Source organism: Polypterus senegalus, chromosome 6, assembly GCF_016835505.1.
Source record: "Polypterus senegalus isolate Bchr_013 chromosome 6, ASM1683550v1, whole genome shotgun sequence".
Classification (NCBI taxonomy): domain Eukaryota; kingdom Metazoa; phylum Chordata; class Cladistia; order Polypteriformes; family Polypteridae; genus Polypterus; species Polypterus senegalus.
The window spans coordinates 101916078-101988166 of NC_053159.1; the positions used below are offsets into that span (position 1 = coordinate 101916078).

A 72089-nucleotide genomic window follows, 5' to 3' on the forward strand; every position below is an offset into this window, starting at 1 on the left:
TTCTTCAGCTACATTTTGCCTTAACCTATTTTTTCTTGTTTTTGCTTAGCTGTTTTCTAAACTCTAGAAATTGTTTAACAACCTCTGTGGTGGGCTGGAGCCCTGCAAGGGGTTTGTTCCTGCCTTGTGCCCTGTGTTGGCTGGGATTGGCTCCAGCAGAACCCCGTGACCCTGTGTTAGAATATAGCAGATTGGAGAATGACTAACTGACTGACTGTTTAGCAACCTACATTTTTTCCGATCTTTTTTTTGTACTGACCTTTGGGTATCCACTCTAAGCAATTGTTTGTGGTATGCAAAGCAAGTTCAAACTGAAGAAAATTGTGTCATACATGGTAGTGAAATGCAAGATTTTTGGTAAAGATCTGCATGATCTGGCGTTGTGATTATCACTAATGCAGCTATTGAATCATGGAGTTTATTATCTTGTGTACATGGCACAGTGAAATTATTATTTGGAAGACCCCACTGAGAGTGGCACACACTCAGACCCCAGGCATATGGAGTTATATCTGAGAAGTGGTGGAGGAAGTTTAAAAGTGAAAAAAAACAGAGAGTCTTTATTTACAATGTAAATGAACAAAAACATAAAGAAATGTTTTGTCATTAATAAAAATCATACACTGTCCAGCTGGCTCAAAACAAAGAAAAAAACACAAAGAAAAACTATTTACAAAAAAGAATCAAGCACTTTGCTCACCAAACAAGTCTCACCAAAATTGCTCTGGGACTAAATGAAATGATGACACCTCTTTCTTCTGCACTCACTCAAAAAGGTTCCTGCACTTCTCCCAATGGTAGACAAAAAATGACTCCTTTGAGTTTGCCATGCCTTTTTGTACTGTCACAGGACTGTCAAAGCACGTTCCTTCATCTCCAATGAGGAGCACATAGCAACTCTGTTAGATCACGTATCCTGCTAGCCAGGACTCAGCACAGAAATGCACTTTAGCACTCAAATTCATGAGATACCGAGCACCCTGTGCTCGTTCTCCCTCTCTCTGTCTCCCAATCCTTTCATCCTCCCTTTGGTAAGCCTAATTTTATGAGTTAAGTTTACCTTTAATTTTCTCATGGTTCCTCACCATCTGTGTCAATATACTGATCCTTTAACTCCTCACACAGATTCAGACTTGCATGGACTCCATTATTTTCTTATTCCACATTCAGTATGGGCTGTGAAGTACTGCCCCACGTGTCGCAGGCATGAACATCATGCAGCTGCACAGCCGCTTCACTACCAGAGTCCCAAATCGCAATCCCTTTTCCAGCTAAGGTAAGTGCCCTTTGAAAACTATTTATAAAAGAACAAAATCGCTCATGATGTGGGATAATTTACAAAGTAGATGATGCACTAAGCCAGGAGTCTCCAACTCTGGTGCTGGAGCGCTGCTGTGGGATTAGGCTTTCATTCTAACCCTTTTCTAAAATAGTGACCCATTTTTGCTTCTAATTGACTCTTTTTCCTTTCATTTTAATTGACTTGTTTTTTTTCAAGATTCAGTCCTCTGAATTGCATCATTTTTCCTTAAATGGCACACAAACATAAAAGAGACGTAAAGTTAATGAGCCAACAAATGACCAGCTAATTCAGGGCCTCAAACCCCAACCAATTTCACTCCAACCATTTCCTTAATTAGAAGCCAATTCTTGTTGTTAATTAAACCCTTTTATTTAATTCCATGGCTCATTGGTGCTGTCCTTCTGCTGCAGTAGATATTTCCAAATATGTTGATTTTCTTTTTTCTAAAAGAGCTGTCAAAATGTTTTAGAGGACCTGAGCAGATCAACATCACTAAGACCTTCACCTTTCTTTATTTTCTGATGTTGTAGGATGGACTTGGTCATCTCATTTGTATCTTTTTATTGTTTGGCTTTTAATGAAGGAAAAAAAGAAACAAGAGGTCAGAGTCTTAAATGGCAAGGCAATTAAAATGAAGTCAAAAAATGTTAATTAAAAGCACATAGGGGTCACTATTTAAGAAAAGGGTCAGAATGAAAACCTGTAGCCACAGTAGTGCTAATGGTGCTGGGTGAGGGGATTATTTAGGGTTTCCTATGTACAGTATATCATTCAGCATGTTATGGATTCTACCCAAATTATTGTCAAACCAGTCTTGGTAGTTTCTGCTCTTATAGCCAATGGCTGGAGATGCTGCTTCATACAGTGCTAAGCTGATAAGAGTCCATTGTGTTTTCTGAACTTAAGATGAGTTCCTGCTCCCTTAGTTTTTCAGTTAGGGAGTGATGGGACTCATTTCTTGCATCACTGTTTCCCACCTTCAGGTTGTGCTTAGTGCAGAGAGTGAACAGTCTCATGCCATTTGTATTGGCATGTCCAAAACCATGCCTGCCAAGCACTCCATTCCATATTATATTCTCCAAGCAAAAGAATCTTATTACACTAATGAATTCTGTGATGAACTCAAATCATGATGACGGTAAATGGGTAAAACACATTCAATCTGGCTTTTATGTAAGTAACATATAAATGTTAATGTATTGGGCTCATGCACCATCCTTTGTATGTTAGTGCCAGATTGAATGTTAACTCATGAATGGAGTTTACCTCTGTTATAGCGCGTGTGAAAACAGCAGTGGCAAATGCAACTGGGGGGTAGGAGTTGGGATCGTGAACGCGGCTGAGAGAATAAAACTGAATAAAAAAAAACAAAGCTAACTTTTATGAGTATCATAAATTACACCGGCTGTTACAGACTGGAATCAAATGTATGGTTTTATTCTAAAATAGTAGGAATACGAGCAGCTCACTTCTCAAAACAGACTCCTCAGGGATCAAACCCGTGAAGCTTTGATTACCAGTCAGCAGCTGATATTGTTGCGCCACCGAAGCTGTTGTAGCAACTGTGTGTCAATGTTGCACCCTAATGCGAGTTGTGTTTCTACAGTTATATTTCTGAATGGATGCGCATTTGTTCTGTTATATTTGTACCTTTTGTGAAAGTGTTTTTTTGATACTTGGAATTCAGGCTTCACACATTATACACTTCATGAAACATGAAAAACGTTTCTGTTTTAACAATGTATTTACTGTGCAGAGATCGCCGTAGACACGGAACACACATGAAATGCAAGTGTTCCAAATAACGATATAGTATTCATAAAAGGTGTCATTTTGCTTGACTTCTCACTCTATACAACTCTAAGCAACAGATACGCAGGTAAACAGACTTGAGCTGAGAAAACTGTGCGGGGTGGGGGATGTGACTGCAGGCTGCTTGCTGTTTATCAACACATTTAAAGGACAAAAGACGCTGACGGAGAGGTGCGAAACATTTTATGGTGGGACGGATCTACGAGTTTTTTCGTAGGCTCTGGTAATTCTAGTGTTAATGCAGTCATGGAATCCCATGTTATGAAGACCAGTGTTGCATTACTTGTGCTGATGTTTTCATTTTCTTGCTTACTAAAGCAAAAGGTTTGAAATGCAGCAATAAAATGTAGATATTCTCTTTCAAGAGCAGTCTTTATACATTACTGTAAGATCTTACTCCCATTGATGAATGTAGGAATGTACATAGAGTTAAATTTGACTTAAGCTTTCTTTTTACTCACATTTTGTTATTAGAATATTTTTAAAATTAGGTGGATGTGCTTTGGTAAAGGTCGGTGGGGTTTAAAGCTAGAATACCCATTTCTGAAAATTAATTTTTAATTTATTAGAAACTCAAACTATTGTCAGCTGGTTCCATATTTTCAATGTTTATAAGTTCTTTTGTGTTTGTGCTTTTTGTTGCCATCTCTTTTTGCTTCATCACCTGGGATTTGAGCTTTTATCTTTATCCATTGCCTGTCATGACGACATTAAAGTGTGCCGAATCTGGAAAAATTACAGGAAATGCTACCACATTAAAGAACCTCACTTAATTCTACAGTACAGCCAAGAATTTCCTTTTAACCCTCTTGAAACCAAGCAGATCTTGGAACTACAAAATGCTTTTTCCTTTCCATAATTTGGCATTGTACATTCACAAGATTATTTGACTGACGTAAAAAGATTTTTTCAGCTGTTTTCCATACAGAAAAGATGCAAAGTAAAATTACTCATAGCTGTAACTAACTGTCCTGTCAGGAAGAGCATTATGTACCTTACAGACAACAGAGAAAATGTTAAGTAGATTATTTACATAATATAGGTTATGAGTATGACAAAGTAAACTGATCTGTACAAAATACAGCATTCTGTTTTCCTCCCACATCTCCTCCAGGAATTCAAAAGCAAAACATTGTGCCCTCAGCAAATGATATTATTCATAAGATGGGACTAACTGCTATGTATTAAATTGTTACTCTGCAGTATTCATGCTCAAGGTGGCATGGTGGTGAAGTGGGTAGTGCTTTGAATTTAAATCTCATTTTCTGTGTGTCTGGGTTTTCCTTCAGATAGTCTGGTTTTCCTCACACATTCTCAAAAACATGCAAGTTTGGGTTCTTTAATAACTGGCACAGTGTGTGTTTGTGTGAGTAGGCTGTTCTATTTCCTGATTTGTGACAAGTGGTGCCATTAGAAGATTTGCCCCCCTACAACCATGAATTGAATTAAGTGGTTTTGAAAATTCTGTCTTAATATTCACTATTTATTATTTTACTACTTATTATCTTATGAACTAAAGATTTTTCCTTTTCTCTCATATCCCATTTCACGGATGGGTTCCATTAACTTTTTTCTGCTGAGTTTAATATCTTTTATGCTGATTACATGTACTTTGCCACAATGCTCACAGTGAAATAGACTAAAAAGCCTACAGGATGCTGAAAATAAATTAAAGGTTACTATGCATAAGGGATAAACAACTATATTAGTCTTTTTTCATCTTGTGTTTTCCACTTTTAAATATTAACTTTAAATTTCAAATTGCTGCATTGCATACTACAAGTAACCTAGATAACTTTTGTCTGAACATCACTTTGGCCACTGGTAGGAGACTCCCAGGGCAAGCTAAGGCCAAGTGAAATATGCATGTAGAGTAGACTGACAGCAGTTTTCGAATGTACCTCAAGGAATAATTATTTTTAGTTTCCTACTGAGTTACACAGAACATGCTGTGAAAAAAATATTTGAAAGCTTATATTCACAACAGGTAACTAACTGCAGTGCATCCAAGCTCAACTTTTGTAAAATCTGTCAGAGAGAGACTTTCATGGTTAATTAACACAACAACTTCATGGTGCATTTGTAAGTGCCTTAACCCTCTAACAGAGAGGTCAAGAACTCCAGGTTTGACAACCCTCAGTAGTAACTGGGTTTCATTTTGATGCCATATTTCAATTAAAATGGATTCATCTAATTAAGCATTTTAAGTTGGATATGTTTAGACATAAGTAAATTATTATCAGTATATGAAATGCACCCAACAAATCCATATATTTTATTTGCCTGCATTGTAATTTGATTTTTATTTTACTTTTAATTTGTTTTTGAAAATCTTTTCATGGATTAAGTTCCTTTTGCACTGCTAATATAGCCTATTCTAACAAAAAATGTCAATTGCTGGCCATTCCATTATATCAGTCAATCTACAGGAACTACAAATATGTTAATGCTGTAAAGAAATCAGACTAAAATGTCATGAAACAATTCCTAGTTACTAGTCACCTCTAATTATTTTTATTATTCTTTATTGGACTGTCTTATTATCATATGATCTTTGCTCTTAGTATCCTGTAGCATATTATGTGCAGACAGTTTGCCCTTTTTCTTATCAAAAGCTGCCAATTCTCCAAAGGTTTCTCTCCTTTTCCGACAAATCTGCAAAACCTGAAAATTGTTCTTAGCTATGTTTTATTGTTCAAGTAAACATTACTCAACCTAACTGTGCTTATTTTTCATGTGGCTTTAGATCCACTAAAGCACAAGTCCTTGAGCAATCACCTTGTGATGGTAATGTCTGGATGTGATAAGTGAAGATCTTGTAGATCTGACTTTAGGCAGTATTTAGCTCGGATTGATTCAGCTGGTTCATCCAAGTCATCTAACATTGTTTACCTTGAAAGGTAAAATGTAAAGCAATAGTATCTAACAGATAAAGCAGCTTACATAAGCTGCTTCTATTCCATTGAGAAAGAAATTACATGACAAATGTAAGGAAATCTCTTTCTGGGTCACCATATTAAAGTAATATTGGACAGTCACATTGTAAATAATAACATTCAATTAAATTAAAAGGAGTAACAGGCCTTTTTTGCAATATCCCCTTATCAGTCAGATACAAAAGTACGGAAGCTCTGAACCGCACAGTGAAAAAAATTATGGGATAACCCTTATCTCGTACGTATGTGAAAATATCTCATACGTACGTGAAAACATCTCGTACGTACGAGATGTTTTCAGGTAAGTACGAGATACTTTCACGAATGTACGAGATGTTTTCACGTACATACGAGATACTTTCAAGTACGTACGAGATGTTTTCACGTACGTATGAGATACTTTCACGTATGTACGAGATAAACTTAGATTAAAATATTACAAAAGTGTGCTTCGGGGCTTCCTAATTACGACCTTACCAAGGCCATGGCGCTTCAGTTTGACGTCACTTCCAGCACTTGTAGCGCGGTAAAATAAAAAAAACAGATGGATGGGCTTTTATTTATTAAAGGAGTCTGGGATGGTTAGAGTTGGGTTTAACAGCAGCTTGCAGTACCTACGTCAGGTAATGCCCAGAACGTCGGTCACGAAATGCCCATGTTATACCCCATTACACTGTGGTTAAAATTAGGCTTATGGGAGGGTAACGGTTTAGTTACGTGCTTTATGTTTACAGGTATTCGTCTGTACACTCGTACGGAGCAACTGAAGAGATCTGGTGTTTTTTTTCTTCCTGGGAAACAATTTTGTGCGTACAACTTACTATCTCGTGCTCACCACTTACCATAGCCTGCGCACCAGGCACTTTTAAGGTCGCATCTGCCAATACTGCGTGTGCACCACATTCTTTCAGATGAGCACCAAATGCCATTGCGTGCTACTATACATCATTTTCTGGAAACAGGACATATCACTGAACAGTCTGATGCTTTCCTGATACAGTTAACAGTCCACAGAGATTAATATTGGCAAGTTTAACTTAGGGATCTATCTTGTCAAATACGTGACAATAAAAATCCGCTGCAACACGATTTAGATCCTGCTGTACTTTTAAAGATCGCAGTTCGTTTTTGCACTATGCAACGGGTGACCCAGTGTGCCAGGTTTGACAGTGAATTTCACTAGGATATTCAAGTTTGGCTTTTTAGCAAGGGTACATTTCTTGTCTGAAAACGGCAGGAGTTACAGTGGCCCGATTTTGGATTTAACTCTTTAGATGCACGTTAAATCACACAGTTCATTAGTTCAGATATGCGATCGAGTGTGCCAGGTTTACCAGAGAATTAAGTTAGTGAACCCACATTGAACTGGGTAAACGTCACACGCACTAAATACGTGAAATATGAATTCCTTTCGTAACTTGTGCAAATAACAAGCTGCGGGCTAGAAAGTAAATGGCTAACTAATGTAATTTCCTTTTACTATAAATTAGTGCATTGGTTAGTGGTGCTGCTTTGTAGCGGTGCCACATAGTGTTTAAATGTCAGTGCTGTGTGTGTCTCGTTTTCATTGTCCCATTGACTGCGTTGTGTGTATCAGTTAATGTTGTCCCCGTAAAGGAGGACGGATGATGGGAGGAGTTCACAATCACTTACCTGGAAAACACCTGTATATCAATTAATCAATTACTGCCATCACGGATTATTTAAGGAGAAGAGGAGGAGACGAAAAGGAGAGACCAGCACGAGGAGAGAGAAGGAGAACAACCAACAACGCATTCACGATTTCAACCTGCCTGCCGTTTCATTCCATTGCGCTATCATCCAGTTTGTATTTCATTCATCCGGACTGCCTTTCAACCTGCTTACCGCTGAAGACCCCGGGGTCAAATCATCATTCGCCGCACGCCGAGGAATCACGGTGAGGTTATTCCAAACGCCGGGAAATACGAACATTACTATCGCCATTAATCAGTACCCGTATTCAGGACATTTATTTCACGTACCGGACTCAAGTTCATGATCATTCCGTTTGCCAGCCATTTGTCGTTTGTGTGGTGTGTGTTATATGTAACGTGGACAAGGGAGGGGATTTGTATATATATATATATTGTCGGTTTTGCTGTGGGATTGTTGGGGTGGAGTAATATTTGAGTGTACATTTGTCTTGTGGTGTGTCTTGTCCCATTTAATACATTTATTCTTGTTTAATTTTACATTCTGCTTATTGTCTTTGCTTTTCAAACCGTCGATTGTGGGGAAAGTTAATCTGTGTAGAGTACGGCTTGACAGGAAAAGGTTTCTCAGTCAATTATCCAGGCCACAGGTCTTGGAGGTGTAGCTGCCGGCTGGGAATAAGGGGTGGCCGTTACATAAGTGGTGCCCTCTCTGAGGAATCTTTATTTAATTCGATCACTGTCTGCCTTTAAACTTTCCCCAAAATATCATGTCTTTAGGGCGTGCGAGCAGGACGACACCATTGCTTCGCCTCGGTGTGATGATGGAGTAGCGGGGCGCGCACGCCACGGTCAGAGCGTGTTCAGCGGTGCGAGAGGTGGTGGATTCTTTGCAGTCGCTGTACCTCGAAGATCACCGTGGACCTGAAGAGGAAGGCCTGGAGGACGTCTCGCCTCTGTGGGAGGATCTGGCGCAACAAATGACCCGGCTGGAGGAGAAGATCCGCGAGGTTGCCGAAAGTACGCTGGAGCGAAGCAGCCTTGCGGGCTCGCATCAGCAGCTCCCAGGAGGAAATGAAAGAATACATCAACGAGCAAGTTCAACTCCTGGGGCGGGAAATCGTGTTGTGCCTCCAGAGGCGGGATCGACGCTGGCAAGATTCTCTTCAGGGGGAAGTCCAAAGGTGTCTCCAGAAGATAAGACCGTCGCCCCGTCATTCAACGCCGACGTATCTCGGGAGGGGAGCGCATGCCTCAATCGGCCATTTGTTCCTGGGGTGTGCCTGTCTTTTCCCAAGTTAGGGGCTCCCTATAATGTCGATGATGTCCTGAACTTTGTGGAGGACGGGGAGGCGTACCTGGCCGTTAACCCTCTAACCCCGGAAGAGCTAATTGGGGTGATAGGGACATCCCTCTCGGACCGGTGCGGAGCTGGTGGCTGACGGCCAAGAAGACTATTTTCGACTGGGGATCCTTTCGTCGATCTTTCCTCGCGCTTTTCTTCCGGAAGACTACGAGACCGAACTGGAGGACAAGCTGCGGTCCATGGTGCAACTACCTTCACAAACCATCCGGGACTTCGCCTATGAATACCGGGCTTTGTGTTTGAAGTGGCGGCCGGCTATGGCTGAAGAAGAGGTGGTCCGCCGTCCTTAATGCCTGTAACCCGCGTTAGCTGGGAGTCTCAGGGGTGGTGGGATCGGTGGAGGACTTGGTGAGGGTAGGCTCCCAAGTGGAACGGGACTGGGGAAACTCCAAGACGTACTGGCACAAAGTTCAGGCCAGTACACGAGAAACCCAGCCCCTAAAACCACAACGAGCCAAACCTTGCCGGTCGGAAGCCGATCTCGCCATTATGCAAGCGAGCACGCCCCTTCTGATCGTCCCAGTGAGGCTGCGGGGGTGGCAGATGGATGCGGTGGTGGATACCGGGAGCCACCATACTTTAATCCGCTCAAGCATGTGGGAAAGATTAGCCGACCGACAGACAAATTAACATCTGCCTCGTCCGTCCGATTTGTATTGGCGGATGGGAGTGAACACAAGGCCCTGGGCAGAGTCCCCTTGAGGTACAGTGTACTCGCCACCACCTGGGATATGGATACGTATGTCCTGGAGGACCAGCACCTGTCAGTTCCGTTACTCCTTGGGCTGGATTCTCTAGCCACCATGAGGATGACCATCCATCTCAGTCCCAGGGGGTATACGGTACCGGGGGAAGGGATATGCGAATTCATTTACAAATCCAAAGAAGATCTGGGCTCGGAATTTATCGGGTTTTACGCAGCAGAGAGGAGCGGCGCAAGCACCTCGGCGGCAGCCCCAGTGGAGGGACAACCTGAAGAGGTGAGGCCGGTGCTGAAGAAGTGGGCGAGGTGTGGACGGAGAAGTTAGGAGTTGCCCGTGGGGTGACCCACATGGTCCACACCTTGGACGAAGTCCCTATAAGGCACCGAGCTTACCGGGTTTCTCCACTGAAGAGGGGCGTCATTAAAGAACACCTCGATCGGATGCTCGCCGAGGGAATAATAGAACCATCTTCCTCCTCCTGGGCGCCCCCTGTGGTCCTCGTGAAGAAGTCGGATAATTCCTATCGTTTCTGTGTGGACTACAGGGGGGTTAACGAGAAGACGAGCCTGGACGCATATCCCATGCCCCTGGTTCATGAAATCCTGGAGTCACTGCATGGAGCTGCAGTGTTTAGTACATTAGATCTCCGCAGTGGCTATTGGCAGGTGCCGATGGACGAGGGGAGTAAAAAGAAGACGGCAGTCATCACCCCTGAAGGCCTGTTCCAGTTCAATGTCATGCCTTTTGGGCTTAAAAATGCTGGGGCCACTTTCCAGCGGCTCATGGAGCAGGTTCTGAGGGGGTTGATAGGCAAGATCTGCTTCGTGTACATCGATGACGCCATTGTTTACTCCCCTTCTATAAATCAACATCTCCGGATTTAGACACCATCTTCCAGCGATTTCATCAAGCGCACCTTACGCTGAACACGAAGAAGTGTACCTTCATTCAACCCCACATACGCTTCCTCGGGCACATTCTTTCATCGGAGGGGTCGCTGTAGACCCCGAAGACCTTGGCCATCCGGGAGTACCCCGCCCACAGATTTGAAGTCGTTGCAACGTTTTCTTGGGTTAGTGGGTGGTACCATAAGTTTATTCCCGGATGGCAGATATAGCGGCTCCCTTGAACCAGCTTAGGAAAAAAGATGTCCCGTGGGAGTGGACCACAGAATGCCAGGACGCGTCGGCGACTAAAGAGCCACCTACAAGAGCCACCCGTTCTGGCCCAACCGGATCCACAGCTCACCTTCCAGGTACAGACAGATGCCAGCAACCTGGGGCTCGCGCCGTGCTCACTCAAAGAATTAACCAGGCTGAACATGTCATCGCGTCGCCTCACGAGTTTTGCTCGGCGCTGAGCTGAACTACTCGACAGCTGAGAAGGAGTGCTTGGCTGTCGTGTGGGCTGTGGAGAAATGGAGACATTATCTGGAGGGTTGAATTGAAGTGTACACCGACCATCACGCTCTGACCTGGGTGTTCAATCACCAAGACCTCCTCCCGCCTGACCAGGTGGGTCCTCCGCCTCCAGAATTTTACGCTCAGGGTGACTTACCGGAAGGGCTGTGGTAACATCGTGCGGATGCACTATCTAGGGTATCGGAGCCGTCGGGATGGTGTGTTTGGCAGAGGCGAAAAGATGATCCTCCCTCTGCCAAGGAGCCTTGAAGACCTGGCCCAAGCACAAGCTGCCAGTCCATTCTGCCAGAACATCAGGGAAGGGCTGGAGCAACAGCAGACTGACCGGGTACACTTTGTGGACCTCCAAGGGGTCTTGTACAGGACTATTCCATCCACCCTTGGGGTCTGCAACATCAACTGGTGGTCCCGGAAGAGCTCGTCCCGACTTTCTGAAGCACTACCATGACAGTCCTTTAGGTGGTCACCTTGGAAGGACAAAAACTTTATTAAAGATTCTGGGGTTGCGTGGTGGCCGCCTGTCCGAAAGACGTGTGCCACCACGTGAAGACGTGTGCCACCTGCCAACAACTAAAAAACCCACCTGGTAAACCGGCGGGATTACTTCAATCGACGATCGCAGATGGACCAGGAGAGACTTTGGGAGTCGACCTAATGGGGCCATTTCCTATCACCAGCTCGAGGAAGACCGTCCTGATGGTAGTAGTGGACTATTTTTCGAAGTGGGTGGAGCTGTTTGCGTTAGCCGATGCAAGGGCTAACAAAATATGCTCCATCCTGAAGAACGAAATCTTCACCCGCTGGGGGGTGCCAAGAAACATCATCTCGGATCGGGTCCGCAGTTCACAAGCTCCATATTGGATGAACTTTATGCAGCCTGGGGAGTGAAGAAAAACCTCACCACCGCTTACCATCCCCAGGCCAACATGACGGAGCGAGTGAACCGGACCCTGAAGAACATGATGCCTCCTATGTGGGTGAACGCCATCAGGACTGGGATAAATGGCTCCCGAGCTCGGTTTGCCCTGAACACCGCGGTGCATGAAGCCACAGGTGAGACGCCTGCTTTGGTTGCGCTGGGCAGACAGCTTAAGGGCCCACTCGACCGACTCCTTCCCAGCACCCCTAGTCCAGAATCCACCAGTTACAATAATTTGGTTAAGGTAGAGGGTTTACGGCGGAGAATCCAAGGGAGGTTGGTGAGTTCGACATCCAGACACGCCAAACTGTATAATGCCCGCGGAGGGAAGCGCACTTCCAGCCGGGTGATTTGGTCTGGATTAGAGCTCACCATCTCTCAGATGCCAGCAGAAAATTCTCCGCCAAGCTAGCGCCTAAATGGTTAGGTCCAGCTAAAATCATTCAACAAACAGGTCCAGTCAATTTCCAGATCCAAAGGGGTATCGGCACTGCCTCCAAGTTAGACACCATCCATGTGGCCAACCTCAAGCCGTACTTCGCCCTCCCTTGTCCAAGGTTGGGGGGGGGGAATGTAGCGGTGCCACATAGTGTTTAAATGTCAGTGCTGTGTGTGTCTCGTTTTCATTGTCCCATTGACTGCGTTGTGTGTATCAGTTAATGTTGTCCCCGTAAAGGAGGACGGATGATGGGAGGAGTTCACAATCACTTACCTGGAAAACACCTGTATATCAATTAATCAATTACTGCCATCACGGATTATTTAAGGAGAAGAGGAGGAGACGAAAAGGAGAGACCAGCACGAGGAGAGAGAAGGAGAACAACCAACAACGCATTCACGATTTCAACCTGCCTGCCGTTTCATTCCATTGCGCTATCATCCAGTTTGTATTTCATTCATCCGGACTGCCTTTCAACCTGCTTACCGCTGAAGACCCGGGTCGAATCATCATTCGCCGCACGCCGAGGAATTCACGGTGAGGTTATTCCAACCGCCAGGAAATACTAACATTACTATCGCCATTAATCAGTACCCGTATTCAGGACATTTATTTCACGTACCGGACTCAAGTTCATGATCATTCCGTTTGCCAGCCATTTGTCGTTTGTGTGGTGTGTGTTATATGTAACGTGGACAAGGGAGGGGATTTGTATATATATATATTGTCGGTTTTGCTGTGGGATTGTTGGGGTGGTAGTAATATTTGAGTGTACATTTGTCTTGTGGTGTGTCTTGTCCCATTTAATACATTTATTCTTGTTTAATTTTACATCCTGCTTATTGTCTTTGCTTTTCAAACCGTCGATTGTGGGGAAAGTTAATCTGTGTAGGAGTACGGCTTGACAGGAAAAGGTTTCTCAGTCAATTATCCAGGCCACAGGTCTTGGAGGTGTAGCTGCCGGCTGGGAATAAGGGGTCGGCCGTTACAGCTTCGCAGATTTAACGATCTGGGCTTGAATGCATAGCCTGCCTTTATAAACTTGCCAATATTCATTTCTTTGGACTGTAATTGTGTGAGGAAAACATCAGACTGTTCAGTGATATGTCCCATTTCCAGAAAATGATGTACAGTAGCACGCAACGGCATTTGGTGCTCATCTGAAAGTATGCGTCGCACACGCAATATTGGCAGGTGCGACTTTTTTTTTTTTCACTGTGCGGTTCAGAGCTTCCGTACAAAAGTGATCACAATGTTCACTTCTCTAATGATTTCCCTCCTAACATTTGCAAAGGAAACAACATAATTTTCTCCCTAAAACATCAATGCAACTAGACTTATCAACAAAACTTAATGTATCTTTGGAATGTGTAAGGAATACATGAAGAAAATATGAATTTTTCCTCAAATGATAACCAAGCTATGAATTAAGGGTTTGCAAAGGAAAGCTGGAAGTCTCAACGGAGGCCCTTTTGCATCTTGGGAGATATTAGGTACATACAGTTTGAATGGACAGTGTTTAAGACTTCTATCTTGGAGAAAAATGCAAGGGCCTGTGGCCAAAATGTTGTTAGTGTCTGTCATTGCAGCTGTCCTAGGAACTGTCAGGGGAGAAACGCTGTCAAACCGAAGAAAGAAGTCTTTCATATAAAGTTAGCTAGAGGTTCCCCAGATTTGATTGAAAGGTTACTGGCAGGCTACAAAAGCCTATATGCAGGTACATTTTAAAGAGATTGTGGAAAATAACTTTCAGAATACCTCAAAAAGTTCTAGTAAGCTCTTCTAAAATTTGAAATGGTAGGCACCAAGGATATTCTCAACTGAACAAGTTATACAAATTTTAAAGTTGCATTTTCAGAAACCACTAAACCTTGCAAATACAACCTTCAAATTCGGGGTAGTGCCAGGAGCGGAAAATGTTATGCTGTGAATTTCGGTCATGACAGAATCTTCTAAGACAGGGACTCCACAAGATCATTAATATATTATTTATATGTATAATATATAATAAAACATTCTTCACCACCATAATCAAAACTTATACTGAAAGGAGCAGGTGAAGTAAGGAAAATAAACTCTAGAAAACTCTAGAAAAAAAGGAATTTAAATTTGAAACATGAAATGGAAAGTTGAACCTGGTAATGCACTGGTACTGCCAAATTGTAACTCTTTGGTCCAGTTTGTTTAATAATCTTAAATGGCCCAATAATTCTCCAGGACTAGGTTCCATGATGAAATCATCTAACAGAGATCTCTATAGAATGCCAAATTTTCTGTCCAAAACAATATTTACAATGATCTTTATATTGTAGTTCTGTTAATGTTTTTAAAAATGTATTTTTTAGGTTCATATTTAGATTACTTCCCACCATTTTAAAATTGGTAAGATTATCTGTAACACATGAAACAGAACCTTTGGGGTTATAGTTGAAAGATGAATAAGGTTTTTGAATATTTGTAGAATATTCTGTGAGAGGAAGTATTTTTCCAGTCAAGTCATTTATATTATATCACTGGTATTTCTGTCATTGATCACTGGCCTCAGTATCATATTGTGATGTCAAATGTAATTTGATTCCATACTTTAATGAAAATGTTTTCAAAGTGTGAGTCTCGATCAGAAGATACAGAGAGAAAAAACAATGTAACCTAGAAATAACACAAAACGTCAAGTTCCATAGCAGGATGGAATGAAATGGATTGTGTTGGTGAACCTCTCAACAACTACCTAAAACATTCCACATCCCTCAGAAGCAGGAAAATCTGTAATAAGATTAAAAGTAATGTGTTACCAGCAGAAATGGGTAGAGTAACCAAAAATTTTACATAAGTAAGAGTAGCATTACTTCAAAATAATATTACACAAGTAGAAGTAAAAGTAGTCATCCAAAAAATTACTCAAGTAAGAGTAAAAAAGTATTTGGTGAATAGACTACTCAAGTACTGAGTAACTGTTTGATCATAATAAATTATTTACTTTTTAGAAATGTAATGAGACAGACAAAATATATATAATAATGTGCAAATTCTAATAAAATAAAAATGAGTAAAAATAAATAACATCTATACAAAATAAAGATGCACAAATAACACAAAGTTCCAAGTCTCAGTTTTTCACAACAAAGCTTTTGTGAAGCTAATAGAAAATAACACAACAAGGCAGCTTGTGCACGTACAAGAAGTCTCACTTTACCTTGACTCTGCATGTTTGGTTAAAACGTGCTTGTTCTTCACTCAGTGAAGTGATGGTTAAGCTTCAGCAGGAGTTAGCTCTCATTTTTCATGTATTCTTTCTTTCCCTGTCTGTGAGGTGTTTGTGCCGCTATGCCACCACAGTTTGTGTGTGGTCATGTGACTGTATGGCTACGTCTGATTTGTGAAAAGGAGCCTTGTGATTATTGTTGCTACATATGATTGGTGAAACGGAGTCTTGTGATTATTGTTGCTACGTCTGATTAGTGAAACAGTCATGCAGTAGATCCATTGGCAGCTACTCTCTGGCAAAAATATAATGTACAGTATCTAATGGAAAAAAAGTAATGATTCGAGTATTGCCCAATGTAGCGGAGTAAGAGTAGTGTTTCTTCTTCACAAATGTACTCAGGTAAAAGTAAAAAGTATGGCGCAGTAAAACTACTCTTAGAAGTACAATTTTTTTAAAAAGTTACTCAAGTAAAATGTAACTTATTACTACCCAACTCTGGTTACCAGCAACTATCTGCAAATAGGTTAGGGCTGCAACATACCTACAGGGAGACCAGAAGCTGAGTTAAAACTATTACACGTTTCACTGACCTTAGCATAATTAATCTGATTAATAGTTGTCCACCAGGATTAGTTGATGTTAAAATTCTTATTTTGACAATGTTTGAATGTCCTGAGAGTGATTAAACATGGCCCAAAAGAATTAAATCTTGTCGTATGGATTCTTTTACAGATTTCAGTTCCTTAGGACCCTCAATTTCAGGAGCTTCAATAAAACAAGCTTGCATATCTAATTTGTCTAAACTACTTCAGTATCTGTTTCTCGGTGTGAATAATTACTGTAGTTCTGGCTCTTACTCATGTTCAGTATGATCAAATTGGCAAATCTTCAGCCTTGCCTTTAATTTTACTAAGTTGAGAGAAAATAGCAAAATTAAACCTTCTTAAAAATAAATACCAAATTACCTGCCAAGTATTCAGCTGTTTTGGTTATTATAAAATGTGATTTTCTTGTATTATTTATATCAATATCATAAACATAAATTAAAAATAACAAGTCTAAATATTACAGACATCTCTGGAATACCACCAATGACCGACTCATGTTGAGCATTCTCCTCTTGTTTGCAGTCTTTGTCTCCTACTGTTAACCAAAGTATAAGTAGATTGTGTGGCATGCTTTACTTTTATCTACTTTGTATATACAGTACTTGCAGGCTGAAAATCCCAACCTTATTACTGGGTAGGCATGTCTTGCACCTATTGTACTTTTTTATGCATATTTACCCTTTTGCATTCACAAAAATAAAATCTGTTGACCCCTAATTACCTGCTCTAAGTGCTGTTGTGCCTACAGTATATGTATATATATATATATATATATATATATACTGTATATGTCTTGCACCTATTGTACTTTTTGTTATGCATATTTACCCTTTTGCATTCACAAAAATAAAATCTGTTGACCCCTAATTACCTGCTCTAAGTGCTGTTGTGCCTACAGTATATATATATATATATATATATATATATTGTCACAAGAACGAGACATGGACAGATAAAGAGTTGGGGCAGCCACCCGTATATTATAGTATCCTGGCTGCAAAAGTCGTTTTCACAAAATACAGAGCACTGAAGTGCATTCAACCGAGTCCAAAACAAGACTGAGGAAACAAAGGAAAAGGGGCAGGTTTTAAAGGGGAGACAGGAAGTGAGGTCGATGGATCTGGCACGTGGTCTTCCACCATTGGCTCAGAGTCGGAGGTGACATCAGAGGGACTGGAGCTGGTGTGGCCGACTTCCATTGGCTCAGTCCCGAAGTGATGTCAGGAGATCCAGGTGAAATCCCCGGGATGGTCTACAGGCAAGGGAGAAAAGAGTCAGTGCACTCTGCCACACCCCGCATGCCTCCAACTGCCTTCACTCAAGCCCTTTAGCTGCCTCCCATGCGCACGTGTGTGACAAGGCCCCCTTAGCCCAGACCCGGGTCGGGCGACCTAACCGAGAGGTCGTGAACCCGAGAAGAGCATCAGCGTTGGCGTGGAGCGCCCGGCGATGAACGAGCGAAAACTTGTACGGCTGCAGGTCAAGAAACCACCGGGTGACCCGCGGATTCGACTCCTTGTGGAGGGCCATCCACTGTAGAGGTGCATGGTCCGTGACAAGGGTGAATTCCCGGCCCAACAGGTAGTACCTCAGCTGAGTAATCGCCATTTAATCGCCAGAGCCTCCCTCTCCACCGCAGCATACCTGGTCTCCCGGTCCAACAGTTTCCGCTCAGGAACATGATGGGGTGCTCCACACCATCGACGCTTTGGCTCAGCACGGCCCCAGGCCTGTGTCCGGCGTCCGTCTGGAGGATGAAAGGCAAAGAAAAGTTAGGTGCCATCAAAACAGGTGTGGACGTAAGGGCCTGCTTTAAGTCACCAAATGCAGCCTGTTTTTCAGTCCATGCCACAATGTTCGGGCCCTCTTCTTTGTTAAATCAGTCAAGGGCCGCTCTCTCCAAAACCGGGTACAAACCGGCGGTAGTACCCGCTAACCCGAAAGGCTTGGACCTGCCGCTTGGTTCATGGACGGGCCATTTCAGAATGGCATCAATTTTGGAGCACTGTGGCCTTACGGTACCCACCCACCAGGTAGCCTAAATATTTGGCCTCGCTTAATCCAAGAAGCATTTCTGGGATTAATCCGAGCCCGCCTCACCAAGTGTCCGTAATACCGCTTGGACATGCTGTAGGTGTTCCTTCCATGTGCTGGAATAGATGACCACGTCATCCAGGTAGGCAGCACTGTATGAGTTATGAGGCCGAAGCACTTTGTCCACCAGACGCTGAAAGGTTGCTGGAGCCCCGTGTAACCCAAATGGAAGGACACGATACTGCCAGTGTCCGCTAGGGGTACTAAACGCGGTTTTTACCTTCGCGGAGTCCGTTAAAGGAACCTGCCAGTACCCTTTCGTCATGTCAAGTGTGGTCAGGTATTGAGCCTGTCCAAGCCTCTCGAGGAGGTCGCCCACGCGTGGCATTGGATAAGCATCAAATTGGGAGACTTGATTAAGCCGACGGAAGTCATTGCAGAACCTCCAACTTCCGCCAGGCTTACCGACGAGCACAATGGGGCTGGACCAGGGACTATAACTTTCCTCAATCACACCTAGCTCCAGCATGCGCTTGATCTCAAGCTCCACTTCAGCCTTTTTTGCCTCGGGAAGACGATACGGGCGTTCTCGGACAACAACCCCGGGCTCTGTCACGATGTTGTGCTCAATCAGAGAGGTCCTTCCGGGTTCTCACTGACTACCTCCCGACGGTCCGGATAACTGTTTCCAGCTCCTGCCGCTGTCTGGGACTTAAGTCCGTGCCGAAGTTAAGGTCGTGTGTGTGAGCGAAGAGTGAGCGGGGCTGGCCGGAGGAGGGATCGGGGTCCCTGTCCTTCCACGGTTTCAGCAGGTTCACATGATAAACCGCTCCTTTGGCCGACGCATTGGGTTGCCTCCCCAAATAGTCGACCAGTCCCTTCCTCTCCTTAACTTCGGAGGGGCCCTGCCAGTGGGCAAGCAATTTAGAGTGGGAGGTAGGCACTAGGACCATGACCCGATCTCCGGGCGGAACTCCCAAGAGACGTGCCGGTTGTAGTACCGGCCTGTGCTGCTTGAGCCTCCTCCATGTGACTTTTAAGGACAGGCCAATCTTTCCAAATCTATCGTAACTCGCGATATACTCCAGTATGTTTGTGGAGGGAAGAGCCTCTTCTTCCCAGCCTTCTTTCAAAATATCTAATATGCCCCGAGGTTGTCGCCCGTACAGTAGTTCAAAAGGGGAGAACCCCGTGGAGGCTTGTGGGACTTCCGATAGGCAAAAGGACGAGGGGGAGGAGCTGATCCCAGTTCCTTCCATCCTCGCTGACCACCTTACGCAGCATTTGCTTGAGAGTTTGATTAAACCTCTCTACTAATCCGCCGGTTTGAGGATGATACACCGAGGTCTTTAAATGCTTTATTTTCAGTAATCTGGCAGTCTCCTTGAACGCTTCCGAGGTGAAGGGGTCCCCTGGTCTGTCAAGACTTCTTTGGGGATCCCCACGCCAATACCCCTAGTAATTCCCGTGCGATGGCTTTAGAGGTAGCTGAGCGCAACGGAACAGCTTCGGGGTATCGTGTAGCGTAATCCACGAGGACTAAAATGTACTTGTGTCCTCGGCTGAGGGCTCCAGGGTCCCACCAGGTCGACCCGATTCTGTGGAAGGGAACGTCAATCAGTGGAATAGGAACAAGAGGAGCACGGTCCCTCCTAGGAATTTGTCGCAGTTGACACTCCGGGCAGGAAGTGCCAACAGCGGCTAACCTCCTCATTAATTCCTGGCCAGTAGAAACGGAGCTTGATCCGCTCCAGAGTTTTTCGGTGCCCAGGTGGCCACCTAGGAGGTGGGCGGTGCTAGCTCGCAGACCTGCCGCCGGAAGGTACGCTGCACTAGCAGCAGCCTCGCCTCCTGCCCGTCATGCATTGCTACACGGTAAAGGAGGTCATTATCTAGCACAAAGTAGGGGCCCTGTGGCATCGACTGATTAGTGCGCTGGCCATTGACAAGGACCACTGCATTTTTTACAAACTTCAGGGAGTCGTCATTCCATTGCTCCCTTCTAACAGAAGCCGGCGCTTTTTAAATTGGAACCGCAACACGGAGAGAGGGTCAGCGCCGACCTCAATGGGCGTGGTTTCCTCCCGCCGCCGCGGCGCTGGTGGATGACGGTTAGCCCGCGACGGCCCGGAGTTGCCACGCCAGTCAGGGCGACGCTTCGCTCTCTCTGCCGGCTGATTACACGGCGTGGAGGCAGCTTGAGACGGGTTATCTCCGCCCATAACGAGGCCCAAATTAACCCCGGAGTGGTATGTGTCTCACCGCTTTGATTTTAGACCAGTCCCGCCCTAGTATCACCGGGTGTGGAGGATCAGGTAGGACCGCTACGGTGAGTTTACGAACTGACCCTCCGTAACTGATGATACAAGCGGCGGACCTGTACCAGCGGATGTCTCCGTGGACACAGGTTATACCGGTCTTAAATTTAGCCACTGTTGCGGTTGCACAAAGCGGCGGGCAACAATGGAAATGTTGCTGCCGGAGTCGAACAAACCTGTGGTCTTGTGTCCGCTGGCGATCACCACGCCAGTATGTGGGACCGCCAACGGATTAGCCAGAGCACACCAACCCTCCTCGCCCTCCACCTGCATTCCTCCTTGCCCCAAGCGGTTTGCGCGCCCGCGGCACCGCTGGACGCCCATACGAGCTCCGGATTGTACAGGGAGGGGCTAGGTCTTGGAACGTACCCTGGCTGAGTTTGACATGAGGACGGTTCTGCTCCCCAGAGTGTGAGGCCGCCCTCTGCGTCTCCATAAGCTCTATGAGCTCAGACATGTTCTTAAACTGCTTGCCCCAAACCGGCTGGGTGAAGCCACGGGGAAGCGCTTCCAGGAGCAGATAGCAAGCTACCTGCTCTATTATTTGGTAGGGCGTGTTTTCAAATGGCCGTAGCCAATGCCCTACCATTGCCCATAAGGACCAGGCTTGTTTGTTGGTCGGCCGCTCAGGGTCCAACCTCCATTTTTTTATTTTATTCACCTGCCAGTCTGGGGCACCCCTAGGTGGTAAATGGGGCTTTGGTTTCGAGGGAGGCAGGCACTCTCCCCAAGAGAGCATACTGAGTCCCTTTGCCTCCCCTCCAGGGCAGCCCAATTCTGTGAGCCCCACCCGCACACTCCCTGGCCTCTCCAGATGGCCTAGTTATGAGTGCCGGGAGCGGAGCCCGCACCGGGTCACGCCGAACCACGGGGCACCCTCCCCGCCTGAAGACTCGGCCCGCACGCCCCACCTGGGTATATTGCAGGTCCTGTCCCCTTCTCTTCTGGGACTTCTCCATCCTGCCGACTACGCCACTGTCACAAGAACGAGACATGGACAGATAAAGAGTTGGGGCAGCCACCCGTATATTGTGGTATCCTGGCTGCAAAAGTCGTTTTCACAAAATACAGAGCACTGAAGTGCATTCAACGAGTCCAAAACAAGACTGAGGAAACAAAGGAAAAGGGGCAGGTTTTAAAGGGGAGACAGGAAGTGAGGTCATATGGATCTGGCGTGGTCTTCCACCATTGGCTCAGAGTCGGAGGTGACATCAGAGGGACTGGAGCTGGTGTGGCCGACTTTCATTGGCTCAGTCCCGGAAGTGATGTCAGGAGATCCAGGTGAAATCCCGCGGGGATGGTCTACAGGCAAGGGAGAAAAAGAGTCAGTGCACTCTGCCACACCCGGCATGCCTCCAACTGCCTTCACTCAAGCCCTTTAGCTGCCTCCCATGCGCGCGTGTGTGACAATATATATATATATATATATATATTTAGGGAGGCAGTGTGGTGTAGTGGTGTAGTGTAGACTTCAAAGTGACCATGAGCAAGTCAGTTGCCCTGCCTGTGCTTCAACTTGAAAGCCTAAAGAAATGGAACCAATTGTATCATTGTGGTAATCTGCCTGCCAAGTGTTACTACTTTAAAAAAATTGGCTTAAAAACAGTGTGCAAATGAAGTTAAAGCACTTACCTGTTAAACTGTCAAGGTGCAGGAGAGTGCTTCTGGGAGGATCATAACTTTGACTTCAGCAGGTTTGTACGGTGTGACGCTGATGGTGGGCTGGGCACACACCCTTTTCAGGCTGCCGCATGTTTGCTCATCACAAATTTGAGCGTCTCCATAGCCCTTGCCATATACTAAGTAAGTAGTGTGGAGTGTTTTACTTCGAGTATGCATGCATTAGGTTTGAGAAGGGAAACCCGAGAGAAAGCCCCGAGGTCAAGTTTCAAAGGAAGTAACTTACCTCAAGGAGAAGTCATTGGCTTGTCTGAGGGAAGCACGTCGTAGGTCGAGGCCGCCTGTCTATTTAATACATGCCTTGCAGGGGTTGAGCGTAGCACGTACTCAGAAAGCACCAGAGTCAGCCGCAATGGTAGAAAGAGTGGCATGACATAGGATTGGATGTAAGTTTTGTGCCCAGGTATAAGAGGCACTTCCAGCCTATAGGAGTTGCCATTGGACCCAGTCATGGGGAGGGTATGGTTGGTGTAGTTTATCTTTGAAAGTATACCAAGCATAGTGGCTTCTACCTTATTTGTAAATATTTTCTTGTCTATATAAGTAAAAATATAGATATCTCCTAGTTATGGTTTTGTTTTGGTGGAGGTATTTATATAGTGTGGGTTTGTGCTGCACTTTTTTTTGTCTGTTTTTGTATAAACACTGTTTTTTCCTTCTTGTAAATATTTTTGGGATTTGTTGGACTGTGTTTTGTGTAGGTTCTTTCTAATCATATATATTTTTTTTCATTTTGGGACTAGCAAAAATCGCTGTAAATATTCTGCACTATTTTTGATCAAAACATTGCTGTTTTGTGTCTTTTTTGTGCACCTGTAAATAAAACCCACTACTGTATTGTTTCGTAAATACCATCTTTTTGTGTCTGTGTGTCCGTGCCTGACTTCTCTCAGGTCTGATCCCAGTCAGTCCCAAACTACAAGACGCCCAATGTGTAGTCTGGTGACATCCTTGGCACTACATGGGGTGTCACAATCATAAATGTTGTAAGTCGCCTTGCATAAAGGCGTCAGCCAAGTAAGTAAATATAAATATATATGATGCTGTCATTATTATGCAATGAATAATGTGAGAATTAGTTCTTCACTCAGAAACCTGCTAACCACTCCTGCTTATTACAGTATGGACTGTTAGTGTCCAAGTGGAATCTTAGGCTTCAGTAGGAATATATCATTGAATGGAATTTGCATTCTGTTCGATGGGAGGGGGAGTTGACAGAGTAATTAACACAGTTTGCAGGATTTTAAATTTTTATTTGTGTGCAAAACAGATTTAAACCATAATATTTCAACTTACAGATCTTAATGCAATTCTTGTACAAATATAATGTATACAAAATGAAACATTCTGTTCATATCCATTTTCAACAGTTGTAAAATGTACTTGGCACACCATATTAACAAAAATAAACCCTTTCTCCTTACATAAACTGTTCCCCTAATTTTAACATATTTCAGAAAAATAACTCTTCTAAACTTCTAAAAGTAAACAAAGGAAAAAACACCTGCTGATACCTAGAAGATACTTTATTGCTATTTAGCAAAATAAACCACATTGGGTTATATTTAGATGAAAACAGCATTGAGAAGCAGTGGATCCTTACACATTCTTCTTTCAGCTCTTGTCAGTTTAAGGTGATCAAATGCCCAGCATTACGTTTAACTAGATGGTTAAGGAAGCTGAACCTGTAACAAAAAATTACTTTTGTAAAATTTTATAATTTGGTTGCATAGAACATTTAATTTTCAAAGTTCTGTTATTTACTTTAGAAAACTGAAACATCACACCCATGACAAGTCTAACACATCCATGTAAGACGTCCATCCTGCTGTAAGACTAACTTCATAATTTATTCATTTCAAACGATTCTCAGTCCCCAGAAATGTATCAACAGAGCAGAGATTTTAATTAGTTAGTATAGTATAGTTTTTAGAACTAGCCTCAAACCACATTTACATTAGTCACAATCCAGTTGGGCAAATAAAAAGATGAAGTGCTAACAAATTTTTCACCTTTTGGATCATTGGTTATAACTTTTCAAGAGACAGAGATTGAGTAACACTTGTTCAAACAGATATAAAAAATGAAAGCAGGGATGCTGAAGACAGAAGTCTATTGTTCATGTATTATTAAAAGGGGAACCGAATGCTAGAGTTAGGGGCAAATACAGGCTAATCAAGGAATAAATTCAAGTGAAAGGACATTTCAGTTGTACGTTTGGGTAGAAACATGACTTGCTCTGCTCAGAGCTAAAATTCCTTTTACTAAAACAGGCAGCCACTGTTATGCCAAACTGGTAGGCTGCATATCCCAAAGAGCTGCTACAGTGAAAGCAAGGAGTCAGTCAGTCATGAGCACCCAAAGAAACAGACCGACCAACTACATAGAAAAGCAAAAAAGGGACGAGAATGGATTGTTGACTGCTTGCACAGACCAGAGCAAATGGGGCAATTGTTGGTTCATTGCAAATTAATTAGTAGTTCTGTATGCAGGCAGTGAATATAAAACTACTTTTTTGGGGGAAATGACCAGACAAAAAATGTATGTGCATTATTCCAGTTAAAGCAAGCATCTCCAAAGACTACTCTATTGTCCTGGCTGTTTACATGTTTCTTGCTTACAGACTATCCTTTTTCATATGCAAGAATGCCACTCTAGACTCAGCTTTATGACTGCTAAAATATGTGTCATATTATCTGAGACTGGGCAAGGTAAATATTTACACACAGAGTCTTTGTTTATTTAGCTAATCTGCTGAACATGACTGTCTTTCTTGACCACCATTCTTCATTTTCAACATTCAGAGCAATCTCAGATTTTACAATTTTTTTTTTCTTATTTTTAATACTTAATTGGTTTTTATTCATGTATTTGTATGTATATATCATTAATTTTCTTATTTTATATATGTTGTTCACTGGGAAAATGGGTTTATATATCAAAAATGAAGTAATATTGTGTACTCAAGTAAGGATATAATGTGTTGTTTTAAGGTTTTAATACCTGGAAACCCTATTAAACTGTTTATAATAAAACTTTAACAAATGATGGGAACAGAAGAAATACTGTACATACCAAAAAAATTAAATAGAGTGAATTGCAATATTACTTGCCCTATTGGTTTTGGCCAGAGCTAAGGAGAGGCTTAATCCTTGTCTTGTCTTTGTATAGCCCCATCTTCACAGTTAAAGCAGAGGTGTCTCTTTTTTCCATAATTTCTTTTCTCTATGGTTAGTGTTGAGTTAGATTCTCTTGATTATTTTTGAAGTTCCATGTTTTGTTTTTTTTTTTGCAACATTTCTAGCTTTCCAAACAAACATAGACTTTATAAATTTTGTATTTTTCCCTATCAGGTCATCTGTGATAGTCCTCATTGTGCTAGTTCATCAGGAGGTACAAGGACTATTGGCTAACTAAAGAGCAGAAGTGAGAGAAATGCATGACTTACTAAGTTGTTTAGGAAGGGGATGCTTGGAGTATTGGTATTTGTGAGTAGTTCCATAGTTATATAAACTGTTGAAACATATAATAAAAAACACCTTTTTTCAGATGATTACTTGTGCATTTTTCAAGCCATGGGTTCCAAATGATGTGGATTATAAAGTATTATTTTGGGATCAGTTCACTGATTACTTTCAAAATCCGATATTTATTAAAGGAAGGTTGAAAGTAATTTTGGGTGCTGGGATCTATAATTTGGTTGCAGGAGATAAAAGGGACCAAACATTAAGAAAACCTGCAGTTGTGCCTGTACAATCCTTTTCAATACAACTGTGGTTTAGTAAGTGATGCCACGGGTTATAATGAATGATTGCATCAGGAACAAAGGATTCTTGGGACTCCTTAACTCTAAGGTGATTCCCAATATGAGGACTTATAAAAAGCCACTTGATTTTACATTGCAACACACCACTACAATGGCATAGAGTAAGAGGGGCCATGTACTCAGAGAGAGAGTATTGTAAATGGCAAGTATGAGATAAACCATGTTTTAGAATTTGGTAGTAGACAAGCCAAGCAACAACATAAAAACAACATAACACAGAGGTGAACACTTGTGAGGAGAGTGGTTATTATACTGCCCTTACAGCAATTTAAATTTAAAGGGAACACAGGAAAGGATAGAGAAAAGGGAGGGAAATTTAACACATTAATTTGTTTTACTCCATATCTATAATCCTATTATTACTCTGCCCACCTATGTTACTATTAAAGTGGTCTTCATACACTTCTTAGATAGTCCAATGACTCTGAAGGGTTAATGCCTAGTTCTTTAAAGAATCATAGATGAAATGAGTAGTAGCTATCAGCCATGTACTTACAGCATATGCATTAAAAATCACCATATTGAAAAACATGTATGCTAAACTGGGATTTCTCTAACCTTGAACTCTAACCTTGCCATATTTTTCTACTTTGATTTTTTTCAAGCCCTGTTACACATGAAACATGTCCTTGACTTCACTTGATTCTATTTTTCTATACTGTAAGTATGCATATATGTCATATATGGGCAATAATGATAAAACAATGCTGAAGGCATTATTGTAGGAATGCTAGGTGTATTGTAACAATTGTTACTGATCACTAAAACTTAATAATATTATTATTGGTAATGGGAAACAGCTCTTTTAAATCAGCTAACAAACTATAACCACTTAATTCCATAGCAACTTTGCATTTTGTGGGAGAATAATGAAATGCAAGAAAGAATCAGTCAGTGTTGTCTACAATTCCTTATTGATCTTGCAAACTAAGTCAAATTAATTTTATATTTCCAGGATGTGTCTCACAGCTAATGTCTTGAGTCTTCTGTATTTTTTAATAAAGGGCAAAGATCATACTGAATGTTGATTACATTCTAACCTTTAAAAAATATAGCTAAATATGCAAATAATGTTTAATTGGTACAAAAGGTGAAATGATGGCATCTTACCAGTTTATAAAATCATAATAGCAGAAATTCTTTATAGACCATTTGAATAAATATTAGACCATTTGAATAAATATTAAAATTTGTTTCATTCCAGATTTCACTATATGTTATCCCCGTAACTAAGGTCATTTGGCATTGTTAATCTGCATTACAGATTTTTAAAGCTCATTCTTTCATATGCTTATGCTCAGGATACACAATACATTCTGTTTCCTGGAATTCCTCTAATCCATGCATCATCAGAGAAACAAGTTGAAATAGACGTTAGGCAAAGTAGAAAAAAAATGTTACGTAAAGTAGGCTTCTAAAAAGGGATTGACGTAATACAGGAAAACTGTCTGGAAAAACAGGCTGTTCCATGAAGGTCAAGAAGACATTCTAAGTAGTTATAAACATGATTAAATGATCTAAGAGGCCTTGAAATGAAAGAGCTACTTGAGACACATTTAAATTCTAAAATTAAAAAGTACTGTACCTAATAAGAAACAATGTCACATACTAAAGCCTATAACTGCAATTAAGATAGGTTGGAAGCCTGTCTTACATATGTCAACGGAGGCTTGTAAAGGGATGTTTGCAAATTGAGACTTTTTTGTACACATTCTCATTAATTGCCTTAGCCAATGGGTGAATCTTTCTGGCAGTGCCTTGAGCTGTTTTTCAGTTTTATAAAACAGGTAAAGAATTCTTTGTAAATTGTGGTACTTGTATGGTAGTGATCTATGATGTGCCACAGAGATCACTTCTGGGTCTGCTGTTATTCTCAATCTACATGCTCCCAGCTAGGCTGGAATATTTTGAAAAACAAGGTGAACTACCACAGCTATTCAGATGACACCCAGTTTTAGCTATCACTAGCCACAGATGAACCTGAGACTCTTGGTCCTTTGATCCAGCATCTTTCTAGCATCACAGAACAGAACAGTATTAATTTTGTCAAACTAAACAAAGAATAAATGCAAATTTTAGTTTAGTTTAGTTTTTTGGCAAAAATAAAAAAGTGAAAGTCTTAGAAATAAACTTTATTATCTGGCCTTAAAAAATAAAGCAAAAGTAAAGAATTTAGATGCTATTATGGACTCAGATCTAAACTCCCAGTTACATATTATCCATAGCCTGATATTAAACAAGACTGCATTCTTTCATTTAAGAGTTAAACATGTTATAAGACCTAATATAGACCACTTTTAATTTTACCTTAATGCACTTGTTACTGTCTGCAGCTAGTTCAAAACCAAGAATCTTAACCTAACAGAAAAAAAAGTCTGAGCATATGTTACCAGCCTTAGTAGCATTACACTGGTTGTTTGTATTCATTAGAGTTTATCATTAAATACACTTATTGGTATTTGACGCTCTGCACAGTCTTCAGGTGCATTTCCCCTTACACTCCCATCATAATCTAAAAATTAAACACTAGTTTGCTTGTTATTCTGAGAGTATAAAAAACTGGAGTAATGACCTTTTGCACTTAGGTACCAAAAATCTGGAATACTTTACCAATGGAGATATGCTGCACTAAAACGAGGAAATATTAAAATAAAAATGTAAAATTGCTCTTCTTTAATTTAGGTTTTTCATCATTTCTTTTTGTTGCAAAATTGTTGAACAATATTATGTATTGAATAGATCTGCACCAGTCACTAACCACTACTTTTCTCTGTTATCTTTGCTAGTTTTCTGAGGTTCCTCCTACTCCAATAATTCTGCAGCCACCTTTAATGCTTCATGGAATGTGGATGTTCATATTATATCTTATCTTCTAGGACATTGCAAAGATGGCAATAATGATTTACTTTATCACTTTTTATCATATTTATGTTTTGCAGAATTCCCAGTGTGGGATGGACGGCCTTTTAACCTTGGAACCCCTAGTGGTTTATTTCCTCCAGCATCACATCAGTTTAAGATTTTGATTTTTTCTCCTCCATTACCATAGCATCAGACTCTGTCTTTTACTATATAATAATTAGAGACCTAAAAACTGAGTTTTATTAAAAGTTATTTAAGCAATACTTAATGACTCCCACATTTCTGTTACCAATTGTTAATTCATATTATGTACAGTATGTATATGTATTTATTTTATGTTTTGTTTTGTAATTTTATTTCTTGTAAAGATCTTTGTGGTATGCCTTCTGTATGAAAATGTACTATGTAAATAAATGTTTCAAATTATGATTGGTACTCTAGAATGGTAAAAGAAGCAAACCTGTAATTATAAGCATTATACATTTTCTATGAGATGCTGAAGACAGGACAAATCATGCCCACTTAAATTTAGAAGTCTCCATAGGGTATTTGTACCTATATTGATTACCATTTAGATGTTTTAAGCTACTTCATTTTTCAACAAAGATGACCTAGGCTCCTTTCTCTACCTAGTTTGCTTAAAAGCAAACCGTAAGTATTATGGAAAAAAAAAGCAAAAAGAACAAATTTGAAAATAAACAAAAAGATTTAATTCTTGCTGTTGACAATAAAGACTAAAGCTAAAGCTTCTTCTAATAAGCCAATTCATTACTTATTAAGTAAATTTTATTAGAACATATGAAAGAATATTAAAAAATACTAATAGTCACAGAGCACTGAATATATCTTTCTCTTCCTCTGTCAAGATGAATTGTATTAAAAGAAAATACGATGAAGGTGTGACCTCTTATTCACATAAATGTTTTATTTATTAAGTCTTTAGTTACCAGACCTCCATTCAACTTTATTTATCATTTAATGTCCTTTTTTCTCGGTTTTTATTAGCATCACACATAACGCCTTTGTGCTGTTTTAACACCTCATAAATACGGTATTACTCTGCTTTCAGTATTGACTGTTGCTATTCTGCTTGTTGGGCAAATTTTTGTTTTCATTGAAGTATAATGAAAATAACAGTTCTGTTGGATTTTAAGGCTGGATTATTTGCATGAAAGATTTGCAGACACCTTGCTAACTTCCTAGAATGAATATACAGTAGTTTGAATAATGAATAAAATTTTTGTTTTGTAATGTAGGCAATAAAAAAAGTCTGCTAAATTATTGCATCCAAAAACAGTGAAACACTATATGATGTGACCAGACATCAGCAGTACAAATGTGGAGGGATGCTTTCCCTTAATTTTTTCAGTTTGCTAAGAATGTACATTATAACCAATATGACATTTCATAGATTAAGATATAGAAATAATTTTCTTTTTTTTCTTCTAATTAATCTGGGTCATGCACATTATCGGTCATTTTTCTTCTGGCTTGAATTTCGTTTTAATGGATCACATCCTACAAATGAAGAGCATGCATGATTTCCTCACGTAGCTGGTCATGCATGAAGATAAGCATTATTTAGGTATAGAGAATCACACTTATCTATTTACAACTGTAAGCATAAATATTTTATTTTCAACTAAGAGAAGTTAAACATGACATTAAAATATTATGCACAATGTAATGTACATATGTTATGTATATGACACTCATATAATATCTGTTAGTGTTTCCTTATACCTCTTGAAACTTAGTCTATGTCACTTCAATTTCTGGTTTCTTTTTACCATCTTCTTCTTACCTTCACTGCAATGTATATTAAAAATGCTTTATACTATTTATTTTATTACTTTATAAAGTGAACACTGGGAAGGACATAATATAAAGTACTTGTGAAAAGTTTATTGAACTATGTGCACTGGACTTATTAACTGGTTTATGTACGGAAATCAATGTGACAACTGTAAGCACTTTTTTTTATAGCAATGCATGGCAAACCTGAAACAAAAAAAAAAAGAGGTGGCTTACTTTTGGGCTGGACTGTGCTGGGTTTTTAGGGTCTTCAAGATTTGCCACTCCACCCGCCTGAAGAGGAAATATTGATCTTGTTAAATAAGACAAGTCTGAATTCATCAAATGTTGAAGGTCTATCTTGAATCCTTTACTTACGTTAATGTTTTCTACGGTTGGGTCTTTAGGAGAATTTGCAAAGGAAGTGAATCCCTGTTGGAGTGAAGGAAACATATGAGATTAAATTTACCTGCCAATAAACAAGAAAAAGGCATAATTTCTTATTTTGCACAACTGAGAATTTTCAAAATAATACTTAATCTAATGGATACAGGCAATAGATAGTTGGAAAGATGCTGAAAAATGCTATAGCATGTATTTGAAATATTGTCTTAATGTTGGGCTAGATAGTGCCTTTCATTCATTGCTGCCAAGATGGAGTATGTACGTACAACCACGCTATATTATTTAATTATTTAAGTCCCTGAATATCTTTAACTATGGTGTTTGTTATAAAGTACATAAAGTAACAAGTAGATTATGGTAACACAAAATTTTGATTTGATTTCTGGAAAGTTTCCTTACATTATGGTTTTGTTGGTCCACCATCTGTGTCATGGTCTGTGGTATCTTTCCAAATGGAAACATCTGGGAAGGGCAAATGGAAAAAATAAGAGTGCATTCTTGCAAAAGTCACAGAAATTCTGCTGGTATGTGTGTTTGTTACTTGAAAGTATTATACAAAGAGAAAGCAGTATTTGTCCTATATTGGAACTTTTGATCTACTTTTCATTCTTCTTTAGATTTAAATTTGTTCATACCATGTATCATGCAGTTTCGATTCTGATTTGTAATTTTTTTTTATAGATATTCTCATTTGGATTGTCTCTTAAAATAAATATACAAAACTCAAAATACTTTGTATTTTTAAAATATCTTGGCATCACACTTTGAATGAATAAATCTACTTCATCACTTATAAATCCTAATTTTTATTTTATAAGTTAATGTATTTCCATGAGCTTTGTGGTTTGTGCAGGGGGGATAGAATATTTCAAATGACCTCTGAGAAAGAAATGAGGTAAAAATAATTATAATGGTACATGGTATCTAAGTATCTATTTAAGTTTGCACACCATCCTTTTATTACACCAAAAAATAGATTATTAAAATAGTTGCATCATGTTATGGTTATAACAATAGGAAAAAGTGACTTTTTAGCAATAAATTGTTCTAATGGATTTAATGATTGTCACATAAGTGTGTGGTCGGGAGATCAGGGTGCTTATCGACATGCTGTATATCTAATGTAAATTTGCTCAGGCAATGCAAATATACTATTAATGATAACATCCAGTGCAGAAAATAATATGGCTTATCACGCATAATATCATGCCAGACACATCTCCATTGTTAACACCTTTCAAAATTGAATTTACAATGTTTGCCCTAGGGGTACAGTTTTTATTTTATTACCCATAATATAAATGTATGTGTTCCTAAAAATCTTAGTAATATCCACATGGTGTAGCCCTGTCTGTTTTGCACTGCTTGCACTTCACAAAATTATTTTGTGTATTGGTCAGGTAGTAAAGACTTTATATATACTTGTACATTAGCACTGTTGGTAATTAATTATTTTTTGTTTACTATTAATATGTTGTATATTTTGATGTGTTCTTTTTGATCATTACTAATTGTAGTTCTGATGAAGCAATGCAACTTGCTTTACCTGTTGCTGGTTTCCAAATCCATATGGGTACAGCTAAACAAAAAAAAGCAAATTATTACTGGAAATGTTAATTTAAAATAAAACAGCTTACAGATTTAGCCCATTTAAAGATATGATTATAAACATATATTCATTAAAAGTGTTGGATAATATTAGAAGTATTAGTTATATGGTGAGAGTTGCATACTATAACAACCCATCCAAGGTGGCTTTTTAAATAAAAGAATTTGGTTAACCTGAAGCATATGCGAAGGATCTTGTTGGTGTCAGCAAATGTACTCCTTAGTGGGTGCAATACTTTTATAACTGATTAATATTTCTGGCTCTGCCATTTGCCAAAACAAATAATCAATAATTTAAACCTTAATCTATTGAAATAATCTAATCTCTGACTGAAATGTAGTGGCAGGCAAAATAAAATATGGATTTATCAAGCCCTAACTCTTGCCAAAGCCCTTTGATAAGCATAAACCAATCCTAGTATGTCACATATACAGTGAGGGTGTTAGTAAAAAAACAAGAGATGAGCATGAAGTACTCACAATTTCAAGGCTAGGATGACCAGGGGGCTGTGGAACCTCATGTTTGATAAATCCTTGGGATGGAATTACCTGTTATAGTGAGGCAGGGAAATCAGGATGCAGTCATTCAAAAATTTACAGGAAGTTTTAGTTATCATATAGAAATTGTAAGACTAGTTTGGGGAAGCAGTGTTACATATCAATGCTTCCTAATTTCAAATAGTGCTACTGTAAGCTTCTTATTTAAAAGTTTAAAGCCAATGTCACATAATGCAACTTCTAGTTGTGGGGTTTATCAGATTTACCTGCTGTAGGTGCTGATCTTGTCGCTGGAGCTTGCCAACTGAAACAACTGACAATCGCTGCCTATGTCAGATTTACTGACTGAGTTCTGAAATTCTAGTACAGTCATGTAAACCCCTTTTTCTGACAACCAATAATGTGCTGCCTGATAGAGCTGGCAATGTATTAATGATAAATGTCTATGGAGAGTTCAGCTTCAATCTCAACCCATTTTTTTATTTTTTTTGTTCTGTCATGGTACAGAAACAGTGACATCAGACAGATGAGCTTCTCTTTTGTTTGTGAGGTCCAAACCACCCACAATCCTTATTCCTTGTTGCTATATTAAATGCTTTGGGCTTTCAGATGAGCATTCATTGGTTGTTAGCTCTCAAGCACACAAACCTGTTTAATCAAATCTGTTTAATTTTATTAGAGTGAGTTGGTGGGCATGTTACATTAGGTGACCGGTTTCATGGGACACTTCACTGCCTCCAACTCACTAAGTTTACGTAAGAGCTATGACTGTAAACTGCTAGAAAAACTAATGTGACATAGCCTTAATAGGCAGAAGGGATGTCTGGTAAAATGAAACGTCTGTTATATTGTAAAGGTATAGCCTTGTGATAATTGGTAAAATGGGGTTTTGAAGTCATTTTTGTTTTTTTATCCAAACTGCATGGTGGACAATTAGTCATTTTAAAGGTGAGCTACTGAACATTTACCATGAATGTTCGGTTATTTAACAGTCTTCAACTATAGTAATGGTAGATGTCCATTTTGTCTTACATTAGGGTTAAAGCTATTTTGAACTAAAGCTAAAAACCTACAATCAAGTTTGGAATTGCGCAGTGAAGGATGTCATTAACCATTGATACACAGTATAGAAAAATGTAATGTGTTAAAGTAAGGTATACACAACACAAAAGAAAAAGTGAACAGAATAGAATTTTGTTTGTAACAAAGCTTTAAGTATTATAGGTATATAATCCAAAAGTCTGGTACCTTTATCCTTTCTTGAAGATACAAATGTTATTTACTGAGATCATGCAAGCAAGCACATACAAATAATGTTGATATTGGAACTTTTGATGTTTACGCATATAGTATAACCGAGCATAAAAGAAACCCCACTACCACCTCAATTCCTAACAATTAACAACATGCATGTTAATCTTGCATTACAATGTCTTCAAATGGTCTTTTTGACTGTTATTCTAGCATCCCTTTTTTGATGCTGTGGTTGGTACATTTTTCACTCAGAAATTATTTTCTATTAATGGTCCATCTTAACCTGCAGTACCAATGATTCTAAGTTTTAGAAAAGATGACATTTAGGATGTTTTCATGAATTTTGAAAAATCAAAGTACCGTAAATGAGGAATAAAATCACTAAAGTAAATGGTGGGTTAAAATTGACCCAAAGTACAAGGCAGTGATCAAAATGCTTACGGGCCATATAAATATGACATTTGGAATCTTTTTTGCTTTTTGTATAGTTATGGTACTTTACTAAATTAAAGAATTCACATTTCTAGACTGCAAAGATGATGAACAAACTACACTAAATGCAGCAGAAAATCCACTAAAATCAGTGCTGGGTCAAAACTAACCTGAAGCACATGACAAGCTAAAATAGTTTTAGAAGCATTACACATTTTGTGCTGTTTTTTAATTGGAGTGATGTAGGAAATGTCACAAAGTTTCATCCTGAACAGACTTAGGATGCTGTTACCAATTTCAGACATAAGAGAGTTAAGTTTATGGGAGTTAATCATATTACTCCTTGATAAAATGATGATGCCACTAGGCTATTAATGCTGAATACTAATTAAGTATGCAAACTAACTCTTATGTAATGGGTTGATCTTCCTCCTCCTTCTTTTGTAGGAATTATTATACAGATTTTTCAGTTTATGTAATTGGCAGGATGATTGCTTACAAGTGCAGCTGCCTGTGCACAGCCGTTATTCTGTTATCAAAGAGAGTTCTAAATTTTGAACAAAGTTGAAAAATGTATTGTGGAAAAAAACGTTAATAGACCCAGAATGACGTGACCTCCTAAACCTGACTGACACCTATTATTCAACAGCACCTTACTGTTACTAAAATAAAATTTAAAAATACTTACAGAGGCATGATGGCCAAAGCCTTGATTTGGAAGTCCATAAGGAACAATCTGCAAAATTATAAGCATGTATACTTAAGGAGAATACAGCAAAACAGTAATTTTGATACATTTTTTAAAATGCTCTCAGTAGTATAGCTGTTTCATTGCTTTAATTTTAAATATTTATTATTATAGTTATTATTCTGTAATCTGTTCTTAAATGAGTAGAATAGGTTTTGACGAATAATTGGTGGAATGGAATAAGAAAAATCACATTCAAATTTGAAATATCATTTTTCAAAAATAAGAACAGTTATACTATATACACCGATCACCCACAGCATTAAAACCACCTGTCTAATATTGTGTAGGTTCTTGTTATGCTACAAAAAGAGCTCTGACCCGTCAAGGTATAAACTCCACAAGACCTTTGATGATGTCCTGTGATAGCTGGCACCAATTCATGACCAGCAAAACCTTTTAAGTTTTGTAAGTTCAGAAGTGGGGCCTCCATAGATTAGACGTGTTTTTCTTGCAAATCGCACAGATGCTCGATCATATTGAGATCTGGGTAATTTGGTGGCCATGTTGGCACCTGTCCACATGATTTAAAAGAAAATATGAAAGAAAATATGATTCCTCAGACCAGGCCACGGTTTTTTCATTGCTACATGGTCCAGTTCTAACACTCACATTGCAGGCGCTTTCAGTGGTGGATATGGATTAGAATGCAGCCCCATACACAATCAAGCTACACCTTTTTCTCATGGCCAGTATTAAGTTTTTCAGCCATTTGTATCCTTTGTCTCTCCTCTGTGAGACTGGACCTTCACCACCCATACACATCAATGAATCTGTTGGTGGTTCACTAGTTGCTCTGACCCAGTCATCTATCCATCACAGTTGTCAAAGTCACTCAGATCTTTATGCTTGTCTATTTTTCCTATCTGCAACACATCACCTTCAAGAACTGAGTGTTCGCTTCCTGCCTAATAGATCCCATACCTTGACATGTGCCATTGTAATGAGATAATCAATGTTGTTCACTTCACCTGTCAGTGGTTTTAATGTTGTGGACGATTGGCATATATATTTTTAATAACTGAGGCATAGATAAATTAACTGATTAATGCCAGTTGACACAGTGATGGCAGATTGAATAGGATATTCTATTGTCTTAGCCCCTGTGTCATACTGTCTAGAAATTCAAGTAATTCATTGACTGTGAAGGGCAACTTTTCAAATTATCAAAGGTACTGAGGTGGTAACAAATTCTGTCAGGAATAGTAACCCTTGCTTAAAAAGCATTTACCAACGAACTATTGCAAATTGAAACTAGTGACTATAAAGCCTCACAATTTCAATACTAGCAGGTCCTCCAGGTCCAGTTTTTTGAGGTGTTTGGGATGGTGGATTATGTGGCTAGTAAAAAAAAAAAAAAAAAAAAAAAATTTAATATTGATAATAATTATATAATCTGTAGAAACTTAGAGCTTTGATAGTGAGAAAAGATAACATTTAATTCAGTGTTGCCAAATTACTGCAGTGAATGAAATGCACACTGCTACAAATGTTCCCTAAAATCACAGCTGAGAGCTATTAGAGCATTGATTTTCCATGTTTTACTTGTATTTCCATTTATTCTTAACATATTCATAATAAAAGAGAAAATCATAGATAAAATAGTAGTGATTCTCTTCATCTATTATTACTTTCCACAGCAATTATTTTCACATCAACAGCAACACATTCAAAATAAAACAAAATTAGTTACAGAGGCATCTATCTATTATTTGACTTTAAGCATTGGAGACACATTGTCCTGGTATATACTTTAAAATATAATTAGTAGAAGTTGTGCCAAGTAAGATTAGTTGTAATTATGCTTTGCCTGGTGATAATCAACTGTCTTGTCCTGGTATTAGTAACTCACTGGTACTAAAATAAACGATAAAGCAGCAAGAGTGAGACTTACAGATGATGGATTTTGTGGAGGTCCAAAATTCTGCCCTGGATGTGTGTATGGGTACAGCTGAAATGAAAATACAGACATTCAACAACTACTGCAAATAGTAAAGAAAGGAAGAATAATCTTTCCAGCTGTAATTACATACAGTTTTACACTGTTACCCTAATTATGTTAAGCTTGTAGCATTAATAACTTGAATTTTAGCATACTGTATACTTTTTTACATTTCACTAAAAGTGAACATATAGCAAGAGAATGAACTGTACAACTTTATCAATCTACTAATAAAGTAATCTTTGCTTTATGTGTGCTGACCCAGTCAATCAACATTGTTTTATACTATAAATTGTTTACTTTAACATCACAAGGTTCTTTACCAAACAAAAAGAACAAAACAGCAACAGGTTTTCTTTCAGCAGTATAATTATTCAAAGAACAAGAATAAAACTGTACTAAAGTGATGGTGGAAGGAAAACTATAAAAGCATATGCTAGAATAACCAAATTTAAACTGCATTGTAAAATTGAAAGAACACTTGTCAAATTTAAGAAATCTGTCACCCTCACTAACCAGCAATAAGCAATCAGGCAAAGAAAAATGGGTGAAAGTATACCAACATACAGTAACATATAAAGCCACCTACACTCTTAAAAATACTGGTTCTTTAGTGTAACTATATGGTTCTTCACTGGGTTGCGTGGTTTCTTGAAGAACCATTGCTTGGCAAAGCATAGCACCATTTCATTCTGGGAAGGGTTCTCTGCATATGAAGTTTGTTCTTTGTGCTTTGAAAGATTTTCTCATGCAGGAAAAAAAAACTACATCTTTAATGTTTAGTAGGTTATCTAGCAGGACACAAATAAATGAAGAAAACCTGGACTTGGCCTGTGTCATTGTATGTCGCCAGAGTCCTTTTAAAATCATGACCCATTGGTATTTCACAGGTTTGTTGCCATCTATGCTTGTTTACTGCATTGAGTCTATTATGAATCTAAATAAATAAAGGTTCTTTTTGGAACCTTCATGTGGATGAGTATCTTGGGAACCAAAAATGATTCCTCTTTGGCATTACTCTGAAGAACCACTCTGTCACCTTTAATACCAGGGTAAGTGCACCGTGGTAATTTGAACCAAATAAAATCTCAATGAGTAGGATTATTAAACAGAAGATTAATTTTAATATTTAATCTCTCAGATCAAAAAAGTATTCTGTTTAAGGACTGGTGGTTTGAGTGAAATATTAACTTTAAATTAAATACACTGTTTAATGTGCATAACTAATTGGAAACATCTTCATGGGTGAAACTATTGGGGGAATAAATACTTGTGGAAAGGTTTTAACTAGAGCAGTTAAATTGATACACATGAAACCAAAAAGTTGATTTGACATAAATAAACTTAAAAAAGGTACAATACATTGAGTTATATTTGTTTTCCTTTAGTTATATGTCAGATATAGATGAGTGGTGATGCAACATACTGTCCTTCTGGAAATTAAGTGGTGCCTGTTCAAGCCATCTTTCTCATTATGACTATGTTATAAATATTATCCATCCAGATCCTGCCTGAGGACTATTTACTCACTTCAGCCACCCGCAAATTTTCAGAAAGTTTCAGAACTCATATATTAAACCGCATAGAAAAAATCAAATTATCTAATTTCTAATAATCTTTAAACTGACTCATAGTGAAAACTACACTGACCGTACCAAAATTTCATTCTGATGACACAGCCTAATTAATTATATCAAAAGTAGTATTTTTTACAAGCTAAGAGATTAAATTATTTGACTTCATGTACAATTTATTATTTGAACAAAGATTCAATACACAATAATTAAATTAGAAATGTTAAAGACTGTAATGGATTGAAGCTGAGGGCAGGGAGGTCAGATCATTTACTGGGAAAGATAGCAGAATATAAAAACAATTTATTATATGAGACACTGTTTGGTGCAAATACCTGTCTTGGAAGTTTAATTTATTCACCTCTTTTCTAAACCTGCAAAAGCAAATTATACAGGACCATATACAAGCCTACACTCACTTTTACCAGGCTAATTTAGATTTAAGCAGTTAACTGAATATGCATCTTTGTTGGAATATGGAAGTGCCTAGTAAAAATTCTGTATAGACTCCGGAGGAACATGCAAAGTCCATCAGATTTGCATACAATCAACATTTAATTAATAATCTAACAAACTGTGTAATGTTTCTCTGTTCCCAACCCCTAATTAAAATATACCTAAGGCATATTCTTTATTTCTTTTGAAAGAATCAACAACTACATTTTATTAGAGACATTCCAGTAAATATACTACGTCTATGCTATGTGTTTTGATTCAAGCCTCAGTCGATTTAACAAAGTGGAATTTATAATAAAAATTGGATATATGCTTTCCTGGTTTGATGAGTCTGTCACTGCAGTAAAGAATCATTTCAGATAATGTCCCAGAAAAAAAAAAAAATGAAATATCCAGAACATCTGGGTTTTCCCTATAGTTAAAAGTTTTTAGCATTTAGAGTAGGTTCTTGAAGATTTTGTACAAAATGGTACACTGTTAAATACAGATTTATATTATAAAAAACAAAGCTGCACTATGTCATTTTATTATATTAGCTGATGATGCTTTTTTTGATTGTGACTTAGAAATCGCAAGGGGAAAATGTTTAAATATATATGAACTAACGAAAAGATTTGCTCAGAGTCACTTACTGAGTGAATGTTGGCAACAGTCTTGTTAGCTACTGAACCAAACTGGTCACATAAAAAATACTTGTTACGAGCAACTTGCCACATGTACGAATTCTGAAAATGCCCTATTATTCTAAGAAGAGAAATCCCAAAAGTGCAGATTAGGGAACATATGATTTGCTCTTTCCATTACCTTTGTACAATGTATATTGTAAGATTCAAATCCTTTAAGTTAAGGTTAGTAGTAAATTTTCTTTAGTCTGCTTAGTTTGAACTTGAACATATAATAGCTTAACATAGATAATGGAAGATTCAGTTTAACCCAGTATAAGTTATAGAAAATTGTATGTTCATAATCTTCAGAATAGCCCTTAGATTGAAGTTAGACAGCTGGAAGAAACGTGAATGGTCAGACTGATGAATAGACAGATCGACTGATAGTTGTCTAGAGTGTTGCATAGAACAATACATAGAAACCGTAAGGAATGTAACCTACCATATATACACACGTTTAAATTATTCCGCGGATAAGTCGGGGCTTGAGTTTACCGTATAATTTCCGGTATTTTATAATGTTGGTCGTATAAGTCAAATGCAGCAAACTCACCTATTGGTCCAAGAGACTATGATATGCTAACGCCCACATGAGAGAGTAACCACAGAGCACACGGCCTTTCTTTTTCTATGTATTGTGCCTACAACGTGAACACATTGTAACAACTGAACTATTAAGAAGTGACGTTTGCACTGTTTTCTGTTTTTTGTATCTCACACCCTCATTCACCTTTATCATAAGAGCATCCCTTATCTACAATGGAGCATTCGGTCAAAAGAAAATATGAAGCTGGTTTTAAATAAAAAAGTCATTGAAACAATGAAAGAAATTGTTAACTGTGCTGCTGCGACAAAATTCAATGTGTCTGGGAATTTGGTACGAGATTGGAGGAAGCAAGAAGAAGTAAAAAGTAAAAGTTAAAGTAAATTAAAATAATTTATGATCGATTTTTCAGTTTTCAAGACCTGACTTATACCCGATTATATACGGTAATTATTTAAGAAGAATATCATAACTTTCCTTTTTCTTTTTTGTGTGTATTATGAACTTTTTTCTCTATTTTTTGTGTGAATTTTTCTCTCTTTTGTGCTTTGAGTTTCACTAAAATCTTTAAAAATGAAGACACTTGGACTGTGGACCACTGCCAGAATGTCTTATTTGGTAGCTACATTGAGACTATTTTGAACCATATTGGAGCCTTTGTCAAATGTAGCTTCATATATAGTCTTGCTTATTTATTTGTTCATTGTTTTTACGTTTTTCCATTACCATAACTGTTTGTTAGTGACAAGTAAATGAATCATAGCATTTAATTGTATAAATGTAAAAAGGTTACATATGAAACAAGGTACATTAAACTGTTACTGTTGAAATATTCATAGAAAATACATCAAATATTCATTTATGGATTTTTCCTCTTTTTTGCAAATAAAGCATATACATATAGAACTTACCAGTTCAATACTAACAGGTCCAGTGGGTGCATGCTGACTAGGCATTTGAGGAACAGCAGCAGCAGGATTACTCTGAAATAAAGATTTTAAAAAAATATTCTCTTAAATGCGTTTTCTTAGTTTTGGCCAAAACCTCTGTTGTGACACTGCACTTAATCAGTTATCCACCTAGGCATTTTCACCAGTATATATTATGTACCTAGTGGGCTAAATACAACAATGTGAATTTCCCCTTATGATTAATAAAATATCTATCTATCTATCTATCTATCTATCTATCTATCTATCTAACAGAGATAAGTTAAAGTCTCCATTGGCATTGCAAGCAATTCCGTCTGTGCATCTATGTGAGGGAATGTTTCCTAACATTTATAGAAAATGTACTATTAACTTGCATTCAACAGTACCTGTACCCTTTTGTCTTTACTGAATAATATTCTTTAAACGAGCAGCTAGTATATATCTCAATTTTTTATTATGTCTTTTCATATGCTGTGTTTGTGTGTGTTGAAAGACTCAATTGCTTCAGTCTTTTATGAAAGGTCATATCATTTAATTTTGAAAGAACTGTATCATATCTAATGGAAGTTTTCTCCAGAATGATTTAACTCCCCTCTGCCTTTGCCAAGTATTTTATACCATAGTCAGACATGTTCATTTTACACTTTGGCGAGTAAGCATAAAGGTACTACATTAATGGATATGAGTAAATGCCATATCATTCTAATCTATACCCCAAGGAGAACCTAACAGTAGCCAGTTCATGCAAAAATTAAAGATGTAAAATCAAATGCTGAAATTGACAAAAAGCATTTAATAGAAGAAATTCATTTATGGAATTAGGAAAACGTAGTTTTTGTAACATTTTAGGTACTGCAAAAAAGCATCTATGTAATACATCTATGTAATGCATCTTGTGACCTTATGAAAGGCTTTTTTTGGTCTTCATAATAGTTATAAAACATCGCTAGATATATTATTCATCTCTGTTCAGTGTTTCATATTGAAACGATGGTAAAAAAAACTTCACAAGTCTTACGCTAAATATGTAATATCAAGAGAAATGTGTCTCAGTTAAACCAAATCAGACCACTCCAAAATGACGTTTTATTAGTAGGCCACACTGGAGAGATGAATAAAAACTTTATTGATGCTTTTTAAGTGTTATATTAAGTGTTACATAATAGTACCTGAGTACAATAGTATTGCATTATCGTAGAACCTAAACCAAAGTGTTACTTTATTTTTTTATATATAAAGTAGTTGTATATCACAAGAACAGACATACCATCGCTGGCTGTTGTGGAACTCCAAATGCTTGTCCAGAGAATCCATAAGGATACATCTATGTTGGAATAAGTGTAATTGTAACAACAATGAAAAAATATGAAAGCTTGTACTGCTCAGTATGTAGATGTACACTATAATCATTATTCTAATTTTAAAAGTGACAAGAAGAATTTTGTAAACTTACAAGTTCAATGCTGACAGGATGTCCCCCAGCTTGCAGCTGTGCCAACTGATGAACTGGACCATTTGGGTTGTTCTGAAGGAAAAAAAATATGGTCACAGTGTGGTTTTAGCAAATCTATATGATCTTTCTTTCACAAATCATTTTAATATCTTATATAATGTATACATGTACTAAATCTATGAGCTTATTTTATAGGAGCTTCACCACTCCTCTTCTGCATTTTTCCGCATTGTTTTGTGGTTGAAATTAGTTATGTATTAAATGTGTTGCCAGTGGTCATCAGGACAAAAAGATCACAGTAATGACCAAATGAAAACAAAATACTGTATATATGTTATACCTAAATATTCAAACTATTGTGATTATAAGTAAAATAATTAGTTGAATGCAGCCTACATGTTAATATATAAGGACAATGGTAACAGTAGTGGAATTAATTCTCTTTGGCTGAGATTGGAGAAGTTGTCTATGCTCCAGTAATGTCTTCTTAACTACAGAATGCTAGTGGTCAAGTGGTAAAGTTTGAATGTCTAGACGTTTTTGTTTTCTGTTCATTTGGTTTTCACATACAGTATATATTTGTTTGTTTGATTGTTTTATTAAACTGTTTTCCTAAGAACTATGGTAGGATTTAAAACTTTCTTCATGCTTATTGGAAAATCTTACATTTTGTGATCTCTAGTATTACTGAAATCTGTCCATCCACAATATATTCTGACTCTTTTTAGTCACTAAAATTATTTGATACTATTACAGGTGGAAGAAACACACTTAGAGGCTGTGGAATAAAATTAGTTTTTGTAGCTATTATTTCTTTCAAAGATAGAGCAACCAGATATTAACTCTGGAGAGTAGTTAGGGGCATGGGGATATTAATGGAATCCGCTGTTGCCAGTTTATGATTAAGTTAAAGTTATTACATTAAAAGGAAATGTAGAATTATAATTATTATTATATTACATTATCAGGGTTATTTTTGTTTAGTGGATGTAAAAACATGCACATATTAAAATTCAAAATGATAATACAAAAAATGGAAAAAATGGAAAGGTCTGAATATTTTTATTGATACAATGCCATGCATAATTTTACTAGTTATTTTTGTCTAACATTGTTCAAAGCAAGTTGTTGCATGCTTTGTTAAAAGTAATATGTGCAAAAAAAGACAAACACAAATTGAAACCTCCTAATCTTTCAGACTTACAAATCCTTGCTGTTGGTGGTGGGGTCCAAATGCTTGGTTTGCAAATTCAAATGGAACCATCTAAACAAAAAATGAATTTGTTTTAATTGTGAGGTTAAAATACTTTGTGCAATGTGAATTGCTGGCCTTTTTTGTAAAGATCCTAAATGCTTCATTTTTTTATTACAAAAGAACTGAAAATGTCTTATTTAAAAGCTATGAAAAGAGCAGAGGGAGTTTGTAGCAAATTATATAGTCATTATGTTTTAATAAATAACCTGACATTTTTAGCATTTTTGGATAGAAACCTGGGACATTTAATAGTTAAACAGTCATTTCCCGATTATCAATTTCCTCATATTCTTAGACTTTAAGTTTTTGAAACTGTTGAGCAAATAATAAGTATCAAGGAGTAATGCTTATTCTGGGACAAAAAAAGTTACTGAATTGCATATTGTCACCTTGGTAGATATCTTCAGTTTAATTTGGTTTTGACCCAAACAAAAAACTAAAAGGGCTTACAATTTCAAGGCTTGGCGCTCCAGGAGACTGTTGCTCTTGAGGTGCATTGGGTTTGGCATCATCAGTATTTGCCTTCTACAAAAGAAACAGAATCGCTTTTTACGTCTTGTACGCATACTGTAAACCATACAACATTTGGAGAACATTGTGTCAGAGTAGTTTGCACAGAATGCTGTGAGGCATTCATTTTTGAAATGTGATTTTATTTATTTCCTACTCTATTCAATAAATAAATTAGTTTAAAAGAAAATAAATATATTAATAATATATAATTCATTGCCATCCCAAGCAATCTGCATTAATGAGTTATCTTGGTGACTATGCTATAAATGCAGATATTTCCATAAACTTTCAGGAGCTTATCTGGTATTACATATATCATTAAATATTACATGCAAGAGATTTTTTTTTACAGGACAGGAGGCAGAGCATCTACTTGGGAACAACATCCAGACTGATCTACTCATTGGTATACTCAGTGAATTTATTATTCAGGCTTTCCACAAATCCAAACTGGAATAAGTCAAATGTACTTTGCAGTTCCTTACAATTTCAGCCAACTGAGTTAGATTGTTTCAACAGAGTTAACACCAACAGTCAAAGTGCATCATGATGTAAAGAAAAGATGAGGAAAATGCCTATACCAACATTCATTATTATAAGAAGAGTATAATAATTGTTTGCTGCCACTCTTAAAAATATTCTGCCTCCACTGCAATTACCAAACTTTATTACTTGTGAGGTCAGTCTTGACAATACCTTATCTAAAAATATTTAAGAGGTACTGTAACACTGCACAGCCACACTTACTACTTCATTGCTTTCTTTGCCAGCAGGCTTTGGCACTTTTGGCTTAATATATCCTCGAGAAGAAAAAACCTGTGGGACAGAAAAAGAAAGACTAAAGATACCGTTACCCTTTTGTGTAATTTTATTATGTAATATCTTATAAACGTAATGCAAAATCTAGGCTAAAATGACAGGTGACATCCTAACAACTTTGCAGCCTGGCATACGCTAAATTAGTTACCTTTGTCATTATCTCTTTAATTTTTATTCTTTTTATGATACAGGGTGATAAATTGCTAGCAGAGGAAAATTGGGCACTTACTGGAGACTGTGGTAGTCCAAATTTCTGGCCATTGTATCCATAAGGATAAACCTACAAGCAACAACGTGAGTTTGAGTACCTTGCATTATATATAAAATAAGAGATTATTTAAGAAAATTGATATGAAATTTAAAGTAAATGTTTAGATAGAATGTGTTTAGAATTGCATTAAACTAAAAGTTTAATAGAGACAATTTTAAATGCCATAAGAATAAATGATCTCTACCTTTATTATCCATCCAACCATCCATTATCCAACCCGCTATATCCTAACACAGGGTCATGGAGGTCTGCTGGAGCCAATCCCAGCCAACACACATTGCAAGGCAGGAACAAATCCCGGGCAGGGTGCCAGCCCACCGCAGTACCTTTATAATACATACTGTATATGGTATCAATATATTATTTGAAAACAGTAGCAGATAGTGCACCTAAAACACTTACCATTATATTAGAAGCCTGGAAGTGTTTCCAGTGTTATTGCATGAGAGTACCTGTTTTGTATATCAAATGCCAATTAATTTTCTAAAAAACTGTATATTAAAAATGACTTCTTTGATTTTTCTTTGTTCAAAGTTTTTTTTCCCCACAACTATTATGATCCACATTGTTCAAATATTTGGGTACCATGGTGGGATAGCAGTTTTTTTCTCTGTCTTTAGACCCTAGAATTTACTCAAATATTTACCTTCTAAAACTTAAAAAACGATGACCACTCTGTTTAAGAAATATTTTTCTTTAACTATAGCACTTATAGTATATTTCACATCTTGAAAAGATCCTACGATTACACCTCATCTTACCCTTGTTTAACCATTAAACGCCAGTGTTTTCAAAAGTTAGGAGGATTGTCTAAGGCCAATTGTAAATTCACAATGTATCACTGTAAACCATTAACACTCCCTCATACAGAAGGGAGTGTTTAGGGTTAAGACCACAAAGCAAGTCATGATACATGTGTGCCAAGGCACTGTACAAGATGCTGCACACTATGATTGAGAGTGTGAGCTGATATTACTCTTAAAGGAATGCAGAGAAAGATGGAGTGAGAACGAGAACTAGATTCATTACTTTACAAGTGGACTTTCTCACACTTGTTTATGAATATCTTTGCACTCTAATCTGAAGGAGATGAAGTGAAAGAGAAAGTCAGCTGCAGACATTTTCTATAGGCTCCTGAATGACTGATAAATTGTTATAATTTACATAAAATATGTTCAATCTTGATAAACATAAAACAAATGTAAATTTCTACAATTATAAATGATATTCGCTTTAATATGCAGGTAGTATGGTGCAGTGGCTAAGTAAGTAAACTATAAGGTAGTTAGTTTCCCATCTCTGTGAACCTGACTACTGTGCTCTAATTGTTAAGAATTTGTGAAATGTTCCTCAAGAAAAACAAATAAAAATTGCAACGTTCCTTGATCATGAAATTTCTTTTTGTAAAGGACAACCAATAATAATAATAATAACAGTAATATGTTTAGGGTTAGGGTATAGGGACCATTGGTAACCTGGATTAGCAGGAAAATAGCTGAAAGACTAAAGAAGTTAAATTTGTTTGGATTTGGCCATAAGTATTCTTTAGACACACAACAAAAACTTTTAGAAAAAAAAAGTTAAATCTACCCATATTCTTGTACCATATGGAACCATTTTGTGCCCAAGGCAAAAAACCTACAATGGATGGAACATTTGCTCATGTAAACAAAAATGCTAGACCAAAGAATTTTAAAGAATTTGGACTTCCAAATAGCATAATGTACAAAGTGGAAGGAACCAGAATACTTAAGTGTATAACGTGTGGTAGAGCACACAAACTCTGTATTGCTAATTATGTCTTGATTGCTCATGTCTGAATTGATTTCAGTTTTGGGAACAGGATCTAAATCTGTTCCACCATGCCATGGAAAACTAAGTAAAACATAACAAACTGCTACATCTTTAATTGATCTAAGATCTGAGTGGTCACGCAAAACATCCAATGTAGAGTACATCATGTCAAGTACTTCTTTCATGAAACTTAATACAGCATTTCCAGAGATTTGCCCTCCTACTGTCTTTGCAAAGACCTTGTGTGATTTGCAGTCAGTGCACAAATAGACGTTTAAAAGCTCATAACTAGGGTGTAGATTTGCATAAGGCAAAGCGGTAGTCAATATGGGCCTGCAAACCTGAAGGTTACCATGTCTGCAGTAAACATAATTAGTATTTAAACCCTGACGTGATGAACTAATTGGAGTCTAAATAAATTGCAGAAAAATAAATAATGTAGGTGCTGGAATCAGCAGCCATAAGAATCTCACTAAGGCGATATTGGAAATGTTGTTACAAAACAAAAATGAATTTTAAAAAAAGCATAAGATCAAAGATATATTTATAAACTTATCACTGCAGATTGCCTATTCTAAGAACCTGAATTTACCCAACATCAATATTAATTCACTGCTAATCCCTGAAACTCACAAAGTTCTCAACTAAACTTGATCCAAGGCACAATTTATGTAACTGACCCAAGAAAATGGCTGAAGCACCTTTACAATTCATAGTATATCAATTCTAATATGCACTAAAACAAACACATCACCCTAAACCCAAGTTTTAGTTCAGCTTTTGCAAGTTCAAAGCACAATATTCTGACACAGTAATTCCTCACTTGAATGTTTTATATATGGTGCTAAACCATATATGAGATAACACATTTTTGAATACTTACAATTTCAATGCTAACTGGCCCAGAAGGAACATGAGGGAGCTGTAATTCTGGTAGAACAGGATTATGTTGATTCTAAAAAAGAAAAAGGAAATAGCACTGTTTTGTTTTATTTTTAAGAAAGCCCTTTGCCAAGAGGAAAAGTACAATACTTCTTTCCTGCTTCTTTTTTACTGTATATTGATAACTACATCTCTTCAAGTTTCATTCAGGTGGAATGCAGTACCAAGGATTTATGAATGCAATGCCAAGGATTTATTATTTTTTTTGTTAAGTGGTGTTTTATTCAGGTGACAAGATGGTGAAATATTCCTCACTACTGTCACATAGTGACATTACACTGTCAGACAAAGCAAAGAGGCTTCTTTTTGGAATCTAAAAGATACATTTGGCAGAGTGAAAGCTGTACTTGACCTGTATCTAAGGAGAGGAGACAGAAGTGATTTTTTCATGCACATCACCTTTCTATCTAATGCACTTAATATGATGATAAGAAAAAATAAATAAATAAATAAATACATTTGCACATGTCTGTTTTGATATATCATGGCATGTGACAAGAGATCAAAGTCGTACATTCATTTATGTGACAGGAATTTTTTTCTCTTTAAGGCAAGTGTCATAAAAGCACACTGAGGTGCTAATTAAGTTACTATAAGTTAGTTTGAATGTATTATTTAGTGTGAAAAACCTGTGTGCTAGTCATTGTTGAACTGACAATAAGTTAGACTGAACAAAAGAACTAAAAATCACATTGTTTTCGTCTTTTTGCTGTTTGCAATATAATAAACTGATAATGCAATGCAGCCATGCCAACAGTTGTGTATTGAGGGATTCTCAAAATGCTAGAGCACAATTAACAAATGTGAATATGAAAGGAAGTTAGACACCTAGTCTTGTTCTTCCTATGTGTACACCACTTGTTTTTGTCCTGATAATTTTCTCCACACCCCAAAGATATGCAGATTAAGTTAGCTAACAGCGGTACATTAGGAGCGAGTGTGGGCGTTTGCAGAAGTGTGCCATATGTTAGACTGACACCCCGTTTAGGTTCGAACCCAAATTTTTCTCTGATAATGCTGGTGAAGACTCTGGCTCTGTAGTACCCTAACATTGCCTTAAATAGGGTTTACTAAATAAATGGATGAGATGTATGCTCACTTAGGGTCCTCCAGGACGAAATGCAACATCTAGAAAACAGCTGGAATCTGATTTCTTTATCAGAATGACAATCTACATTAAATTATTTCTTTTTTATCACAAACTTATTTTGAAAGTGGTTTCAGTGTTACAGATTATTAATGGTTCAATATACGACTAAAAATAAATTCTATTTGCAAATGTTTCAGTTGCACTATCTTTAAATTCCATTTTGTTAAACCATCTGAAATAAAACACAATAATGTCTGTAGTATAATGGAAAACAAACACAAATGTGAAAATTTAAAAAAAACAAACAATCTTACCATTTCTGGTTGTTGGGGAGCTCCAAATGGTTGGTTGGGGAACCCATATGGCACGATCTATGCAAAAAAAGGAAATGTTTTATGTGGAAATTTCAAATTTTGTTTATTAAGACAGAAAAGTGCTGTCTTATGGAAAACTCCCCAGATAACATGTTCTTTCAAAAACAGATTCTAGCTAGATATGCCACCTCCAAAGTGCCACATGATCTTCAGAAATCTCAGATGGCCAGTTTCTTTGTCATATTTATTCATATTCAGGACTGGTTCCTATAAAATGCACATTGTAAAGTTACATTATGGTTCTGCATAGCTGTTTTATACAATAGCTGACTTTTTGTTTAGTGTTTTGGGAAGACATTATCAGTAAAATTACATGTAACTAGCTGAAACAGTAATGTCATGGGTAGATTGATTGACATAATCATACTTTTCTTGCTTTGTTGCATTACGGGAGTGTACGCATTCATCCATTTTGACAAATATTACTAATATCAACATTTTACTGGGGATGTAATATTCTGTGATATTTTAAAGAAGAAGAGCTCTCCTTTCATTTCCAAATGTGATGTTTCACTTGGCAATGAGATCTATGGGAAAATATGCCCCAGAAATTGATCAACAATCATCCATAATTTAAAAACACACTTAGCTACAGCGTATTGCTCAGTCTTGAAATTTAGTATATTCAGGTTCTCAGTGAAACCTGATGTTTTTTTTGTGATGTTTTTGCTTTTTTTTGCTTAAAGTTTTCCTAAGCACTTGTTTCTATATTTTGATTACAGTGATCCCTCGCTATATCGCTCTTCGACTTTCGCGGATTTTAAATGTAAGTATATCTAAATATATATCACGGATTTTTCACTGGTTCGCAGAATTCTGCGGACAATGGGTCTTTCAATTTATGTTACATGCTTCCTCAGTTTGTTTGCCCAGTTGATTTCATACAAGGGACGCTATTGGTGGATGGCTGAGAAGCTACCCAATCAGGGCACGTATTACATATTAAATTAAACTCCTCAATGATATACAATATGCTTCCCGCACGGTGCTTCACACACTTAAAAGCTCTAACAGCCCGTATTGATTTTTCATTGTTTGCTTTTCTCTGACTCTCTCACTCTCTCTGAGAAATACAGGCAGATACTTATCCATCATGCAATACCATCAGGGAGGCGTATGATTGGCCCCATTATCTGCTCCTGACGGAGGGTGTGAGCAGAGGGCTGTTTGCACAGTGGCTGTTTGCTTAGAAGATACGGACGCGCCTGTAAAAAAATGCTGAAAGGCTACCTTCACATTGATCCCTTCATTGTGCCGCTTTATCGCGGTGCTTGCATACTTAAAAGCGCAACCGCCTTATTGATTTTTGATTGTTTACTTTACTCTCTCTGTCTGACATTCTCCGCTCCTGACGGGCACCCTGAAGAGGAAGATATGTTTGCATTATTTTAACTGTGAGAAAGAACTGTCATCTCTGTCTTGTCATGGAACACAGATTAAACTTTTGACTAAAGGGTGTTATTTCATGTCTAGAGGGCTCTAATAATGTTAGAAAACGTATTTAGAAGGTCATAAACAGGTTTTCAATGCTCTAACTGCGAAAATATTAGATTTATAAATAATGAATCCTACTTCTTGGAAATTCATTTATCTGTCTGGAGTGGATCAACCGCTATAAACGAGGGTTTACTGTATAACTGTGCGGACAATATTTATAAACAGTTTGGGAGAGTTTCTAAGAGCTTAAAATATATAAAAATAACCATACAAACATATGGTTTCTACTTCACGGATTTTCACCTATCGCCGGGGGTTCTGGAACGCAACCCCCACGATCGAGGAGGGATTACTGTACATGTGACTGTCTTTTTCTTCCTGTTTGTCTAATATTCTGTGGTAATCAGTTCAGTTGTCTACTGAGCCTCAGTCAACTATAGCTTTTCCAAATAGGCTAAGCAGGATAGTTCCAACTGTGAGTTTCCATTACAGTATATCTCTTTACCTTACTGCAGGCATTGTAATATCCTGGCAATGTTAGTTATTTAAATTATTTATATAGTACACATAAACCACAAACTAGCAGCATGTGATTCATTTAAATGTTTTGAATTATGACAATGAAAATTATAAGAGAAAGTAGCATAAAATCACTTTCAATAAAAAAGACAAAAACATTGACAATAAAAAGCATAAAAAATACATCAAAAATAACTAAATAACATTTTAGAATTAACAAAAATAAATAAAGCATAGGTTCACTGCAAATGCAAATTTCATTATTAATATACAATATTAACACAGAAGGTTAAAAAATAATCATAAAGCAATATCACATGTGACCAGCTGACAAATGAGGAAAGGAAAAGAGGCCATAAAAAAACACCTCTGGCTGAGCACAGTTTTTAGTAATGAATATAAATGTCTCCATCCTGGTCCTACTTTTGACATACTAAAAGTCATCAGTTTAAGCAAAAATCACATAAATAAGCATACGATGCTTGGTCATTAATTTCAGTTATATTCTATGTAAAGAATAAAAATCTTACTATTTCTATACTGGGTGGTCCAGCAGCACTTTGTTCCTTGGGAGTCTGTGCAAAAAAAAAAAAAACATAATAAAACATGGAACAATAAAGCTAAAATAAATGAAAACTACAGTACTGTTGTAACAGTGAATGACTTAGTGTGTGAACAATAAAACCCAGCCTTAACCTCTTATCAAATTCTACATAAAGCATGCTGGTAACTTTGGGAGCCACACAATATATAAGAAGGTAAAAACTATACCTTCCACATATAGTCAGGGCTAAGATATAATATCTCATCATTTGACTGAACATCATGAACATCATGGTGGCCAGTTTATTAAGCAGAGGCACTCCAAAAGAGCAAACATTTCAGTACATATTGACTGATGTCAGTAATCAAACCAAACAACTTACCGGTGCTGCAAAAATGACACCAAGACAACATAAAATGAAACCCAGAGTCTTCATTTTGAGAGGAAATTTATCTGAAGGAGAATAGTAGATATGCATTATTCTTGTATAATGAAGAAATGTGTGTTAAATACATAACAGTCTCTCACTTCCAAATTTGTAAATGTTGATTGACCTCAGTCTGAGTAACAGTCCAATTACTAGAAGTGCCTCTTGGTTATTACTGCAACTCTCTTCTTAATGGGCTTCCCTTTAAACATATTAACAGATTACAACAGAAATGCTGCTGCTGAAGTATTGTTACATATGAGGTATCATATATCTGAAATGTTGCATGATGTTTGCTCACTATAAATCTGAAATACAGCTGAGATCTTCTAAACATCTTCCTAATGGTACCTGGTAACATTCCTACACCTAAGTGCCACCTATGGGGGGGGGGGCACTGGGTCAGCTGACTCACCAATCCTAGAGTTAAGGGCACAGTGCCCCTCCCACCAATCCCAGAGCACTGTTAGAATAAAATCTTCCTGGTAAATTGAGTTTCAAAGTTCATACCAGATGTGTTTGAATCTATATGTTGGTACAGGGTATGTACAAAGACAGATCTGTACTTGGCCTGCCAGCCTAACTAAATCATAATCATAACCTTACCGAAACATCTCCATAGACATATACATGTAATTTAGGTCCCTAAAATAACTTGAATAACCCAATATAATCAAAAAAGTTGATGCAATTGAAATATAATAATCATCTTTAAACATTAACCCATGATTACTGTTCATGGTGTCCACGGCAGCGTACCCAATAATACAATGCGCTCAATGCACAATGTCAGAGTCAAATAAGAAGTCAACTACATTATAGAGAACATTTTAGCAAGTCAAAAGTGAACATGAGGAGTGTTTTTAATCGATTCATAGATGGTATTTAACAACAAAGAATAATATCTGTCAAACTTGAATGTATGACAAATTGAGAGAATTTTATATTTTTGAGTTTGAAATAATCCAGCCTTAAGTAATGCATTCAAAGCATAGTGTTACAGTTACGTTGTCATATTGATCATTTGGTTTTATTCCTTCTATGCTGCTCCAGTTATAGGATTTCTTATTATTATTAATAAGATTATTGTTATTGTTGAGGTTGTTTTTGTTTAATGAAAAATGAAGATCTACAAATAAAAGTTTCAAATGCATAAATCTTATCATTATTCCAAGTAGCATGGATATTTGCAATGCATTGAAAAATGAAAAATAAAACCTCCAAATTAGCCTACAATGCCTTACAGCAAGTATTAAAAAGTTATATCTATTGCATATTAAAGACCATGCACATGAGCTTTTAATGCATAATTTAAATAACAGCATTACTGTAGTCCTCTGCTGCTGAATCTTTCAATAGCAATAAGGAATTTGTAAACACAAGCAATGGTAGACTGTTAAATGCTGCCAAATTAAATTATTTATATCGTATTCTATGCCTTTTTGTTTCCCAATATTTATGTCAAGTTAACACCATGCTCTCATTAATAGTTGTTTATCATTATTTCTGGTGTGTAACTTTTAAAGATTCTACTCTCTCCTGTAAATTTCACCCAATGCATTTCTCTTTTCGCATTTATCTTTGTGGAGTTTGCTGTACATGTATTTACTTCAAGTTTAATAATTTTACTGAAATAAAAGTTTGAATATCTTCTTTACTATTATTTGCTTTTTTTTGAGCAGCCAGCTTGATAACAGAGGTAACATGCTGCCCAGACCTGACTGATAGGCCTTCATATTAAACCACAAACGGTCAACGCAAATTCAGCCAAGAAAGGAAGGTAACAGGAAAGGCCTTCCAGTGGTTAACTCAACTGTGAAGGAAATTACTCAGCCACCCTATAAAGGATAATAAGAGGATATGTCTTCTGATTTGACTTTGATAGAAAAGCCAGTCTTCTAATTTGACTTTAGCAGGTTAGTTTATTCAAACACAGAGTAAATACACTATGACCTACAGAGAAATAAAGATTGACTAGACCGACAAGTACAGATTATAAAAACATAATGAAAATATGACATACAACACCCACCCAGACTGGAAGACATATTATGCATTTTAAGTTAAATAGAAATCATAACAGGAAACCAACTACACTTACGTTTTATATGGTTATCTTGTCAATATTATTACTATGACAGAATATTTCACTTCACTAGAAGAAACATCACAAGAATTATCTCATTCATACATATTTACTACACTGGTCAGTCTAGCTTTAAAAGAGAAATGTTTTATTACAGCTCAGCTTGACCGATCAGTTAATATTTCAGGAATAATAAATAGATTTGCTTTACTTGGTTCAGCTACATTGATCAACCTAAGTGGAAAGGCCATCTGGTTACATCTGATTAAACAGTCACATCAGTACTATTCTGAAAAACTGAAAAAAGTATTCTTCCACTACATCATAGCCAGACTAGTCGGAAACAGTGAAATCTAATAAAAATCCAGTTTTTGTGTATCTAATAAAAATGATAAATATTTAACTGATGTTGATTGTCTACTTAACTTAGTCAGCCATAAAAAGAATGACTGCATGAAAACATCACAATTTGTTTTTAAAATTGGACCACCATGTTGTAATTTTTTTCAAAGCAAACTCAGCTAATATAAGCTGTGAAGAGTGATGACCCAGTAGATGGTACAGCAACAGGAATACTTTACCTTCTCCGCAGAGCCGGTTGAAGAGTACTTTGACAGTTCGGAAGGGAGCCTGAATTTATAAGGAGAAGAAAAAATTAAGTAGCCAATCAGAGACTGATAACCTGGGACATGCCAATGAAATTACAGACCTGTGTTAGATTTTTGCACAGTCACAGTTTCAAACCTCATCAATTATATTAAATAGTATGTTCATTTTTACTTTGCCAGATAAATCATTTCTGAAGAAGTCTCCAGTTTTTCTGTTTAAACAAGCAATAGAATATAACTGAATTGAACAAATGACTCTCAATAGAGCCTTTACATATTTTTTTACATAAACTGTATTTTGATTTTTTATTTCCCTTTTAATGTTAAACACATTGAAAGTACATTCAAATTATAGTGCTGATAGGCAGTACCCTGCTAACCATTCATTGCTGCAGTTTTTGCTCACAATAATAATTATTTTAAACCTGTAATGGGTTATTACTGTGAAAGACTGGACTATTGGGTTTATTTTAAATAACAGATGTGGTGAAAAAGCCATCCTGAGTGCCACCTGTAAAACACTCAACCTGCGAAGGTTTACTGTAATTGGTTTCTAAGGTTTATCACAGCTTACTTGGCTGTTCAAGGTATAACCATGCTAAAACAACACCTTATAATACATCCCTGCATTATTAAAACCTACTTAAACTTTAGTGGGCGTAAATTGGAATTAGACAAAATGAAATTTTTTATTGTCATTTTTATGTCTTTGGAGATAGTTTATCAGGTCTGCGTATACCACAGATATACCACAATTTCATTAAGTAAGCTAATGAAATTGATGACTAATATTACAGTGACACTTAATAATAATTATATTACAGTGACAATATTTAATAATCGTGAATTAATAGTGCTCCAGTACATTTGTTAAATTAAAAGTAAAGCACAATCTGTCACAATGTTCTTTTAAAAACCCTGCTCTTGGCTCCTTAGAACCCACTAATTTTTTAAACAAAAATGCTAACAGGTCTGTATGGTTCCTTTCCTTAAGATGTCAAATACAGTAATTCTATCATATCCACGGTCCATATTAATACTTTGGAACAATGAGACTATTTACTTAAATTAGCCTGTGAATTGACTGTAAAGGTTTACATAACCACTGTACAGTTCTATTTATGAAGTTAGTAAGGAGTTCATTATCCCCATACTAAAACAAAAACAGAACATGTATAAAGTCAATTTCATTTTGGACAAGTACATTTATTCCTCATGCAAGCAGTAAAAGAACTGTTTTGCCCTATACCTGTGTATAAGTAGGTACTAAAAAAAGAATGAGTTTATAATTCGTGAGGTGAGAAGCCAAAAATATAGATTTAAATAAATGCTGGGGCTCTGTGCAACCTCCGGAGGGCACCACTGAGCTCCAAACTCCACACACAATGGAACCAACACTTTCTCAGCTTCAAAAGAAAGATTTCTGTGTTACAAAGTACCTTGTCAGAGTTTCAGTTTTTCAGCCAACAGAATACAAATCAATATAATTCTTTTTCCTCACTATTTCCGCTCCTCTTATATAAGCTTTTTCCACCTCCTCCCAACTCTATCTCCTTGATCGAGGTGAGGCGGCTTTGTATAATGCTACTCTTTGGAGTACTACTGGTGCCACTGATTTACAGTACATGATAAAAGCATTGCTGGGTCATGCAGAAGTTCTATAAATCAGGGGTCTTCTACTGGCAGCCCCTCTGGTAGTACCCAAGAACCCCAACAGGGCAGACCTTCTGGACTATGAAACCCATGTAACCATACTGGGACCATACCAGAGGAAAACTGCCACCTAATGTACACTATTGTACACAGGCACCCTCAGTCCACCCATGTTTCGGTTCTCCCCAACTGGGATAAAAACTGAGAACCATCCCAGACTGTGCTGCTCCTCCATCTATATGGTTTGTTCATTATGGCTTTAAATCCACTGGGATACCAGTCTATTGCAACATTCACAACAGTTATGGGCACTAAACAGTTTAATGCAACAATGGTGCAAAACAAAGGTACCGTCTTGAAACCTGAAAAATCGATCATAAAATCAGGATGGCTTCCATTTATGTTGGACCTGAGAGTATTTCCTGTGCCAGGGCATAACCTGATGGAAGCACTTTCGGGTCAAGAAGAAGTCCTGCAAAACAGGGAGTTCTTTTTCATGCAGTGCTCTCTCACGGCACCCAAGGATCCCGACAAGATTGTTCTTCAGGACTCCTTATTCCATGGATCTCTGCAGATGTCAGTACTGGGTTTACGCAAGCAGAGCACTGCCATCTACTGTACTGGGGGAAGATCCATTCTTGATAAACATCTCCCCCTAGTCCATTCATTAATCTTTCCCCCTGGCTGGGATAATAATCAAGCCCCATCCCAGCTGGGATATGTCTCCTCCCATGTTGTACTTCCACTATGGTTTCCCGGCAGAACAAGGATCCACTTTTCAATCCAGTCGGATGGTGTTTTTCAACAAGTATGTTTGGAGAGAAAATCAGGTATAAGAATGGGCTTCGGATAGTTTATTTAAGATAATGTACCTTCATTGATGGGTGGCAGGGTGATGCAGTAGTAGTGCTGCTAACTCGCAGTGTTTGCATGTTCTCCCTGTGTCTGTGTGGGATTCCTCTAGGTGCTTTGGTTTCCTCCCACAGTCCAAAGGCATACATGTTATGTGGATTGGCAATACTAAATTGGCTCTTGGGTGTGGGTGTGTGTTCACTTTGCAATGAACTAGTGCAGTGTCCAGGGTTTGTTCCTGCCTTATGCCCTGTACAAGCTGGGATAGGGTCCAACAGATCCCCACAACTCTGTTCAGGTTAGAAAATGACCAACTTACCTTTATTGTTGAAGAAATAGCAGACATCCTTGTGAAGATTTAGGCTTAAATCTTTGAACTGAAAAAATAATATTAAACATAAAAGTGGACTTTAAAAATGTAGAGATAAAGGAAAAGCATGTTTGATTTAATTTGAGAAATCAGTGGTGTGTTCTTAAGTGGAAATGGGTAGAGTTTTAAGTGCAAGGTGTGACATATTTTATAGTAAATTTTGGTGGAGATATTTCAATGTGAATGTTTTATGATGTCTTGTTTATTGCTTAAAAAATCATCAAATCTGAGCAATATGACAGTCAAATTAGCTCGTGTTCAAAATAATATGCAAAGTTTGTGTCTATTTTTATTCATTTATTTGGAATAATATTCAGACAGGAAGAGAAAGATTGTTCCTATATATTTAATTACGTTTAGCATATGTTGTGTGGTAAAGCTACAATTTAGTTCTTCCTAATCTCTATTTTCTTTTTCTGCATTTTGATTTGAGAGAGCACAAGCTATTTTTAAACCATGGTGAGGTTTAACTACTTTTATTTTGATTGAAGTTACTACATCAAAGAAAAGAAGCAGCCGTATGTCAACACATTTCATTTGTTCTCAAGAAAAAGTTTTGTGTTCCTTTTTGCACATATTGAAATATTTATTATATTTAAAGCACATTGTTTAAGAAACAAAAATTATATTTGATCGTTTCAGGTTGCATTTAGTGGCTCTGTTAATCTGTGAATTTGATAACCCTAAATATAAAAAACACATTTAAAAACTCACATTCAATTAATTATTCTTTAATTTGTTGTATAAACATTTCTAACTACATGTTGGCTTTTCTGACAAAATGTCAAGTGCCAGAAGGACTAGTTATATTTTCATAAGTAAACATGTTAATGTATTGGCACATATATATAATTTTAAGGTGTCTCACTGCACTAATTAATTACTTTTGTAAGATCAGACCTATGTATTATATATCTGTTCTCTGTCTGCAGCTTGGCCCCCTGTCATTACACAGGCTGAAAAGTGGAAAGTATTATTTATGATAGTACAGTGCATTTTGAACCCATGTATTACCCAACTAAGGAGTCATGTAAGTGGTCTGAAAGTTCATACTGAATATGTAAGATGACACAGCAAAGTCTTTTTAACTCATGAAAAAGTTAAATATCCTTAAAGAAAAAAGCCTCTCCTGCAGTCTAAAGCACAAATGACACACTAGTCACAAATATGTGTAGCACCCTCTCAGAAGTAAATGGCTGTACTGTAAATGAATTTTTAAAAATGCAAATACTGCTGATGATGCATTTCAAATAATAATAATAAAGGTTTAATTAGGATTTAAGCTTCTTTGGTAAATACACACTTATTCCCATTGAGTTCTCATTTAATTTTCAATTGAGGTAGCAAGGAGGCTGTGAGCTGGCTAACCTGTAAAAAGGCAGTAAATGAACGCAAGCATATTGCAGCAGCTTCACATCTCAGCTAAACCTTGATCTGAGCAGACATGTTGCCCTTCAAATTGTACAGATATGGGAATGAGGCCCAGTGCTTAGACAGAATGATGTGAGTTATGAGGACACTTTGAAAGGATTTAATTAAGTCTCTGCAGAATGGTATAAAGACTCATAAGAGAAGATATTAAGTGAAATTGGAATAAAACAAAGCTTGTGAAATGTAAGCTTAAATCATTTTTAGAAATGGAACATTGGGCATAAAATTCTGTCCATTCATTATTTGAAACTGTTTCTTGTCAGAATCATGGACTGCTACAGCCCCCCCTGGCAAAGGATGCCTAGTGCTAAAATATGTAAAAGTTAAATCAACACTGCCCTTAAAAATTGTGAGAAAGCAAAAGTAAAATCACTCTGTGCAATCATGTACAGCAAACTTTCATTAGTACATTGTCATCACATTGTTTGGATAAAAAGGGATGTGGATGTGCATATGGAGAAATTGTCAGCTTAATAGCAAAGAGTCAAATCATCTTGGCACACTGTTGAACAAAGGGTTATAATATGTTTCAAGTCGTGTTGTACTGATAACGCCTAGCACAATAAAATAAAGATTGTGTAGGAGACACATAGTTAAAACAACATGTCCATAACTGTATTTTCTTTGGACATTGGCAATATATTTTGGGCATATTTAGAATTAATTACTGTATAGTCACTTTATTTGCTTTTGTAGTGCTTCATCTATATTTAAAATACTCTGGGTAGTCTGTCTGACTCACAAAAACTTGCGGACGACTGGGTGTTGAACCTTGATCTTGGCCTTAAAAAACATGACATACATAACACAACCCAGAAATTAGAGGAATGGGCTACCTCAGCCATGTAATTGGGCATCAGGTTCTTCTCATGGAAAGTGGTGATGCTGCCACACACTCTAGCTGACAGGAACAGAACAGCTATATGAGCATGACACATTGCCGACAGGAAAAGCACCACAGTGCACAGGCCAATTGATCATTTTAATCGTAAATGCAAGACTTTCACTTGACCGAACTGGAGGTGTGGCTTCCTCCACTACATTATTGGGCCTTGGGTCTTTTGCAGGGTGACGGCAGCATGTCTGTCAGGAAAAGAGATACAGTAAAGGACATTACAGCAACCTCGGCTGTGTGGCCTGGGGTGCTGTGTTTCATGAGCGGTGCTTCTTCAAGGTGGAGGAGATCCTAGTGTTAATAGACAGAGATAAGTTGATAAATAAAAGCACTGTAAAAAGAAAGATAGGTATTTTGATGGACTGATTGATGTTTCATTATGCTGTTTCTTTGTTAAAAAATACTTTTGAAAAATATGGAAATCATTTACAGAAAACAATCATATTCTGTATAGATTTGCCATGTTTTCCGTTAAACTAGCAGTACTAAAATGTTTGTAGTAATCACAGCTTTCCATTTAGTTCCACAGCCAAGTAGAAAGAGGTATGGAAACCCCTTCCTTTTTACTAGTGTCTACTAAACTCCTATTAAAGGTTAACTCACTAAGACAACTTTTATCTTTCTCACTAATTTCTGACTCAGACTGTAATGCCTAATAATGGAAGTTTGCACTTTTTTTGGTAAACATTTCCTTTCATATTGCTTTACAATTTGCTTATAATAGTCTTTTATCATTTTTCTAAATCCTCTTTCAACTTTGTTTCTTACAAAACCTTTTCAAAGAACTCACACAAGTCTAAACTCTGAGGACCACATCTGTTTTTAACTGCACAGACTCTCATAACATCATTCTGACATGGAACCTTGTGGCTCTCTGAGATTCTTCTCTGGGATTCTGGTATTCAGACACATAACCTTGGTATTGCCTTTCAGTGTCATGACTGACCAGGATTCACCTATCTTAGTACTTCCTTGCTTGAGAGTGTCATAACCAGCAAAAGACCAACATAGTGAAGGAAACTGAGAATCTTAGATTTTAGATGGATTAAACTATTATGCATGGTAAACTCAAAGACTCAAAATGATGAGAGGGTCAACACTTTTGCACACTTTAATCTTTTTTTCTTATTTATGAATAAGTGTAGTGGCTAATGCACTGGAGATTACACCGAACTTTGCTGGTTTGGTTTCCGTTTGTGATCCACTATGTTACTTTTAGCAAGTCTCCACCTAATAATGGAATTTTTTGAATGTTTTGGATAAAAGCTTTGGCCATTTTAAATGCTTATAATTAAGTTGCTAAAAAACTAAAATTCCTTTGCAACATCTATCTTATTAACAAATTTGGATGAGTTCTAACATACATTTTGACCTTAACAAAGGACACAAAGATGTCAAATGGCAAACTGCATGGCCCATGAGTCTACAAGCTTGTGGTGTTATAACAACAATTTTCACAAAAAAGAATTACTGATAAGAATGGCAAAAAAAAAAAAAAACAATAAAAACATCATAGAATGTAGCTTTTTGTTCTTCAATTGTGACAGAGAGAATTCACATTTTTATTGATTTTCTACTCTATATGTGATTTACATGACTCTTCAGACACTTCCTTCCAAAATCAATGGAGATCCACAGCAAAAATCAAACCTGAAAGATGTGTCAGCAGATCCCCAAAATGTACCAAGAAGTACTTAAAATATCACAGAAAAGTGTAACAAATTTATAAGTTGTACTGTTAAAAATGATTTTGATACCTTACACTTCAGAAAGGTACCTTACATGTTCCCAAGATGACCATTAGCATTTAGTGAAAACATCCCATTGAATTTCATGTAAGTGCAATGGTGCTGTATGTTGCTCCAAAATTATGTCTTATACATATGACAAAAAAACTACTATACAGTGTGTAAATAAATGGGAATTCAATGAAAACATTGCTCTCATTAGATATACAATATTTTAGATTTCTATGTCAAGTCACTATGTGAAATCTCTAGAGCAAAACCTAAAGTACTTATTTAAGATTTTTTCTTTTCAGTGAAATGATTACGTTCTTTCTTCAACTCAGAATGATTTGTCAATAGTCCATTTGCTAGTGCATGATCATAACACAGCAGAAATGTTTTTACAGACCCCAGAGAAGCTCCACAAAAGATTGGAAGAGACACTAAATAAAGCAGATTTTTGGGCTATCATTTGGTTGTGTTTTGAGTCTTATGCAATGGCTTCATTTCTTAAACACCTAGCCTGGTCTTTGTGGATTTTGCGCATTGTCCATGTGTATGTGGATGGACTATCTATGGGTGCCCCAGTTTCCCTCAATATTCCAAAACTGTGCAGTTTAGGATGAATATTCATGTTGTGAGAGTACCCAGCACTAGAGTGGATTCCATCATGGGTTGGTTCCTACCTAGGTGCTGCAGGCACAGACTGTGGATAGTCAATACTGAAAAAGATGTGTTCAGAAAATTCTTTTTTTTTTTAAATGAAAGGCCCTTTAAAACGTATCTGAATGAAATATTGAGACAGCTTACCTTTTAGCTAAACAAACAAGCTTGATGGACTGAAAATTCTCCTCTCATTTGTTATTTTTTTGTTCTATTTCTCTAAATACTAATTGATTCGGGGATATGCCAAGACTAATGAAAGTGTACATGGATATGGGGTCAAGAAATCTGGAATGATCAAATTGTACAGATGCTACCCCAGATTGATCTTCCAAAGAAGAGGAGTGAGAATGATGCATGAAATCTTCCCAGATGACTATTATTGAATATTTGTGGATTTTACACTAATATACTGTAGCAGAAAGCAAAGACATAGAGAAAAACACATTTGTGATAAAGTGTATTTAGGGGTCAGTGGCAGTGTGCAGGTTTTAAATAAAGTTATGTGGGTGTGGCTGCAGGGTGTTTATTGTGGAGTCAAGTTAATTGCTTAGTTAGGTCAGCTGTTCTACATGAGCAGTCCGTGGACAGTTACTAGGATGACACACCCACAGGATGGTGCCTGGGGAGATTGAGAATGGACAGGAAAAAGAAGAAAGAAAAACTGGACATTAAAAGGAGATTAAAGAAAAGAAGTCAGACAGGACTGTAGCTGAGCCGTTGCAATTTATTCACCACATGCAGTCAGGGATAGCCCTTTGTGAACCAAGCAGACAGCACTCACAGGGAAGTCTTTCCTGCTAAGCACCCAACTAGCAGGAGGAGTCATCTGCTCCAGGAAGTCCCACGGATACCAAGGGATGGCAGCAGGAGAAGGGAGCAGGGCTTATAGGGTCCCTCACTGAATGCTGAGGGATCCTGGCAGAGGCATGAGCCAGAAAACTGGCAGACTGCGCTTATCGGAAGTTGTTTCCTGCTGTTGAGCAGACTGTATGGGTAAGCAGCAGGGATGTAAAATACTGTAGTAGGAGGTACCATAGATGATGATTGGTTTTATTTTAAAGGGACAGAATTTATAGTATTTCAACATGTGGATTTTAACGATTTATATAGATTGCTTATTTATTGGTGGATTTAAACCACTACAAAGACATTTGCTTTTTTTATGGATTATTTATTTATTGACAGAAGAAAAAGCACTGCACTTTGTTTTGTGGCACATTTTGCACCTAGCACTGCTGTTTTTGTCCTCGTTGTCCAGTCTATTTTGGTTTCATGATTATAGATATTCTGGGTTGAAGGAGTTGTGGGCAACCTGGTTATCACCACATTTCATTTATAATCAAATAAAAGGCAAATAGAGACAGCATATTAAGATATTTCAAGTAAAAATGGCACAGCAAAAAAGAGAAGAGCATAATTGTATAAACAAAAAAACACAGTGAAATACAATGAATTAATATGATTAAAATTTCAGTACAGGAAGGAGTTGTTTAAGTTGTTTTCTCATTATTCCCAGGTCATGCTCCATGCTGTGGAGTTATGCATGTTTACAACATGTTTGTATGGATGTTCTTCAGTAGTCCCATATTCTGTCTTCAGAATGAGCAGACTAGCTATTCTGATTTGACCTGGTGTTAGGGAGTGTGCCCTGTGATATACTGGCACACTTTCCAGGCCTTGATCCTTCTTATACCACAGCTCCACCATGGCTCTTTGAAACACATGTCTGAAAAACAGACAGATAAATGACAGATAATTAACTTTAAGTATACACACATGAACACACACAAATAACATATACAGTATCATTTTCCCAAAGTTCTATGCATATAAAATCTAATTTGTATGCAATTAATTTCTGCATATTTGGTTTAATTTAATCTGTTCTTAGTACTTTTACCTCAGTACAGTGTCACAAAAGAGTCCAAAAGACTTTAAAAAGGTTTGGGGCAGCCACCCATATATTGTGCCCTGGCTGCAAATGGGTAATTTGTATGGCGTTCAATCCAAAACAGAACTGAATGAGAAATCTGGCGGCTTTAAAAGCTGAGAAACTAAGTGACATCATCCATGGGGCCAGAACCGGAAGTGGCGTCATCCATGAGCCCAGAACCGGAAGTGACATCATCCATGGGCCCGAGAAACAGAAGTGACGTCATCCATGGGGCAGAAACCATGTGGGATTTCCCATGGATGGTCTGACATGGAACTACTATTATTCAGGTCCTTTAACTGCCTCCCACTCACACATATGTGACAACAGCTTGAGAGTTCTTATACAAATTTATAGCTATGTTACACCAACAGTGAATCAGAAAACATTGAAACATTGATGTGCAAAACACACATACTGCATATTTGGGGGAAAATCTAATATACAGTTTGTACGATTGATTTATATATTTGTTTCTGGGATCTAAGAATAATGCTAAGACAAGGAAAAAAATAAAAGTGTGAATTTACAGTGATTCCCCGCTGTACTGTGATTCAACTATCATGAAAAATTCAATAAGTACATCCTACCTGTAGTGTACTTTGCAGCCAATTCATAACAAAACATACGGTTTTCAGCAGTCACTACGGTAGACAAAGAGTTTTGTTTCACAGTACCCAGATGATTTCTTACAAGGCCCGTTATTGGCTGAAAGAGGAGACTCAACCAATCAGAGAGAGATTTTCATTATCTTGGGCTCTGATTGGCTGCTGCTAACATGGTGTAATCTCGCAAGAACAGTGAACGTGGGTCCCCAACACATCTCAGTTCTCTGCATATCGCGTACCTTACTTGTGGTCCGATTGTTGTGAGCAAAGTTTTTGTGAACGTTTCGTTTTGTTTTAAGCCCTTCAATGGCTCCTAAGTGTCCTGCATCTTCTAAGATGCCATTACGGCTTGAAAGAATCGAATTATTATTATTATACAATTATTATTATTATGTTACTCATATCCTTAGCCTGACATCCACATATTATATATGTTTACAGAGTGTGTTTTAATAAGTTTACATGTGTTTAAAGCGTCTGAGAGGGGTATTTTAAGGCTTAAACTATAAAAAAAATGTTTATTTATATGGTCTTCTTATATCACGGATTTTCACCTATCGCTGATGGGTTTGGAACGTAACTTCCACGAGAGGCGGAAGATCACTGTATTAAATCTTCACAATAAAACACACTAATCAGGTTACAACAGAGTGAAAGGCAAATATTACAAAGTAACAAAACAATTTTGCCACGGTGAGCCATTCTTTTCACCCACCTACCTAATTACAAGGTATCCCACTAAAGCACTACTCCTGAGTAACATTTCTCTTTCTCTCTCAAACTTACACACTGATGATTCGGGCCTTTTTTCTTAGGAGAGAAACTTTGCTCCAAATTCTGCTTCAATAGCCACTATTTTTTTAAATTTGAATGGATAAGATTAAGTAATCTAGACGCAAAAAAAACCCCAACATAATTAAAATTTCACAGGGGGATCATTATCTGGAAATTCTTAAAAACCAAAATATATTAATTAGAGAAGCTGACAAAATAATTATCTGAAGCTGTCCAAGATTCAAGCCAGTGAATCTTTTCAGTAGAACATTTGTGAAACTAAAATATGAAAAGAGATACTAAAAACATTTTAAAACTGAAAGGTTTGGACCCAGGCCAAACAGAATCAATGTAAGCCACTTATTCAATCAAAATTGCTTTTCAACCACTCTAATAGTGTTCCCTCTTCTGTTCCCGAAAACAAAAAATGTATTCCTTTGTTGTAAGTGGACCGGGAGCTTCATGCATTAGAATGTCTAAAATTAACATGTATAGATAGTAGCAGAAAAAGAGGCTGAGACTTTTCAGATTCTAGCCTGGACAGACCGTTTAATTTGTGTGATATTATAGGCAAACCTTCAATAGTGAAACAAGCAAGTAGCTGCTCAAGCCTGTTGTGTTCACTTATCAAGTGCTGGTAGGTTAAACAGCACTCACTGCATGTACTATTATAAAGGCAGGGTTATGGCTGACCTGGCTGACCTGGAGGAAATGTCACCCATCTTGCTCTGTTAGGGTTTCTTCTGTTCTGAGGAGGGACGCAAAGACTGAATCTGGGACTATTCTGAGACCTGTTTTCTAACTTGATACAGTATGCCTTGAAATACTATACATGGTTGACAACTAAGATTGTTTTAACACAACAAACTTCTGCATACTACTCAAATCTGAGACACTTGGTCTTTCACTTGTTTTAGCATCTACAGGCTATATGCACTTATGTTAGCTCAGAAATTATGCTCTTCCTCAGTTTCTGGTTTTAAACACAAAACTTCCTTATAGTTATAAACCTTGCTAAACACAATAGCTCCTTAGGCTAATTCTGTTTTTTTTTTCTATTTACCTACTACTTACCAAGCACAAAATCTCATGCAGGTTCATGCTGTACAACATCCGCAAAATCAGACCTTATCTGACGGAATAGGCAGCACAACTTCTGGTCCAGGCTTTGGTAGGGATGCCAACTCTCTTTCTCTGGAAATGATGACATTTCGGTCAAAAAATGAAGACTTTTCAGGACTCCTTTCCCTATGATGCCATAATACCCCTTTGTACTGTCTTATGGTATTTTAAAATGATATAAACCTTTAGAAGCAGTTAATCACTATAATTATGATATGATGGCCACATTCCTAGTCACAGACAAACTAATAACCCATTAAATATTGTGAATATGTCAAGTCTGTTAAAGTAACAGCCTTCATTCCTTCCATTCTTATTCGGATGTCTTAACTGTCGTAAACCTGTAAAAAATGATACACATGGTAAATTCACTTCTAGTAAAATAAAAATAATTTTACTCTTTTCAATGTAGGTTATTTACATTTATCTACATTCTTTTATATTTTTTCCACTGAAGCTATTTTTCTCAGTAAATCTGAGTTATTGGATAAATATGAATAGAAATCTTCACTGAAGACCTTTACTGCTACTGAAATTGAATCTTGTGAGCATTTCCCCTTATTTGAATCTGTTCTGCCTTTCCGAAAACAAAAGTATTTGTTGTTCAAGCAGTCTGTGAACTTGCATTTTCTTTTCGGCATAATGGGTATTCCTGAATCTATGTAAATGAAAGAATTATAAAAATATTATTAAATTATTTGAACAAGTGACTTATTACTTGATCAACTGATAACTAAAAAGATATTGCATGTATATGGCAGAATATATGTGTGATTTTTTTTAATTAACTGAAACTTTAATAGTTAACTCATTCATTTACAATTATAAATCCATTTTGGAACAATAGGTGGTAATAACAATATTTTCCATTGAATATTACAAAGCAGTCCTTACACTTAAATACGACAGACTGTACCTGGATTTATGAATTTTTTTGTTTAACCAAGCTGCTGAAAGAAGAATCAAAAATAAGATCTCACATAGAAAATGTGAAATTGTAATTTCCTTTTTGAATAAATTCACTTAGTTACGGTGAATTAGGATTACAAAGAATTAAGGGAAGGAACAACATTCATAATGAACTACTTACTCGCCAAGAAGATAAAGTTGAATTCAAAAGATGAAGTTAAAAAGCCAAATTGGACAGATATTGACTATTCTCATCAATATCTGCATTGTTTACTACCAGAATAGAAGTGAAGATTCTGGGAAAAAAGTGCACGCACTGTTTCCGCAAATGTTGGTGTATGGCTTTCAATTTTTACCAATGATAAGGATATGGAGAATTTCAAATTTTAGGAGCCAAAATTCCAGACATTTTCAAAATTTTATAAATTCCTACTGGACAGTCCATGGCGCATTTAAAATGAAAACATGTGTGGGAAAATGAGGACAGCTGGCAGCCCTAGGCTTTTGTTTTGTCATATCTGGACTACTGCAACTCAATTCTGGAAAGTGTACACGCATGTGGTGTCAAGTCGCTGCAGATGGCTCAGGATGCAGTGGACCATTTTGTATTTAACCAGTCAAGATTGGCACATGTCACTCCTCTCTTCAGATCGCTATATTGGCTCCCTGTAGCAGCACACATTAAGTTCAAATCCCAGACACAGGTGATGTGCTATACTCCTTTTGGCCACTCATGACTGCCAGGGAATGGTGTCTGGTGTCTGGTGATGCCACCTCTGTGTGGTATCAAGTCTCAATCCAGACTCTTTTTCTGTGTAGTTCCTAGTTGATGGAACAAGCTGCCAACTTCCATCCAAACCGCTATCTTCCTCAATGTATTCTGTTCTGTGAATTTCTGTCTAATTGGTTAAAAAAAAACTTTATTCTGTGATCTTTCATATTGTTGAAAGATTTGATGTTACATTAAGTTGAATTAATTTATCAAATGTTAACCTGTGATTGTATTACTTTACACTTGTGGCAATCACCTTCTGTTACATGTCCTACTATACTTGCTAAATACACATGCCCTGGCCTAATGTTACTTGATAATGTTTACCTCTTTTGTAAGTTGCTTTGGATTAAAGCATCTGCAAAGAAAATAAATGTGAATGTAAAATTTGTAATTTATTTCTTCATACTCCCAGGCAATCATACAGATTTTCTTTTCCCTTAGTACCCACCTACATACACACACATGAACTTTCACAAGTATACAAATATAACACTGCAGGCGACTTGAATGTGCAAAGTTTTTGAACATTGGAGTTGTAATTGTCAGAAGTTAACACTCCCAACAAGTCAATCTTTATGTGATCTTTATCATATCTCTGTATTGAAAAACAAGATGGATTATAGTATTGATTCAGCATACCAAAGGAAAAAAGTGAACAATTAGGGGAAACTGTCATTATCCAATACCGTCCTTTTGCTTTTTTGGAAGTGGTCACAACTCATGCATATTTTGTTCTGAGACACTGACATAAGTAATCAAATGTCTCTTCCTCAACATTCTGCAATTTTCAAACCAATTTTATAACAAAGCCCTCCACATCTCTCTACAACCAACCAATGCCTTCTTGGATTATAGGCACAGATACTGCTATGATCAAAGCAGCATCTATGATTTTTTGTTTTCTATTTAATGCATTCAGGACAGATATCTGTTGCATTCCATTATCAGATTTGGAATGCTTACGAAAATTATTTCAACAGTCAAAGAAACAAAAAAACAAACTGGATATGAGCCAAAAGTCATAACGGAATCACTTTTTGCTGCAGGGTGAACATAGCCATATTGCCATTTTATCATGTAGTCCAGGGACTAATTAGAATACCGAACCTCATCTTATCCTCTGTTGCATTAAATATATAAAGACATTTGTGGGTCACATTAGGTAAAAGCATCAGCTACAATAAAGAAATAATAACAAAAACAATAATCGTGATGTTTGTCAAAGATGTGCTTTCATAGTATGGCTTCAATGCATGTTTTTATTTAAAACTTAAATAATTTAGTATTTTATTAAATAATGCCACATTTACATCAACAAGCTATTTCATGGTTTGAACTTGCATTTGGCAGTGTAAAAATACGCACTTTCAAGACAAGACTGTTCAATTTATCACCTACTAAACATTGTGCCGACAGAATCTGACAATCTAATCAGCTTTTACAGACCTACATGCATCTTTTGCTAAATTAATAAAATACAAGGGGATAGATCTGTAAGAAAATCCATTAAAAAATAAGTTGGGGGTGTTACAGAATCAGTGACATTGGCAACAACTCTGCTGGCAAAAACTGATAGATTTAGCTTGATTATGTTTCACACAAACACTGACATCTATTTAAAAATCTAGTAGTTGGCCACCATAATAAATTCTCTACTTTTCTAAATAGCTTGATACCTCTGAAGCAAAGGACTCTTTTCCTCAACACTGAGTATCTTTTCTATTATTTTCATGCACCAATATTTATATTAATAGAATATTAAGGAGCTTCTTGAGATGTTAGACAGCTTGTGGAGCCCTAACTCAATTACTTAATTATCTTAATTATCCTAAAAAAATAAACAGCGAGAAGCAATTATCAAAAAGAATTGTGAGCTCTGGATTTAAGTATAGCTCTCTTAACATTATGTTGGTGCATGTTAGGACTATACATTTTGACACCTTTTGCCCTAAGGTGATGAAGTGATGTTGTGATGTAGGTGATGTATAATGAGCAACTCGCCGATATAAGATTTAATCTTTTTGTACATTTAAATAAAGGAAATCTTGTTTTAACGAAAGGTTGTGAATGTATGGTTCGCAGTTTCTAACCAAAGATACCAATTGTCACCCACAGAATAGACCACCTGGGGGTTAGGAGCAGGACAGATTAAGAAACATGTCAAACTCATTTAGCCCTCAAATTTAAAAATATAGATAAATTACATACATTATATGAAACCACATCCAGAAAAATATCTTAAATAAAGAACACTCATCTCTGAAATACTGCCTATAGTTGCTGT

The 72089-nt window shown here is 37.3% G+C and overlaps 1 protein-coding gene across 1 annotated transcript; it reads right to left on the reverse strand.

Moving 5' to 3' along the window:
• Positions 1–23650: 23650 nt before the first annotated feature.
• LOC120531340 (proline-rich protein 2-like) lies at positions 23651–56089 on the reverse strand. The gene is made up of 21 exons (XM_039756649.1): positions 56064–56089; positions 53352–53422; positions 52956–53000; positions 50410–50466; positions 48947–49018; positions 46228–46278; positions 45927–45995; positions 45117–45191; positions 44616–44675; positions 43412–43483; positions 43226–43282; positions 41938–42009; positions 37740–37796; positions 37121–37186; positions 35786–35833; positions 33394–33462; positions 32852–32884; positions 31705–31767; positions 31279–31332; positions 31138–31194; positions 23651–24103 (listed from the first exon to the last, which is right to left on the reverse strand). The coding sequence occupies exons 2-21, from the start codon at positions 53403–53405 to the stop codon at positions 24089–24091; spliced, it is 1146 nt and encodes a 381-aa protein (XP_039612583.1). The 5' UTR covers positions 53406–53422; positions 56064–56089; the 3' UTR covers positions 23651–24088.
• Positions 56090–72089: the final 16000 nt, after the last annotated feature.

Bases quoted from the DNA above. Each gene is read 5' to 3' on its own strand.
- LOC120531340 (XM_039756649.1), bottom strand. From the start codon at position 53,405: ATGAAGACTCTGGGTTTCATTTTATGTTGTCTTGGTGTCATTTTTGCA. The intron at 46,279-48,946 runs GTAAGTATTCAA...TGTTGCTTGTAG, and splicing joins GGCCAGTTAGCATTGAAATT to GTTTATCCTTATGGATACAA. The intron at 44,676-45,116 runs GTAAGCCCTTTT...TTTTTTGTTTAG, and splicing joins GAGCGCCAAGCCTTGAAATT to ATGGTTCCATTTGAATTTGC.